The sequence below is a fragment of the Nothobranchius furzeri genome, chromosome 18, assembly GCF_043380555.1.
Source record: "Nothobranchius furzeri strain GRZ-AD chromosome 18, NfurGRZ-RIMD1, whole genome shotgun sequence".
Lineage (NCBI taxonomy): Eukaryota > Metazoa > Chordata > Actinopteri > Cyprinodontiformes > Nothobranchiidae > Nothobranchius > Nothobranchius furzeri.
In genome coordinates this window covers 36,060,393-36,132,481 of record NC_091758.1, presented here as the reverse complement: position 1 = coordinate 36,132,481, position 72,089 = coordinate 36,060,393, and the positions used below count along the sequence as shown (strand labels likewise).

Below are 72,089 nucleotides of genomic sequence, written 5' to 3'. Positions count from 1 at the left end.
TTTTTAAGGTGACCTTGGGCTTTAGAAAGTCCACCTTAAAAAATAAAAATGTATTGTTATTAGAGGTGGGAAAAATGATCGATTCTAAGATGCATCGTGATTCAGCCTTGCATGATTCCACATCGATGCAGCAACGTGACATAATGAGATTTTGTCCCTATGTCTATGTCGGGGGTCGGCAAGCCGCAGCTCTGGAGCCGAATGCGGCTCTTCCATCCATCTGATGCGGCTTTCTGTGCTTGTAAAATAATGAATGGATATTTAAATAAAATGCTTTATATTTTACTGCATTAATTTTACATCTGCATGCCAATTCTAAATGTAACGATTGTCTGCGTAAACCTGAACAGTTCCAACCCGGTCTTACTGTGAGACCGGGTTGACGCGTCACGCTTGTGCGTAATCATATCGGTGCATTCTGAGCTGACAAGGATGTGAGATTCTGGGATTCTCCTCAGACAGGCTCCTGGATGTGTCGCCACATTGGAGACAGGAACAAGCGCTATTCAGCCAAAGTTTCTTAATCAGGGAACATTTTCTAAGTGACAAGTCTCGCTTCAGTCGGAGGAATCGTCCTGCATGCGCTCTGGTTCTGCGACGTGCTCCAAGCCCCTCTCCACATCTTCAGCTCGCTGTGGACCGTACGTACGTGCTGACAGTGAGCTGTGCTGAGCAGTGTCCAGCTCAGATGTTCAGATGGGAATCATTTCTTGAGTGATTTAGCTACATCTGCGATATGCAAAACGAATAAAGTGTCAGTTCGTCTGCATGCGTCGGGATAATTCTTTCTATTCTTTCTCCGTCAAAATAAACGGTCAAATACGGGAACTATCCGGGTCAACACAAGCCCTGCTTTTAACTGTTCTGTTTTCTTGTGAAAATTGTTGCAAAGAGATATAATTTAACTTGATTAACACCAGAGCCAGGCGCACTGCACCGTTGTCTCCGTCACTGTAAATGAGGAAAAAACAAATTGATTGGATCCTTTTCTGACCTTCCCCACCTACAAAGTTTAATTACAACAATCAAACGTGACAGAGCCTGGATTTGTATTCTGAACAGTCTAAACATGTTTTAAAAAGAAACGTATGACAAAAGTGGCACCTGCTCAGTAAAACCACCAACAGGGTGAAAAATATCAAAATATTGTAGCAGAGACGGGCTACAACTTCTGGATCCACTTTATATAAATCGTTTTATTGATTATCTTCTTATGAAAGATAACTTTGACGTACACGAGCGACCGGTACCGGCTGCTGTCACCTGTTGTGAGCAGCGCTCTGCTGTCTGAGGGTAGGCCCCTCCCACAACGCTGCGGCTGCTGTGCCTCCCAGTCTTTTCTTTACTGTGGGAAACGGGTAATAATGGCTCTTTGATGGGAACAGGTTGCCGACCCCTGGTCTATGTCTATGCGAGGACAATAAAGTTTTGAGGTTTTACAATTACTTCTGGGGGCAGAGTTGCAATGACATGCGCACTGCATTGCCCTAGCGCCAATTTAAAACAGAAAAGGCGGACAGGGATACAGGGCCAACATTACCAGTAAACAAAGATGTACCCGTTACATTTAAATCGGATGTCTGGGCTAATTTCTATTTTCAAGAAACTCCTGAAGACCCTGCTCTTCAGAGAGCATCTTCTCAACTAGCACCTTGTCTGCACCCGTCCCCCCTCTCTACTGTCCACTCCTTGTTCCCTCCTCTCGATGACTGATGTCAATTTGTTGTTGTTACTATTGTTGTTAGCCTCAAGGGCAAAATGCCGATTATCACTTGTAAGTCGCTTTGGACAAAAGCGTCTGCTAAATACATAAACATAAACATAAACATAATTTCGGTTTTGGGATCCTGGATGTGAAAGAATCACGTAACACAGTATTTGTTTACTATTTTTAAGTTCAGTAATGTTCGATCTTAAAGCTGCTCTACCGAAAACATTATTTCTTATATTATTTAAGTAACTATAGGCAGCACACTTTAAAAATTATTGCTCACTATAGTGAATAGATGAATGTTCTGTTTTTCAGGGATTTCGAAATCAAAAAGAAATTGAAAACTATTCTACTGCTTTTATTAAGTAATGAAAATTTTTGTGTGAAGAATCGTGATGCATTTCAGACTCAAATCGAATCGTTAGGCAGATAATCGGAATCGGATCGAATCGTGAGGCAGGTAGAGATGCACACCACTAATTGTTATAGGCATGTCCGATGCTAGCATCAAACAGTCACTGTGTATCGGACATTATCGTGGCGGTCTTTCCTCGCTCAATGACGTGGCTGCAAATGTCAAACATTAAACTCTTCAGCAACTTCGCCTCTCTCTCAAAATGTTAAAATATAACAGATCTGAGGTTTCTTTTCAGATTTTTGTTTGGCACTAATGGTCTTACTCAAAGTGGGTGTTTAACGTTTTCTTGTGCACAATAGGAGATATGGGATGCTCTTTGTTAATGTATGTACTCGATGTATTGGTATTAAGAGCAAGACTGTGGTGGTATTTTAGATATCTGTAAAAAAAAAAAAGGTGATTTCAAACAATGATAATTATTATTAAAAATATGTTTTTATTGGTTCTTCCACAAACCTGGTGGAGGCGTAAACAGAACAAATTAAAACTCAAAGTCAACAGGCTGAACTGTTCAAATGCTCAAAAGAATTTCATATGTTTTATGTTTTGAGAGTTTATGCAAAAATCTCCCTTGAAAAGAAATCGGAACAAAAAGTACGAGTCAGGAAGCTGAACCAAAATGATCATTTTCACATTTCTTCTTCATCTGAGGCCGTTCACATTAATCTAGTGGTTAAAGACAGTTGACTTAAATTACATGGAAGTAGCTGGGTTAGTATTTTCATGCATTACCGTGTATTCGTCATAAATCGTTTTTTTTTTTTTCATTTTCTCTGAGACTCAGAAGACTGAGCATGTGAAATCCAGCAGCTTCACTACACCACCTTACCTTATGCTGACTTTCCTCCACCGTAAGTCCATCGTGATGAAGACTCTGCAACTCTGTGTTCCCAAAGACAGAAAATCCACACTGTCCTTCTCAACATAAAGGCGTGTGACTACTGTGGACAAATGAGCGAATTCACAAAAGGATTGAAGGATGAATTTTCCATTCAAAAAGTCACATCACCGAAGGTCACATGAAGTAAGGTTCTTCGGCGCAGATCTCTTCCAAGACTATAATGCAGCACATTATCAGCCAACGGAATTGTGCTGCCACTTTGCTAAAAAATCACAAAAGTGAACATAAAATATGCAGGAAAGGGTGTGGGGGGTGGTGGTGGTGGTGAAAATGGATTGACGAAAACCTCGTATCCTACTGGGAATCAGAAAAATCAGTGAAAATCAAACATTACAGGTTTATTTCACTTGTGGTGCAACTTAAAGCATTTCAAATTGTACCAAAGAGTCTATTTGCCATCTTTGAAATCTAAATCCACTTGTTTTAGATGCATGTTACAGAAAATAAACCAAAATTAAAGTTCAGTTAGCCCAGAAATGTGCAAAATATAAAAAGTCACAAAAGAAGATTGAAAAAATACAAATATGACATAAGTGATTATGCATATGAAAGCTTTCAAAGTTAATTTTGTGATCTTTTGTTAATGAACTATGGCAACGTTAGTTTTTAGTTACCTTTAATCCAATTAAAGCTCAAGCTAAAAAGAGGACAAAACACATTTCTGTTGCATAGAAATGTAATTTTTGAAGGGCATTATCCCCACGCAGCAGCGAGCAAACACACATTAAAGCAGGGGGACTAATGAATAGGCGCACTGCTTGGCCTTCCTTCAGAAAGTACAGAGCTTCTGAAAAGATTTCAAACTGAATGTCATGCATTGCTGCGTTCATGTCAGCGTTTGCATACAAAGAGCCGCAAATATTTCCCTGCACTAGCTAACATGTAGCAGACTAAATAAAATTAGTTTGAGGTAATTAGAAATAATGTTTTGGAATTTTTCAGGAGGTTTGAGCATCAGCTCAATAAAATCTGTCAGAAGAAATGTTGATTTTAAAAGTAGCACACAAGCTTCAGTATGGCTGCACACGTCTAGTGAATCCAAAGGAAATTAATTATTTTTCCTTCTCTAATGAGTTCAAAAGTCTTTTAAACATGTCACTAATGTTTCCTTCAGCCTCTCATTATTAGTTTCTATGAGTTCTCAACATAAACTGCAGTTGCCGAAACTGCAAGGAGCTGTTATTATAACTTCCATTATGTATATTCCCATTCATTCATTTTATTATTGAATTATCTGCAGCCCAAATGGGATCCATTTGCCATTCGGTCAAGGCTGCTGCCGTCTGCTGTTTTAGCTGCTTTTCTTTTCATTGTTCACTTCACCTTAACTCAGTCGTTGCACTTTGCATATGACAGTAAAAACAAAGAAATATTCAGTTATATTAATGTAATATTTATTATTACTGTAAAGTTTTGTTTGAAACCATAAACCAGATGGTTTTACCTCACGCCTCTCACATGCCCGTGTTCTCAAGGTCTGTGTGTAACAACTTTTTTTCATTCTTTCAGAATAATATCAGAAATAAGAGGGCAAGTTTTTCACCCCCATCCACTTCCTGTTTCCCACACAACCACCTCCCTCCCAATCGTGGTTCTTCTTTCACTTAAATGGATCTCGTCAGCTGGTCTCAACGCGATTGACAAAAAAAATTTTCAACGATGAGAACAGAAGAAGGGGCTCCTGGATGCCCCGCCGGGACAGAGTTGGACACATCATGGACTCCTGGAAACAGTGGAACTTGATCTGTTTATCTCAGCTGTCTGTGGAGGATTCTGAAGACGTGTGGATATTCGTGGTGTTGGTGTCAGGTTTCCTGCTCATTGGCCTTGGAGGCTACCTGGCTTACCGGAAAATTAGCGAGCTGTTGAGGAATATTGGCCTGATCCCAGAGCTCAGAGATGGTTTGCACCGCGCTGTGAATTCACAGACTCAAATAATTGTCGAGATGAATCGTAAGCTTGGGACTTTGGTGGAGACTCATTCTTTGGCACAAAAGATGGATGCCATCAAGGAGAGAGTGGACAAATCAGCACGGATTGGGATAGATTAATGCCCATTATTGGGATTTTGAGAGGTTGAGGACCAGCAGACTGTAAGACAGAGAGGAAATTTTCTCTGTCTGGCCCCAAAACAATTTCTAATCAGAATCTGGCATCCTTGAGCCAGCAAGGCTCCAACGAAAACTCCCCCCTCAGAAGATATGTGGAATGTGCCGTCGCCATGGCAACTCAACTCTGTATCCTTTCCCAGCCTGGGTGGGACTGCGGGAAGGCTGCTGAAACGTTCCAGGGTCACTGCAACCCTCCAGCCCTCAATGCTCCTCCCCCTATCCACACTGAGGTGACATGCGTTGCTTATCGTGGCTGCAGGAACTGAAGTGGGGATAGTCCCAACCCACCACCCCACCTAGTGGACACTTATGTTGTGATGTCTGAAGTCTGTTGCATATATGTTTGAGGTGTTTTTTTTTTTGCAGAGCAAAGCTGCCCTCCTGGCGGGAGGGTAGCTCTGAAGTGCCCCCCCCCCCCCCCCCCCACCTGAACCAATCCTCACGTAAACCCTCTTATCTCTAATAGTAGCGCGACTCAGGGTTGCGAATGACCACAGTCACCAATTCTTGTCATCTGTCTTGCCCATGTATGTCTGATCTCTGAATTGTGTGTACTGAAACTCTAATTTCCCTCTGGGATTAATAAAGTATCTTTGGTTTGATTTGATTTGATTTGATTTGATTTACTCCTGTAAATTTCAGAAAAACATGAAACCAACTTCGTACCCTGTTGGTATTCTCCCAACCACTCTGCTTCTTGAGGTCATTGACCAAACTGATACATGCATTGTGAATCGTATGAATCTACCTCACCAGGCTGGCTCTGTATCCTCTGTTTTAAAACACCGTTTTAGCACCGTCACTCTGGAACCAGTTGCCACCCTCGGTTAGGCTGTCCCCATCTCTGCCAGTCTTTAACCCCCAAATTCCACTCCGCTCCACTCCGGTCCGCCCCCGCCCTCCGCAGCCGCTCGCTTCCGAACTCAATTTTTACTGGTACCCGCTCTACAACGGCTCCGCTCCGGTGCGGAGACCTGAGGTGGGCAAACAAGCATGCGCGGGATTTTCGAGATCTTGTGATACAGTCCGAGCAATAAACGCGGAAGTTAGATCCAAACACCCGTTGTGTGGGAGAAGCATCGACATGAGCTGTTTATTCTGCCCATCAGTTGTGTTGAGAGATCAGCAGTGTTTGGATCAACAAAGTGTGACTACTTTGATAGTGGAAACTGTATTTATGGCTTACTTTTGTGCATTTAAACTTCAGCCGCCACTGATAGTTGTTAAAAGTTGTTAAACCTGTGCATATGAAACAAAAAATGCCTTTTGTTTATCGATTTATTGTGAAAAACGGAAGTTGTGCTCTCTCCTTTTCCTGTTGGGCGTTTGTGATTTCTGTCCATTTACTGTGGAGGTGCTCCGGCGTCCGGCAAAAATAGGATCGATTCTATTTTTGCCGGACGCCGGAAAAGAGGGCGGCGCACGGCGCCGCACTGCCGGAGCACGGCCGCAGTAGTGGAATTGCTCTGATTGACTAGAACGGGACCGATTTTGCTCCGGCGTTCGTGTCGGAGCGGAGCGCAGCGGAGCGGAGGTAGTGGAATTTGGGGGTAAGAGTTGCCTAAAAACCCACCTCCTCCGCTTGGCATTCCCTGAACATGTTTGAATTTGGCCCTCTTTTATGTTGATTTTATTTCCCTGTTTTCATTGGTCTCTTTATCCCTTGTTTTACCCATTTGTCTTCCAGAATGTTTTACCTCTTTTTTTTGATAATATTTGAATAGCTTTTATTTTCAATTTATTCATCATATTTAACTTTTCTCATGTACCATGTTCAGCACCTTGGGCTTCCCGACAGGGTCGCGGAAGGCGCTTTATAAATAAAGCTTTGATTGATTGATTGAATTAAAGACCCATTTCTAAATTGCCCTTTATCTCCAAAATTTTAGCAAAAGTGGTCAATTGATTAATTTTCTGGCACTGCACAATAGTTTTGGTGAAGTCTAATCTGGTTTTTGTAAAAAGCATTCGAAAGAGTCACGTGGGACTGCCGAGGAAGATGGCCGCACGTTAGAGGCGCTCCTAAAACCTGTTGATTAATGATCTGAATCTGAAACATACACTCCAGCTGTAGTCAGAAATTGGACACCCCTTGTCAACTTTGTAAGTTTTGCGAGGAGTACCGTCTTTGGAAAATGGCCGGTAATAACAAGGCAAACTTTTTTAAGGGAGCTACCACGAGGAAGAAGCAAGCTAGCATTAGCCTTGCACCGGAGACGCCAGAAAATGCGCCTGCATCTGAGGCCGCCTCTCCAACAGCAGTGGAGGAATGTATGGGGACCGAGAGCAAAAAGGACATTTTTGAGGAAATTAAGAAAATGAATGCTACTCTTCAGGTCATAGCAAAAGATGTCACCACTATTAAAGAAGCCACGAAAGAACTTAAAGACTCGGTGGAAGACATAAAAGTGAGGTTAGGAGAGGCGGAACAACGTTTCTCAGAAATGGAAGATGCTAGCGTTCTTACTGAAGTAAAAGTGGATAAAGTCCAGAAAAGGTTGGAGGCGTTGTGGTCACGAGTGGAGGACTTTGAAAACCATAGTAGGAGAAATAATGTACGGATTATTGGACTTAAAGAAGGGGTGGAGGCACCCGGGAACGTCGACAAATATGTGACGGAGATTCTGGCCAAAGCACTTGAGCTTTCGGGAAGTGAATTTGAAATTGAACGTGCGCATCGTTCCCCGGTGCCAAAGCCGGAACCTAACGAGCCTCCCAGGGCGATATTTGTCCGCTTTCTACGTTCATCTGCCAGGGAGAAAGTACTACGGGTGGCCAGAGAGAAGCGTGGAGTCGATTGGCAAGGCGTCAAGCTTTCCTTCTTTGAAGATGTTACAAGGGAGCTGGCGGAGAAGAGGAAGGCTTTCAACTCGGTGAAGAAGCGTCTCCGAGAGCTACAAGTGAAGCACAGGTTGGTGTATCCTGCAATACTCATCTTTACATGGAACGGACAAAAGAAAGTATTCAAAGACAGGAAGGAGGCCGAGAAGTTTCTGCAGGAGTCGACTTAGAGGAGTGCAGGACATGAAGCAACAGATCGGAGAAGTGTATGCGAATTTTAAAATAAGGTAACAAATAAACAATGGGCATCACGGGGTTGCGGCGGTTGTGCTGCTGTCGGACGATTAGTGTGTCTCACGGAACAAGGGCAGTTTAGTGTCTCAAGCTAATGTTAGGTTTAGGTGGGAGGGAAGGGAGGGAGGGGGCGTTTAACGATGTTGTTTTGGGTTGTTATGCAAGGAAGGGTGTTTGTTTGGTTCAGTTTTTTTTAAAGACAGCTAGTTTGACAGGACCAGATGGGTTTTGTAATATTGAGTGCCTATATATATATATATATATATATATATATATATATATATATATATATATATATATATATATATATATATATATATATTTGTGTTGTGTTCTAAAGCGCACAAGGCGTGTCCTCACCCCATTTCCATTAGAAAGCGATGAACAGGTATACTAAAATAATATCATGGAACACAAAAGGATGTGGGGACCCAATTAAAAGGAGGAAGGTTCTAACATCCATAAAATCTAAAAACACAGATATAGCGTTTATTCAGGAATCCCACATTGCTGGGGAGGAAGAGGCAAAAAAGTTTAAACGAGACTGGGTGGGCTCCGTTTTTCATAGTTCATATTCAAGTAGACAAAATGGTGTTTTGATCCTTATTAATAAAAAGCTAAGCTTCGTGTTGCTGAAAGAATATAATGATAAAGAAGGGCGCATTATATGCTTAGAAGCCTTAATTAATGGGGTTCGAACAGTATTGTGTAATATTTATGCACCTAATAAAGAAGAGCCAGCTTTTTTTCACAGAATGAACAAGATAATAGGGGATCGTGAGGGACAGGTAATATTGGCCGGAGATTTCAACCAGGTGATGGATGGGATACTTGATAAGAGCAAACCCAGGGGTAGGCCTACACCCAGGGATAGAGAGGCTATTCAATTATCGACGGAGGATCTTTGCCTAGTAGACATTTGGAGGTTAGTTAACCCTAGTTCAAGGGAATATACATTTTACTCCAATTGTCATAAAACATACTGGTATTCAAGAATAGATTTCGCCTTAATATCAAAGTCTTTGGTTGATTCAGTGCTGGACTGTGAGATTGGTGCCATAACTATTAGTGACCATGCTACGGTAGAGTTGCAAATTGACTTAAACACAGATAGAATAAAAAGGGGTCGCTGGAGGCTTAACACAATGTTGTTGCAGAACAAAAGTTTTAGTGAAGAGTTAACAAAGGATCTTAAATTGTTCTTCAAAATCAATATGGGCTCCACAGATAAAGTAGCCACAGTTTGGGAAGCATCTAAAGCATGTATAAGAGGAAAGATATTTGCATATGCAACAACAGTTAGGAAAGGACCTAGAACGGGAAAAAACTTTGGATAAAGAAATACGAGAGCTGGAGAAGGATTTAGCGAGACAATATTCAAATTATAAATACCAGACTGTATGTAAATTGAAATACCAGCTGAATGACATTTATAACAAAAAGGCAGAATATGCTTTATTTAGGCTTAAAACGAAATTTTATGAAGGTGGCGAAAAGAATGGTAGACTATTGGCAAGGCAACTGAAGCAGCAAGATAAAGGTAATAATATAGCTATGATTAAGAAAGACAGCCAAGTGGTAACCTCATCAAAAGAAATAAATTCAATTTTCAAATCATTTTATCAAGATTTGTATACTTCTGCTAGTGCACTTAATGAGGGGGAGGTGAAGACATTTTTTTCAGGTCTACAATTACCTACTCTTTCTGAGGAACAGAAAACAAGACTGGATATACCTATAACTGAAGAAGAAGTTAGAGCTGCGATCTCTTCAATGAAAAACGGGAAATCGCCAGGTTTGGATGGCTTCCCGATAGAGTATTATAAGAAATATATTGTTATTTTAGCGCCAGTCCTGCACAAAGTTTATCTTGAGGCACTGGAATCAGGCTCCTTACACTTAATGAGGCACTGATCTCCCTTATTCCTAAAAAGGATAAGGATCTATCTGATCCATCAAATTATCGGCCAGTAAGCCTTTTAGGCGTAGACTGCAAAATTTTGACAAAGGTTTTGGCCTTCCGCGTGGAACAAATATTACCAGATATCATCAGTGGTGATCAGGTTGGTTTTGTTAAGAATAGGTCTCCAGGTGATAACATTAGAAGACTCCTTCATCTCATGCATAAAAGCAAATCTAGTCTAGCACCGGTTGCGGCCTTCTCGCTGGATGCTGAGAAGGCTTTGATCGGGTGGAGTGGGGATTCCTTGTGACGACCCTTGAAAGGTTCGGGTTTGGGCCTGGATTTTGTAATTGGATCAAAGCTGAATATGCAAGTCCAAGGGCAGCAGTTTTGACAAATGGAGTGGTATCAGAGTTTTTTCATCCCACTCGTGGGACCCGGCAGGGGTGTTCGTTATCCCCGCTGCTCTTCATAATATTTTTGGAACCGCTAGCCTTGGCTACTCGGGCTAACCGGGATGTCAGAGGGGTGCATGCTGGGGGTATGGAGCACAAGTTATTTCTATATGCTGATGACATCTTAGCAGTATTAACGGATCCCGTACAGTCTCTACCAGCGCTGCTCACATGTGTTGAGTCATTTTCAAGGTTGTCAGGTTATAAGATAAACTGGTACAAATCGGAAGGCATGCCACTTTCAGCATCATGTCATTCTAGATGCATTACTCCATTCAATTTTAAGTATTTACCCTCAGGTATGAAGTATTTAGGACTAATATTAAAACCAAAACTAGAAGATATTATACTTTCAAATGTGGAACCTCTACTCCTAAAGATAAAAACTAATTTGGATAAATGGGGTAAATTGAATCTTACACTATGGGGAAAAATTAATGTGATTAAAATGATGGTGGCCCCACAGTTCAATTATGTTTCCATGATGTTACCTGTGAGAATTCCTTTACATATATTTAGTGAATTTGAGAATTTAATTAAAGATTTTTTGTGGAATAACAAAAAGCCAAGAGTGAATGTAAAGAAAATGAGGGCCTCTAAAGACACTGGGGGAATGGCCCTACCAAAGGTGAAGTTGTGTAATTTAGCTTTTGAAATGTCAAGACTGGCCAAGCACTGGACAGGTTCGGACCCTGAGCTGAGCTGGATGAAGATCGAACAGGAACTAGTGAGCCCTTTTACACCCTTGGATGTTCTCTCACAGGGCTCAGCAAGTAATGGACAGGACTTTTATGATAACCCAGTGCTCGGGTATTCAAAAGCTGTCTGGGTAGAGGTGCACAAGATGTGTGGAGCATCTCACTTAAGACAACCTTACACCTCACCATGGAACAACACTGCTGTACAGATTGGGTGAAAAACAGTGTTTTGGAAGGAATGGCTTGTCAAAGGTATACACAGGATAAGTGATCTTTACTCAGGGGGAGTGTTTATGTCATTCGCTGAAATAACCCAAAAATATGGTTTGATAAGAGAAAAAATTTTTTGGAAGTATTTACAAATAAGGGACTGTATTACCAAAGGAAAATTTAGTCAAAGCTCAAATATGATGGTGGAGTTTTTAGAATTGCCCAGTACAGCACATAGAGCAGCTGTTTCCCACAAACTGTTTAACAATCCAAAGAAAGAGATGTGTGAAAACTTGAGGATTGCATGGCAGAGGGATTTGAGTTGTGCAATTTCTAAAGAAAACTGGGGTAGAATTTTGTCATTCTCGGATAAATATATGAGAGGTCAGGGGTAAATTTATTCAGTACGAATTAATACACAGGTGGTACTTCACTCTGTCCAAACTTTATAGAATGGGAATCAGTACCAGTAATAGGTGTTGGAAATGTAGTTCAGATCCAGGGACATTTCTGCATGCTATTTGGGAATGTGGGAAAGTTTATCCCTTTTGGCAAAAAGTATTGGACAAAATGGGTAGGTGGATTGGTATGATAATACCCTTGTCACCAAGACTGTGTTTATAAGGGGATCGGTCGGTGTCGCCTGGGGTTTCAAAATATGATTTTGTGGTTATAAAGGTGGGGGTGATTGCAGCGGCCCGAGTTATCCTCAGTGGATGGAAGCAACCATCTCCTCCAGAATATAATAGGAGGGAAGAAAATATGCTGAAAATGGTGGCATATGAAAATTTTTTGGCTAGGATTAATGATGATAGGGAGGGTTTTGACAAATCATGGGGACGTGTTTTTGGCTAAGACGGTTGGAATTTATTTGGTTGGAGCGATCATCTTTAGTTTAATCTTATGCGTACTGCGCTGCATGTTAGTAAGTATTGAAAATAGACCTAAAATACAAAGGTGAATTTATCATGGAATTGGAAGCTGTCCTTTTTTTTTCTGTTGTTGTTTTGTTTTTGACTGTTCTGTTTTCGTTTCTATGTTCTCATGTGGTTAAAAGTTAAAAGTAAATAAAGACTTCAATTACAAAAAAAAAGCATTCAACAGCAACAGCTTTGCTCAAAGTTTTCAGTGGCATCAAGATAGCTGCAGAGAACAGCGGATTCACAGTCTTACTATTGCTAGATAGCTTTTGACACTGTTGATCACAACACCTTAATTAGCAGACTTAGTGACTCTGTGGGGATCTCCGGCACTGTCCTAGATTGGATTAGATCGTACATTTCTAACAGAAGTTACAGTGTCTATATAAACCAAATCATGTCAGATTCTAGTGATCTGTTTTGTGGGATACCCCAAGGCTCTGTTTTGTGGGATACCCCAAGGCTCTGTTTTGTGGGATACCCCAAGGCTCTGTTTTGGGTCCACTTAATTCAAAATCAATTCAGTTTTTTTAAATAGCAGCAAATCCCAACAGGAGTCGTCTTAAGGCACTTCACAAAGTAAACATTGCAATATAGTTCAGTTTATTGAGCCAATCAGTAAAAAGTTTCTGTCATGAGCCGGGGTGAGTACCCATCACTTCATTCACAACCTTTGAGCTCTGATTGCAGGAGAGGGAGCTACAGCTGTTCCTCATCAGCGGACCGGTTTTATAAGGAGGAGGGTGACCAGACTACGACGCCGGATGATTGCCACTAAATGGTAGTCTCTTGCCCTTCGAGATTTCGCTTAAACTTTGCTCAAAGATTTGTCGTGTTTTGGATTTTTGGATTACTCGCGCATGTGTTTTTGGTACTCACCTCAGGTTCCTGGATCCTCGGAGATCTCGCTGTCTCTGGAAGAAGATCACTGGTTCGTTTCCAGTTTCACCTCCGCCTGCCGACCCGCTCTCCACCACGCTCACGCCCCCTCTCCGAATCAACCCCCTCAAACCATCCTCCATCTCACTCATCATCTTGGACCGCTACCTCAATTTGGATATCACCCCGGCTCTCTCCCCCTCCAAGTTCCAACTCCTCTTCCGCATAGTAAGTCGGACTACAAACAAATCTCCAAGAACTACAACTCCCATACTCACCTCTGTTTCCCTGTGGACGCCGCTTCCTGTTTCTGAAACCGCTGGACTTCAGGGCGCCCTTAGTTCTCCTGTCAAAATAAAATTATTTTTACTTTTTACCATCATACTTGCCTCCGGTCTCTGATTCTGTATGTCTTGGGTTAAGCACATACCTCAGAACATGACAGTTTCCTGCAAGAAACCCAGCAGGTTGCATCGAGTCACTGACTAGTGTCAATGTCTTCAGAGAAATCCTCTTCCTAATCAAGCATTTAGCGACAGTGGAAAGGAAAACTCCCTTTTAACAGGAAGAAACCTCCAAACGTCACTCTTGTTTTTACAACCTGTAAGAAAGAGGGGTGTGTGCGTGTGTGTGTGTGTGGGGTGGGGGGTCCAATCTTATTAGATGGGGGTTTTCAGAGGTGATTAAAATTATTCACTTTTTAACAATAAAACATAATTAATTGGTTTCCATCAGTATATGAAACACATTTTAAGTGATATGACACAAAATGCTCCAGAGAAACATCTCCTACTGCACTTATAAGAGTTTGCAGTGCTTTAGATGCTTTGACTTTCTATAAAATAGACCAAGGTATGTTGCTTTTTTAGTTTTTTCTAATTCTACAGTTCCAGCAGTACCCAAGAGCCTGTGTGTGGCTGCTAAAACCACTCAGCTCGCTAAACAATCACAGTTCATAGATGATTTAACAAAGAAGGTAATTACTTCTTCACATTAAGCCACATAGCATTCTTTTACATATGGACTCAAATCGTCAGGTAAAATTTTTATTTGTAGTTGCTAAGGTTAATTTTAAAATAGGTTGCTCCTCTTCCATCTTTCAGTTCGTTTTTAAAACACAGAAAAGGTTTATTTACCTGCAACGTTTCGTTTGCGGCTGCAAACATCATCAGGCTGGCGCCGATGGTGGCGTCACTTCCTTCGTTTATCCGCGGGCAGCAGAGGACGTTGTCGCCCTCTGCTGCCCGCTCTCCCCTCTCCGATGATGCAGTCCCATGTGCGATCCAACGAGTAAACTCCATCGTCCCTGTTCATGGTCCAACATCCACGTCTCCTTATCTCGATAGCTTCTTTTATCCATCTTTTGTATTTCTGTTGTTCGGTGTTTATGATCCTTGTGTTTTCCCAGTCCATTACATGGTTTTCTCTTGTGCAGTGATGTGTCACGGCTGACTTCTTTATTGTGCTTTCTGCTTCTTCTTTTGCTGCTCTTGTGTGTTTTCGACTTGTTTCTTTCTCACACTCCTTTCTATGTTCTGTTGTTTGTGTGTTGAGTTGGCGTCCGGTTTCTTCTATGTATGTTTTATTGCAGAGTTTGCGTGGGATTTTGTAAATGACTCCACATTTAAGTCCAGCTGGTATTTTGTCTTTTGGGTGCACTAGTCTGTTTCTAATTGTTGTGTATGGTTTCGTTGGTGTGTTTATGTTGTGTTTTTTATCGTTGCTCTTATTTTTTCTGTTATGCCTTTGATGTATGGTAGGGTTATCACTGGTTTTGGTTCTTGTCTTTCTGGGTTTCTGGTTCTGTGCTTTGGTTGTTTTTTTCTTTCTGTTGATGTTTGTTGTTTTTCTTTGTTTATTGCCCATGTCGGGTATCCACAGGTCTTTAAAGCATGTTGTATGTGTTTGTCCTCTTGTTTACGGTCTCTTTCTTCTGTTATCATGTTTGCTCGGTGATATAATGTTCTGATTACTGACATTTTGTGTATGGTAGGGTGTTCTGATGTCCATAATAGATATTGGTCTGTGTGTGTTGGTTTCCTGTATGTGTTTATGTTTAGGGTCCCGTTGGTCTGCCTGGTTATCTTCATGTCCATAAATGCTATGCTGCCTTCTGTTTCTGACTCATATGTGAACTTTATGCTGCCTGTGTCATCAATGTTATTTAAGTGTTGTGTTAGTGTTTCTGTTTTTCGTTTTGGTATGATTTCCAGTATGTCGTCTACGTAGCGTTTCCATAATTTAATTTAGCAGTTGGGGGGGGCGGTGGCTATGGCTTTTTGTTCTAGGTCTTCCATGAAAAACTGGCACAGGGTGGCTGATAACGGGTTACCCATGGCGAAGCCTTCCAGTTGTTTGTATATTGTGTTGTCATGTGTGAAGTAAGTGGAGTTAGCTACCAGTCCTATCAGTTGTGCTATGTCATCTGCTGTGAGGTTTGTTCTTTTGTGTAAAGTTTTGTCCTGATTCTGTTAACTACCATGTCTATGGTTTTTTGGGTTGGTGTTTTTGTGAACAGAGATGTGACGTCATGTGAGATGAGTATGTCGTTATTTTCTGTTGTAATCTCTTTTAGTTCTTTAGCCAGTTCTATGCTGTTTTTGCAGTGTGGATCTGTGTTACCTAATGTACCCATGCTGTCTACTATTGGTCTAAGTGGGGTGTTTTGTTTGTGTATTTTTGGTGTTCCATAGATTCTTGGTGTTATGTTTGCAGTAAGAATCCAGTATTTGTACATTTTTTCAGTTATTTTACCATTTTCTTGTAGTGGCTTCAGTAATTTTTTCATATTGTTCTTAATGCTTTCTGTTGGATCTTTTTTAAGTATTTTGCATGAATTTTTGTCCTCTAGCATGTTTCATCTGTTGCTTATATTTTTCTTTAAGCAAAATGTTGGGTATTTTTATTTCATCAATCCAGGCGTACCTCAAAGAAAGTCCAACACACGCAAGGGGGTTAGAGATATTAGGTTATCAATACCATTTACCAATAAACACCATTAATCAACAAGCAGATTTAGCAAAATCGGAGAGAAATGAAGATACACACCAATGGGATATCTGTTTGGTCTCTCATCGAGCAGAAGCTCTCAAAAAGGTTTTATTCACAAGTAACATAGCACACACACATAAAAGGTAAACACCCACTCCCTTCACAGAAAACAAACTTTCCCAGGTTACTGGTGTAACAGTGAAACGCTCCGTCTGGACGTAACTAGGGAGATTATTGTCATAACAGAACTTCAGACTTACAAGGTTGAACTTCCCTGCCGGAGCCAAAGAAAAATAACAAAATAAGAACAAGGACTGAACCTTCGTTAGAATTTTAAAACACCAGATGGTACCCAGACAAAATCATTTTCCATGCATCTAATACTGTAGTTACCCAACACAAAAGAAGAAGCAGAAAGCACAATAAAGAAGTCAGCCGTGACACATCACTGCACAAGAGAAAACCGTATAATGGACTGGGACAACACAAGGATCATAAACACCGAACAACAGAAATACAAAAGATGGATAAAAGAAGCTATCGAGATAAGGAGACGTGGATGAGGGACCATGAACAGGGACGATGGAGTTTACTCGTTGGATTGCACATGGGACTGCATCATCGGAGAGGGGAGAGCGAGCAGCAGAGGGCGACAACGTCCTCTGCTGCTCGCGGATAAACGAAGGAAGTGACGCCACCATCGGCGTCAGCCTGATGATGTTTGCAGCCTCAAACGAAACGTTGCAGGTAAATAAACCTTTTCTGTGTTTTAACAAGAACTGAAAAATGGAATTTGAAAGTAAACACAGCAAGAACACACCAAAGAGGTTGCTCCTCTGTGACATTGAAGGATAATTTGGAATTAATAATTAATCAGAAACAAATGTAGACGAGTCAGTGTTTTCATTTTATATCTAAATATTATAAATATTGCTCTAAAGTTCAAATATTCTCACTTACTGGAGGAAATCAGCTAGTTATTCGAGAGCATCTGAATGTACTGTGTATCAAATATTTATGGCACTTGTGTGTTGATGCAGAGGGAACCAAATTCATGGGGCTAATTGTCAAAATACCTCTTCCCTCTCAAGCACCGCAGGACTTGAGGGCCCTTGTTTGCCTCTTGTGGTCTGATGATACAATAACTCCAAACAAGTTTACAGCCTCGGGGGTGACGGCTCTCATTCGTGTGTTCTTAGGTTCACACGTCCTTTTATCACGGTGAGAGCTGGGGGCACCTTTAAAGCTCTTAGCAATTCAACTAGGAGCTAATAGCGCGCTTTACCTTCACGTCACAGCAGCAGAGTAGCATTTCTGTAGGTTAAAACGTGTAACATCCAGGTGCACCACAAGTAAACACGTTTCTTAGAGCGTGGACCTCATGACAGCAAGGCAATTTCTCAAGTGACCTCATGTCCTCTTGAGCGACTGTTGGTGAAGCCGAGCCGAGCGCCTGTTTGTGTCACCGGCTCATAACACCTTTGAAACCCCAGCAGTAAATAAACAGCTGCAGACAAGTCAGGGGTCTGTTGATTCAAGTTGGGCATTAGCATTTTCTCGTGGTAATTGTTGACCTGGTATTCCCCTGGCAAGGGCCGGTGAGCATGCCGGTTCCCAGATTACAGCCTGCGTTAATGACGGGGAGCCCGTCCAATCCCTCAGCTGTGTCCTGGGCTAATCTACTTTGATCACCTTTGCTAACATCTCTATTATCAACAGATTTTGGTAATCAGGAAGGAATTACACAAATGTCACTTTCCCGTGACCCAACTGTGCAGAACATGTGTTTGCCAGTATGTTTTTTTTATTTTATTTTAAACACGTGTATTCCCTGTGGAGAAACCGACAGTTTGCAGTTGTGGAAATGTAGATTTCACAAATGCAATAACATCCAGTAGCGTTTTCAGAGAGATGCATTTGCAGCCGAGGCGACAAACTCACCAAGAGATCACCGGGTCGCTGGAAAACGTAGGACTATAAGACACAACTCCCTGAGATCATTTAGCATTATTTTTGCATTCAGGGAAAGATGCAGAACAGAAAATCTGTGGCTGTGAGGCGGGCAGGCACAGACGCATCTCTAGTGGCTACGGGAGAGCGCACCATGAATAAATTTATCACTGTCCCCTGGAGATTGCCTTCAATCATGAAACATAAGGTGTCAACGCGGCGCCCTGTGTGCGTGCACAAAATTACCTTCCAGCAGATTGCTGAGCTGGGTCTAATAGGAACGGACGAAGCAAGTGAAGAGAGCAGACTGCTAATTAATCTGGCTAAAGTCAGAGCCAACATCCCGGGCCCGCTGGCAACCGATCAAGCCGAGATCAGGGGACCTCATACTTCAAAATAAGAGTTCAAAAATATTCAGACACAAATATTTTGTGTGGTGTTCTTACGAATGTGTTTACCTGATAAATACTTTCACAAATAGCACGGATCCACGAGCAGCAAAGACTTCTACGCGACACGACCGAAACAAATATTCCCAGCAGTCACTGTGATGGATGAACTATAACATTAAAGACCATTTCCAGCATTCAGCCTGTCTAAAACACCAACATCTCAATTTACATACAAATTTCTATGTATCTAAAAGCGACAAACTCTTTACCAAGCTCATTTGAATAATAGGTTTTCTGAGATCCAGTTGATGAACTAAACAAAGACATAACTAGTGCATTAAAGCAATTGTTTATTGCCTCTGATTCATGGCATATGTATAATTTTGCTGTAAATGGTTATTAACCAATACAGAAAGCATGGATTTATATAATAGCTGGTAATCATTCAACCTCTGGATGTGTTTTCCCGCTCATACGCAGGGTTAAAGAATTACAGTGTAGTCAATTACATTTAGCAGGTCACAGAAATTGATTTGCTGCCTAAGGAATTTTTTTTTTCCCTGCTGGGCTTTGGCTCGGTGGCGGCATTCGGCTCACATAATCAAGGGATGAGCTGCTGTCTGTCTAACCCAATCTACTACTTGGTCCCACAGGAAAAAATGACTTGCAACTGGAAAACCTGCATGAATACTAATTTACCTACTTGGCTTTAACAGCTTTTGTGAGCCAATCTCACAGGAATTTGCAGAATATGATGTCTTCCATTTTTCCATATTAATTATCACAACAGAAAATTGGGACGGCGAGAGACGGGGATGAAGGAAGAGAGCGACAGAAGAAGAGTGTTTGTCAGGGAGGGAAGGAGACAGAATGGTGGGAATAGCATAAACGGGGAACTCTCTGATCTCCATCTTACATGTGCTTAATTGCAACGTGATCTGAAGCGTCTCAGTCAGGAGTCGGGTAATCTGGGTTTAGAGATCCAAGAGACAATTCTTCACTTTACTAAAAATATGACATGTTGTTTTATCCTTCGAAGGAGTGAACACTATTCTGTAAGGACACTAAATAATGTTTCGGTTTGATTTCCACCCAAATCCTGCAGAACCACACTTAGAACAAGTGTTTCAGCGGTCCAAGCTAAGCAGATGTTCACTTGGCTCTTTGTGTCGGTGAATCTCACCTGGTCCTTGCAGGGGGGGGGGGGGGGGGGGGGGGGCAGAAAGAAGCAAACCTTGCTGCCCTGCCAATGGAGACAGCCTTCCGTCTGTGACACATGCTCTTATTCACAGACATCATTCATGTGCAAATCATCCCCGGACCCATTGTTCGCCTGCTGCGGGCTCCAATATCTGCTAAACTAGAGCTACGTTTAACGGCAGGGCTGCGGATACGTTTCAGACTCATCAACACGTTTGTTCGAAGGGTCAAAACAAACTTTATGGAGCTTGGGAGAACAATCGCCAACTTAAGAGTCTAATTAACCATTCTTATTTGGTTTTATTTGCCTCAGTACTCCTACATTTATTATGGAAACATAAATTAAATGAAATTAGAGCGATACCGCCTCATAACGTGATAACTTTGGTGTTCTGAACGTGAAACATGGTACATATGCATGTTGGAATGTGATAATATATTGTTCAAGGGCGATATCGCTCTACGTCGCCATAATACAGTGTGTTGTATGTACAGTGAACTCTTTTACATCTGTAATAATCTGTTTGTCCATTTATGTAGGTTTGAAAGAATCGTGCACAAAAGCTGGCTTTATTAATTTAAAAATATATAAATCAGGGAATGAAACTGACTCTTTACTGTAGGATCAATACTCTCAGAATATCGGTCAAAAAACAAACAAAAGAATCAAATAATGAAAAATAAATGACTAAAAATCTTCTAATGGCAAAAGTAAACACCAGAGCAGAATGTGTGCAATTACTCTAGGGACGGTGTGTTGACCACGCTGTAATTACCGGTAAGTCACTTTGTTGTTCTGCAGATGTGCTTTGTGACATCCAACTGAATGTCTCCTTGAAGCCCCGTGAGATGTCTGAGCTGCAGGTGTTGCACATCTGCTTAGAACTTTCTTCAGCTGAATGAAGATAAGACTGAGATCCTCATCTGTGCCCCAGACAAGCTGGTTCCCAAAGTCAGAGACTCTCTTGGTCAGCTTGCTTCTCACACCAAACCCTCCGTCAGGAATCTTGGCGTGACCTTTGACCCAGCTCTCACCCTGGATTCTCATGCCAGTTCTCTTGTTCGCTCTTCCTTCTTCCATCTCAGGAACATTGCTGAGTCCCATTCTGTCCCGCTCTGAACTTGAGACAGTTATCCACACCTTCATCTCCTCACGCTTCGACAACTACAACTTTCTTTTCACGTGTCTGAGCAGAACCTCCCTGAACCGTCTGCAGATCATTTGCTGCTGTGGGCCCCAGACTCTGGAGCTCTCTTCCCCTGAGCCTGAGATCAGTGGTCTCCTTCAAAAAGCAGCTGAAAACTCACCTGTTCAAGCTGGATTTGTGGGACCTCTTGTTGATTATTCATCACTAGCGTCTCTTCGTGATGCTGTTTCCATCAATTCTATCTTTCTAGGGATTTCCCTTTTTATTCATTTTTTTATCTTCCTTCCAATTTTGTAATCTAAAAGTTTCCTTGTTAATTCTGTCTTGAGAGGCGCTATTTAACCCTCCCACTGTCTTTATGAGTGACCCCGCGAGGAAAGTTGACCATTGAGCAGGGTTGATGGTTTATCCCTTGAGGTCCACGTGGCAGGGGTGAGGTAGTGCTACTCCTCACCCCTGCCACGTGGACCCAAGGAGTAAACCATCAACCCTGCTCAATGGTCAACTTTTCTCGAGGGGTCACACCCATTAGGACTGTGGGAGGGTTAAAAATTATTTATCCATCCATTTACTTTACTTTCCACGGAGAGGAAAGGGGTGGTGGTTGTGGTTGGCTGGTGCCTATCTCCAGCGGTCTCCGGGCAAACAGGCAGGGTAGACCCTGAACAGAATGCCTGTCCATCACAGGGCAACACACAGGACATACACACACACTCACACACACACACACACACACACACACACACACACACACACACACACACACACACACACACACACACACACACACACACACCCCTAAGGACAATTTATACAGACCAGTTAACCTGACAGTCCTTTCTCACTGCACCACTGTCTTTAGTTATTTATTTACATATTTATGTATTTCCTGGTCTGCTGTTTTAGATCACCCTGCTTTGCCTGTAATAAAAACTGTAAAAAAGAGAAGGAACAGCTGTTTATGTGCAGCAGTGCTGAACTAGTAGTCAACAGAAGCAGAGAGCTGTCCTCGGTCCTGAAACGTTTATATTCAACTGAAAGCTTTTTTCCCCTCCTTATGTCCTTCTGACCAGCCTTGTGCAACAAAAGTAGTCTCCCTGTATATTATTTGTTTGAATATTTCCTTTAAATATGATATGCTTTTGGCTCATGCAAAAATACATTTAACTGTACATTTTTGCCCTTAATATTTATTTTTCAGTTTCCTTACAAATTATGTATTTAACACATTTTGAAGGACCTGGCAAAGAATACACAGTTGAATAGTGTTGAGGCTAATAGATAAATTGTGTTTATATATATATATATATATATATATATATATATATATATAATATATATATATATATATATATATATATATATATATATATATATATATATATATATATATATATATATATATATATATATATATTGTTGGGTATTTTTATAATTGTACCTTTTTGAGGCCTAAAAGATGCCCAATTTGTGTTATTAACACTTCATGAATCTCTGTGTTTGCCAACTGTGGCTGTTCATGAAAGGTTGAGCAGAGAAGCTGGTTTGCAGTCAAGGATGTTGATTGTGGATTTCCAAAGAAACTTCTGTACCTCTGTCACCTGAGAAGGCCCCGCCTTCTCCATCCTTTGCTGAATAAAGCCCCTGACGAACTGAGAACACATGGGAGTGACATGGGAAAAGCCTCGGAGGAGGTTTTCCCCTGCGTTAACTCTCCATTATTTTGGTGACTCAGGGTAAAATGTCTTCCTTTTGTCATGTGTGTTAATTTCAGGTTCCAGGGTTATGGAGATTAAATATTTCCCACATTTAATTACCTAACATTTTGGTGGAGAATGCGGGCATGCAGAGCTGGTGAGCTGAAGGCTTTCCCCAGGAACAGAGGGGGCCTGGTTAGCTCCATGGAGGGGTTTCTGCACCCAGCTCTCGCATGACGAGTCATGGACATTACGAATAATCTACTCTCTCTCTGTGTCGTCCTTTAAGGTAATATGGGATAAATGAAAAATTACCTATCATATATATATATATATATATATATATATATATATATATATATATATATATATATATATATATATATATATATGGATAACCATATATTGAAATGATGGTTTTTATTATTTAGGGAGAGAACAAAATCCAAACCCTGTGAAAAAGTAATTGCCCCCCTTGTTAAAAAATAACCCAACTGTGGTGTTTCACACCTGAGGTCAATTTCTGTAGCCACCCCCAAGCCTGATTACTGCCACACCTGTTTTAATCAAGAAATCACTTAAATATGAACTGCCTGACACAGAGAAGTAGACCAAAAGCACTTCAAAAGTTAGACATCATGCCAAGATCCAAAGAAATTCAAGAACAAATGAGAACAAATGTAATTGAGATCTATCAGTCTGGTAAAGGTTATAAAGCCGTTTCTAAAGCTTTGGGACTCCAGCGAACCGCAGTGAGAGCCATTATCCAAAAATGGCAACAACATGGAACAGTGGGGATCCTTCCCAGGAGTGGGCGGCCGACCAAAATTACCCCAAGAGCGCAGAGACAACTCATCCGAGAGGTCACAAAAAACCCCAGGACAACTTCTAAAGAACTGCAGGCCGCACTTGACTCAATTAAGGTCGGTGTTCACGACTCCACCATAAGAAAGAGACTGGGCAAAAATGGCCTGCATGGCAGATTTCCAAGACTAAACCACTGTTGAGCAAAAAGAACATTAGGGCTCGTCTCAGTTTTGCTAAGAAACATCTCAATGATTGCCAAGACTTTTGGGAAAATACCTCGTGGACTGATGAGACAAAAGTAGAACTTTTTGGAAGGCAAATGTCCCGTTCCATCTGGCATAGAAGTAACACAGCATTTCAGACAAAGAACATCATACCAACAGTAAAATGTGGTGGTGGTAGTGTGATGGTCTGGGGTTGTGTTGCTGCTTCAGGAACTGGAAGGCTTGCTGTGATAAATGGAACCATGAATTCTACTGTCTACCAAAACATCCTGAAGGAGAATGTCCGGCCATCTGTTCGTCAACTAAAGCTGAAGCCATCTTGGGTGCTGCAGCAGGACAATGACCCAAAACACACCAGCAAATCCACTTTTGGATGGCTGAAGAACAACAAAATGAAGACTTTGGAGTGGCCTAGTCAAAGTCCTGACCTGAATCCTACTGAGATGCCATGGCATGACCTTAAAAAGGCGGTTCATGCTAGAAAACCCTCAAATAAAGCTGAATTACAACAATTCTGCAAAGATGAGTGGAACAAAATTCCTCCAGAGCGCTGTAAAAGACTCGTAGCAAGTTATCGCAAACGCTTGATTGCAGTTATTGCTGCTAAGGGATGCCCAACCAGTTATTAGGTTCAGGGGGCAATTACTTTTTCACGCAGGGCCATGTAGGTTTGGATTTTGTTCTCTCCCTAAATAATAAAAACCATAATTTCAAAACTGCATTTTGTGTTTACTTGTGTTATCTTTGACTAACGGTTAAAAATGTTTGATGATCAGAAACATTTTGTGTGACAAACATGCAAAAGAATAAGAAATCAGGAAGGGGCAAATAGTTTTTCACACCATTGCATATATATATATATATATATATATATATATATATATATATATATATATATATATACATATATATGTCAGAATAGATTGTTACAAATGTGTCTCCCAGTCTTTTTTTGCCCAACATCCCAGTTCTGTGTAAATAACTTTTCCACAGGACAGGGTGAACAAGTGAGTAACTCCTCCATTAATCAGACACTTAATTGCTATATTTTAATGTCAACAATTTTAGCAATTTGTTATAAAATAAATAATCTGCAGACGGAAGTATACCAAAAATTACTCAAGTGTTTTAACATTTTATTCAAGATTGTTTCCTTTTTTCTTTTTTCTGCTGCTCTGCACCAAATAAGATTTTATTACTTAGAAATTTTGATGAAAAAAAGCCATAAAATTGGTAAAAGTCACAGAAATGGGCAATGATTTCACATTTATTCCTTCTAGCTGTTTTATAGTTTGATAATAACTGACGGACAATAAACACGTAACAAGCAAACGGACTGATGTAGGAGCAAGTGCAGAAACCATTAAACAAAAGATGCAGACATTGCGTTGCCAAAAAGAAAAAAAAAACTGTTTTTGTTCTAACATTCAAGGACAAAGTGTTCGCTAAAGCAAACATTTTAGAAAAACACGGTTGATCAGTGGGAAGGAGTGTTTAACTTTTTTTAATGGTGTCTGATCTCTTTGAAAAATCCCGGGCTTGTATAATCAAAAGCGAAGCTCTTTTGTTTTTTTTAACACACATACCAAAGAAGCTGCCGAAGAGGCCACATCAGAATGAATGAATATTTAATTGAGGCCTATTGAGGCAGAAGATCAAAATGACCTTGCTTTAAATGATTATTCAGTGCCAAATAAGAGTAGGGTAGTGGAGAATAGAAGCCGTGCGCTGAAGAGCCATTTTGCAACGCTGTTCAACAATCAAACATGGAGATCTGGAGTAGAACAGACTGTTTCTCTGACAGTGGTGGACCATAATGCAGCCACAAGATATGTTGTATTTTCAATAACAGACTCAAGTGTGTTCACAAGACTGAGCATCACTACATATCTCAGTATTATTTTCTTTTTGTACAGTACACTTGTTGGTAAAATAAAGCTTAATAAACTGGAAGCTGAATGCTATTCTTCCCTATTTTTCTATAATCTGTCTTATAGCCGGTCTGAAATGTTTGGTTCTTCTTTTCAAATCAGTTCTGAAATGTCCCTCCACAGGCAGCATCCTCCTTTTGTAGATGTCTGAATGAGTACGTCTGACATGACTCCATCGTGTCTGACATCGACCGCCTCAGCAGGAAGGATGTTTTGGTTGCTGATGATACAATCGTGCAAACTTACTTTAAAGGATAACATCGGGAGGGAAATGCTGCTGCTGTGGCGAGGGTCCTATCCTCTTAGGGCATGTGGTTTAATATTCTTAAATTTGACTATGCAACCCGTTCTACGATATAAAATAGGTTATCTTTTGTAATTTATATTTCCCCTAAGTCCTTCCCCTGGCAGCTACAGCATAACAAACCATTTAATCCAGGGGTAGGCAACCCTGGACCTAGAGAGCCACAGTCCTACATGTTTTCCAGCCATGCATGAACTTGCTGCTTCTAGCGACCCGATCCTTCCCATTCCATGCCAGTTTGGTCAGTGAAAAAGGCAGATAATTGGCTGAACACACCTGATCCAGCTAACCAACAGCAGGAACAACAAAGATAGTTGGAAGACCTGCAGTACTGCGGCTCTCTAGGACCGGGGTGGCCTACCCATGATTTAATCAATCCTAAAAGTACAGCAAGCAGGTTCAAATCGTGGCAGCGGTCTTTCTGAGCAGAGTTAGCATGTTCTCCTCGTGCACGGGTCTCCTCCGGGTACTCTGGTTTGCTCTCACAGGCCAAAAACACATCTGTTTAGAATAATTGTTGATTCTAGATTGCCTTTTGTTGTTAATAATTATATTTTGATTGTCTTAATACAACCCTGATGGACTGGTGACCTGCCCAGGGTGTCCCCCGCTGCTCGCCCGGTAAGCAGCTCCCGTGACTCAACTGAGATATAAGTAGTTCAGAGGAGCTTCAAAATTCATGTTGTCATTTCGCATTTAGGCTTTAGCTGGCTGAAAGTCAGTAATCTGAAATGTGTTTACATCTAAATGTAGGCTGTTACATAAGTTTGGCGTTTCCAAGAAAAAAGTCTTTAGATTCGGCTCTTATGACCTCCAGAGTGGAAGTAATCTTGCATTGCAGATATTAAACACGGGCGAAAAGAGACGCCAACATCTTAAGAGTAAAAAGTTGTGATACAGTGAGCCGGCATGAATCAACTTCATGTGACTGACCTTGAGCAAAAAAGCACATTAATTTATACACAGTGATATAAATACAAGTGAAGAGATTATTTAAAGAGCGAGTTAGTCGAGAAACTCTGTTTTACTTATCTTTAAAATAGTATCGGTCACTCTGAGTTTCACACGCAGGCTGAACATTAAATTAGTCTTCTACCCCCATTTCCCGCATTAGCTGCGGATGGGAAATAGACGGGGAAACGCTCAGATCAGGAAATCCTGTCAGCTCTACGTCACACTTAAAATTAGCATTCATGGACTCACCCATCTTGGCTCGCGACGGGGAAGGCTGTTGTTGGTTTAGGAGGGAGCAGAGAACGCTTCAGCTAGCAAAAGCTAACCATTAGCATTAGCAACTCCACCGCACAGCAGAACTCCTTCAGGCTCGTGTTATTTGTGGAGATAAAACATCAACGTTGCAAAGCAAACAGAGTCACTGGTAGTCACATTGCTGGTAACCAATTAGAGAGGAGATGTCCAACATCAGGAAATAAGACTCAAACTTAGCCACCTTCTGCTCCCTACTCCTCTGGATAACTTCTACTTCCCGAAACAGGAGCGCCGGTGTCGGTACAGGATCTGCTCGGGTACTGGATCGGCTCGGGGTCCTTCGACTGCCGATGACGTCACATGACTGCAAATCTACTCGGCTTTCACACATACATTTTGGAAAGACATCAGCAGTTTTGTTAATAAATTTTTGTTTGTTAACACCTAAATGTTTTCTTTATAATTGTAATTTGTTAATAAAACACCATATTATCTTTGTTTTGTAAAGAATGTGAAACTGCATAAAACCAACATCGGACTGACAAGAAATAGAACAGTTCTTATATGTGAAGCCACATCTGTTTGTATTAATGTGGAGTTCGTCTGTATATTTCCTTAGTTGTTATCTAAATACATTCGTTGACTCAAAATATTGTTTGGTGTCTTTCAATAAAGAGTTTAAATTTTATTTTGCCCCATTTCATCAACATCAAGAGCTTTTGAGGGTCACCGTTTATCATCTGCTTATATTTTACATTTCCTTTAGAAATTCAAACATATTTTCTCAAAGTGTTGATTTTTGGACTACAGGACTATGACCGCAAAGTTGTTCTGACCAATCAAAATCATAACGGGATAACGTCACTTCCGTCAGCCAATCAACTACTTTGACGTCATCGGCAGTCGAAGGACCCCGAGCAGATCCTGCACCGACACCGGAGCTTTTCCCCTCCACAAAGATCAACTCACAAGGTATTCATTTATACTAAAGACCACTGCAAATGTATTTAAAAAAACAGAAGTTTTTTTTTTTAACTAAAAACGTCATGCTGATTTGAAAAGAGTAGCTCGGATTAAAAAATAATAAATAAATAAATAAATAAAACAAGCTGAAATGTGAGGAAACCCATTATGGCCAGATGATAAATGTTATAAATATTCTACATCTGAAAATAAAAATGTGTATAATTTTTCGTTGTATGATTCGTGTCAGTGCAAATCAAGAGCTACTTATAAAAGTTGATGTACAGAGGAAAAGCTGCCGGAGTGGATCTATAGCTATAAAAGACACCTGCACAGACAACAGACCAGCTGGTAGGTCAGTGACGTGGATGAGGAGTTCACGACGCAGTGAAGGACTGCAAAAGTTCAACGACTCAGCAACATAGATTCAGTGTCTAAAACAGCAAAACATTCAAAATGTCATAAAATGACTGAAGAAAAGTTCAGAGGATCAGGATAAATCTTACATCAATCAGACATCATGAAAAGGGAGGGGAAATCACTACAGAGGCTAAATAAATGTTAAATCTATTGATTTGTCAAGAATTTTATTTTAAAAACTCAAGACTTCAACAAACATGATCAGGAAATCAACGAGAAAACGTTTCTGGTTTGGAGCTCGCTGCAAGCAACAAAAACATACAAAGATCAAAAGGGTTGTTTAGCTGGTTTTTAAAACCGGAAACTGCTTTTTGAGCCTCTATAAAGCTAATGAAACTTTGTTGGGGCTCAAAATGGTCCAGGAGCCATGATAATTGGCGATATACATCCCTACAAAGATACTACCCCTAGTGGTGGGGGGAGCACCTTGACGGCTGCTCTCGCGGTCTGCCTGTATGTGTGTTTAACCTTGGCCAGGCTGCACCGCGGACACACATTTCTATGCTTCATGACGCCGGGGCGATGACAATAAATGTGATTCTGAAGAATGGCTGGCATCAATTGTGTGACAGCCTTGCTTATGTAAGCGTGCCCCAGGGCAGCTGTGGCTGCAGTTTAACTTATGCATGTGTGAATGGATGAATGAATGACTGTAGTGTAAAGTGCTTTGAAGTCCTATGACTCAGAAAAGCACTACAAGAGTGCAGGTCATTTACCACTGCTGTGTAATTCAATAGGCATGCTCTGGATCTATCCGGCGTATTCCAAGTTATGTTATAGGTGTGCTCCCATACAAGTGTGTCTGCATGGGTAGGCCACCCCGGTCCTAGAGAGCTGCAGTCCTGCAGGTCTTCCAACTATCTTTGTTGTTCCTGCTGTTGGTTAGCTGGATCAGGTGTGTTCAGCCAGTTATCGGCCTTTCTCACTGACCAAACTGGCATGGAATGGGAAGGATCGGGTCGCTAGAAGCAGCAAGTTCATGCATGGCTGGAAAACATGTAGGACTGTGGCTCTCTAGGTCCAGGGTTGCCTACCCCTGGTACTGATGACAAGTTAGTCTGGCTGTTCTCAAAACAAGGATCCACGGCCATTACAAATGACTAATTAGCGCGGGAAAGCAGGTGGAGACAGCACTGGCTTTTTGATTGGTACATGTGACACCCCAAGCTGCCTAAATTCAAGATAAATGCAGCACCCTTATTTTGAAAGGCCAGTTCATCCCTTGAGTTAGATGAATTTTTAAATGATTCGTTGGTTTAAATTGTGTTGCGCAAGAACTGGAAAGACAGTCACAAAAAAAGCAGAATCAGCATTAAGCATGAAGAAAATGTTGATCAAAGACCACTTTAAAAATAATCACTCATTTATTATCAAACATAAACACGCACACAAAAGATATACATCTGTTTACATGTCGTTACAAAGTTTCAACACTCTTTAGGCTTCAGGATCTAAACATGGATAAGTTTGATGAAAGGACCTGTGAACAGCATCTCTTCAAAACCTCCCATTTCCTCCTTTAAAAGTGTGAAAAGAATGAACTGAATATCATTCCAATCATCTCTGTGACACAGACTCATAAGTTCTTTACAAAAAGAGCAAAAAACTGTTCCCGTTGGTACACATTAGTAGAATATAACTCCACTTTCACTGTGAGCCATCAGTCGCACACAAGTATCTGTTGACACGCTCCTTAACTGGATATTATGTTTGGGAACCTTTTAGCAAACTCTAAATTACTCCGCCACGGTCTCTTTTCTGTGCTGGGTCAGGGCTGTCTGAAGCCATTATTGGTAATGAATGTGGAGTCCTACTTTGAAAGGTTCAGGCATGTAAAGTCACCTAAAGCTGACTAATGGAATCCTGCTGACACTGTACGCCGGCGGCTTTTACTGCACCCTGGAGCGGCGGTTTTGGAAATTTACACCGTGGAAATAACGAACTATAAATGTAAACCTTGGAATGCACCCTCCCACACGGTTAATAATAGACACCGGATGTTCAAATCCAGAAATGCAGAATGCTGTTTTGCAACATCAGCACTTGATAACACAGACGTAGAAACACACCGTCGTTCTCGAAGATACTAAACCAGCTGCTGTGAGGATGTGTTCAGAGCATTTGTTGGGGGCTCTAAATATTCTGAGTTTGTTAGCGCTACAACACTTTGTGCCCTGGGAGATGGGCCTCTTCAGCGGGGTCAGGGGTCACGCCAAAGCGAGCAGAGTGGCCACTGTGCTTTGTCGTTTCACAGGTGACTCACATCACTACACTCAAGCGTGCCGCAAGTAGAGCACTCGGAGATGCTTGCAGCGTTCAAAATGCATGATTTTCAGCACAGTGCAAACAAATCGCTTTAAAAGATCAGTTTAATCTATTTCGAGCTGTTATTATGAGCTGGGAGAGTTGTTCAGATAAAGAGACTGAAGCAGGGTTAACATCGGTGCGTTGGGCAACTCTTCACGTACTTTATCTGGCGTGAGAGCTGTCAACTTTATTATTTGTTTTTACAATATAGCGTGAATACGATTTACAATGCAGACCACTAAAACTGTGGTCAGGGGCGAAGTAACCAAGAGCTGCCTGGCTTTAACGTCTACAGCGATCTCATACAGAACATCTGCAAACAAGCTTGTGAAAAACATCAATCATAGAAGCTGTCGTTGTTGAACGTTGGAGGGCGTAAGGCTGCTTCAATCTCCGAGTTGCTGTCATCTGAATCCGGAAAAAAACCTTGAAAAATACAAAAGAAAAGGAAACGAAGGTGAACTAAATGTTTGATTTGGATTTTAAAGTACAACTAACTTAGTTTAGTGCAGAAAAAGGGGTTTCATTAACTTTTCAACAGAGATCACCGCAGTTTGAGTCAGCCATACTGCTGAAAACCCTCTCCGGAGACGTGAACGCAGTCGTTAAAATAGTCACAAACGCCATTTTTATCCACCTGTTCCCTAAACAAGTTAAGAGACGTCAACAGAACCGTTTCTACTATCGGAACTTCCAGGTCATTCTTCTGGACCTTCACAGCATTAGCCTGCCTTCCACGTGGAAATGTGTGTGTCTGTTGTGTTGTAAAGCACCTTGGGGGGTTGCAGAACCCTAGAAGGCGCTACATTAACTCATTCACTGCCATTGACGACTAAAGTCGTCATTTGCATTTTTTTACTGTTTGGGCATCAGAACGAGCCCCCGCGCTGAGAGAACAAACATCTCAGCCCTGAAGCCGATCTTCATCCACATACGTCACACGTCACATGATCAGGAAGCAGACCATCCATGTATTAGGAGATCGTTTTGGGCCGTTCCTGTAAAAAAAAAGTGAGGCGCGAACCAGAAAAGTGTCTGCCGATCACAATTCAACAACGGATTATGAAAGAACGGATAACGCTCGAAACACACGGATTCTTCCTGATGTAAGAGGTGAGTCTCCGCTTTGTTTTGGTTGCTTTGGCGTCGACATCATGCTAGCGCGCAACGTTCTGTGACTTAAAAAAGACAGTAAAAACGGTGAGAAACGCTGGCAGTGAATGAGTTAAATACAACCAATGGCGTCCCTGAAATGGGGCATGTACTCGCACGGACGTAGTTTTGGCTTTAAAAGTGTGTGTGGGGGTGGGGTGTGTGTGGGGGTGGGGGGGTCTTTACAGTATGTTCTAATGCGAAACAGGCTTCAACACAAACCAGCATCTATTTAATATTACATAATTTTGTTTTGGGCAGGGGTCAAAGCTTGACTTTGGAAAAGGTCGGGGGACATGTGTACTAAAGCTCTGGTAAAGTCGCTAGGCGGGACTTGTGGTTAACTCTTGCTGGCTGGTTGTAACTCAGCAGGAAATGACATCAGCAGATGTCACCAAACAGCTGACATTTGTAAAATTGGTGTTGAAGTGGAATGGAATTAAATTTGCTGTTTCTAAACTCCGAAATCCCTCAACGTTGTTTCATGGTCTCCGACAGAGCGCCGTATAAAACATCGCTCTCCCGGTTCTCAAATGGATTTAGTTACGCGTACGTCGACGGAATAAAACTTTTAATGCTACGTCTGTCCGTGGACGCCTTTTGGCGCTGATCGGTGACATCACTCACTGCCCAAACAGATGGCGACATTTTCATGAAGTCCTGAAAGGGTCTATTTTGATTAAAGACACAACAGCTGAGAGTATTTTTTCGTTCACCTTCCCCTCTCTCAGAAATTTCTGAGAACTCCTATAATGGAAACACGTCTAAAAAAAACCCAAACATTACATTTTCGATCGTGATGAATGCTTTTTGGTGGTTTCAAAAGACACTTTCAGGATCCCGAACTTGGCTACAAGGTCCTTTTTTCCTCAAAAGGTCCAGAAGCAATCACAGAAACATTTCATCAGGTAACCGCTTGCATTCGCTTCAACAAGTAGACCTCTTTATGCTGATCCGTTTAGATAATCAACATATTTCTGACACCCTCACCTTTTGATGGCACAGCAGAAAAAACCTGTGAGTTTTCCTTCCTGGAAACACAGAAAGTTAGAGGCACTCTTTCAGTCATTTATTATATCACACAAAATAAATCCTTCAAATGAAATAAATCTCTTTGCTACCAGTCAACACACCCATAATGGAATCCTACTGAGAATGTGTGTGAATAAATCAATGTACTGCACAAAAAAGATAAAATTCCACAAGAAAAATAAAAAATGTAATGACTTGATGCTACTTGTTTCATTTCAGATGGTTAGATTTACTGGCTGCACTCAGACAGTTGGGCAAAGGGAACTTCCTTTTTTATAATTGAGCCAAAAGACTTCCACAAGGCCTTTTATATTCTGAAATAGTCTAGAGAGAGGGTTGCCAGGTTCCCATAGCTCTGCTGATATCACTATGTAAATGTGTGACCTCAGAAAAGGCTTTGATCTCCCTCAATGCATATGCAATAAGCCCCCCCCCCCCCCTACTTTTAAAGGCGTCCTCTTTAATTTACATCATCACAGAGCCCATTCAAATCCCCACAATATATCCTCACCATCTCCCAGGTTAGCAACCACACGGCTCATCTGTCATCTGCTTCGGACCCGCGTCGACACCGAGAAACGCACGAAACGGCGTCAACTTTTCCACTGATGAGCTCGAGCGAATCGTAGCCGCGCGGCACGTCCCCCCGTCTGCATCAGTACCAATCCGTGACCTCTTTGATTGTCACCCTCTCAATCACCCTCATCTCCTCATCGCTCCCTCAGCTAAGTCTTGGCACATGTGACTGTACGTCGAGTGTGAGGACCAAATTACTTTGGCTCCGTTCCCGTTGCTGCCGTCGACTCCGTATCGCCACTCGAGACAGAATGAGGGAAAAAGATGCACCTCCCTTTCCTAACTGGGAGCAGATTGCTTTGTGTGGCGAACAACACACAGCAGAGCCCAAAACAATCGTGAGAACATAACACGTGCTGATGGGACTTCCTACATGACGGGTTTGCTCACACGAAACCGTTGAAACCATTGAAATTTTCAAAAATGCGAAATAATCAATCAGATTTATTTATAAAGCACTTTTCAAACAAAGTGCTTTACAAAATGACCCCAAATTCCCATAACAGGTTAAAAACATTAACACACACACACACACACACACACACACACAACTATATTTGGCTGAGTCCAGATGAGCCAAGTAAGGTAAGGCAAGGAAACGCCATCAGAGGAGCCGTCTGCCCCGGCAGCATCAGGTCTTCCACACTAAGTCAGGGCGCTCAGTGGAGGGGGAGCATAGACCCCCGCCTATAGAGCGCCCAGGAAGCTACAGTCGACCACCGCTCCCGGGGCAGAGGGCCCCTACAGAGGAAACACTGGATTAAAATGAGTAAAAACATAATAAAAGAGCTAATATAAGGGACAAAAGTTAGAAAATAAGTAATAAATAAAATCATATATACAGTAAAATAATAATATTAAATAATGAAAACAATGCTAAAATATAATCATATAAAACTGTTATGAGCCGGGGTGAGTACTCCTGTTCTCATAACCATCTGTGAGTCTCTTGCCAGGAGAGGGAGTGGCCCAGCTGTTCCTGATCAGCAATCAGCGGGGAGCCTTCCTATTTAAGGTGGATGGTGGACACACTTCGACGCCAGAAGATTGCCTCAGTTTTGGTAGTAACCAGCCACTCGTGTGATCTCTAGTGTTTTTAGGATAAATGTTATTCGTAGTGTTTGCGCTTATATTGGATTTACCCTTCCTCAGGATTCCTGTCGACCTCCTTGGATTCTGACCTCTACCAGGATTTTGGATCTTCAGCACACGGACCATATCACCACCGCCATAACCCACCTCTCATCTCACCCAGTGCCCCATCCACCAGGACGCCCCGCTTCTCTCCACCTCTGCTCCCTCTCCTGCGCTTCCCCGGCTCTCTACCTCTCCCTCCTCCTGCCAACACATACACCCACCACATGTTGTGTTCTGCATGTCCTGGGTTAGGTACCTTCCCCCAATCGTGACAGAAACATGCAAGGCAAGCGAGAAAAAATAAATAAGAAGATCATTTGAATAAAACTCTTAACAGTGTCCAAATAAAAGTGAAAGCGACAGAATTTCAAAGAGAGGCTTGTTTTAAATGCAAGTTAAAGCCATGTCTGCAAACTGGTGTCTCGTTATGTTTTCAGTGGGCGAACAAGTTTTTCTTGGTAGAAAAAACAAAAACATTCAATCTAAAAAGCAAAGGAGTCCTTGTGCAGAAACTTTTGGACGAATGCAACAATGGACGTGATTTCCACATTTCAAACAGAGAAACTCCGCCTCCTGTACGTCCAACTTTCCACACTGAACAAGAGGAAAGTACAAACAATAAAGCTTAACAAAACAACACAGTTAATGCAGCCATTTCCAGCTGCTGGACGGCGAATCCCGAAAAATACAGCAATAATCCACGCAATTACTTCCTCTCCTCTGCCACAATAATAGCTGTTTTGGAGAGTAAATTGAGCTTTTTCTTTGCTCGAACTTCCCCCACAGGACGGGAGCGGCCTATCAGCTGTTCCACTTCAGCCAGGGACGGGACTGATTTCAAGACAGAGCTATTACCACAAAGAGCCCAGCCTGGAGCTGACCTCGCTGATCGAATATTCCGTTTCCATAAACATTTATGCCGGTTCATCTTCTGCGGAGTTTCCCTTAATTGAGGCAACGATCTGAAAACGTAAGAACTGGCCTGCGCGCGCGTGTGTGTTTGAAAGCTCTGACAGGCAGGCGCTGGATATTATGTGTAAAATTATGCAAATTACAGTTACTGTAATGGTCTTTCTTTATCTGAGCTGCGTTTATGTGCTTTGTCTGGATTCTGAAATTGCTCCACATTATTGTTTATCTCTCGTTTTAACAGTTTTTCTATCGGTGTGCAGGAAGACCTTTAAAACTGTCCCCACGTCAGACCCAACAGAGCCCGTCTCCTTTATTTACTTACATCTGACTGGATTAAGGCCTGCCAGCTGATTTCACTCGCATCAGTGCTCAGGTGTAAGCTTAAAGACAAAACAATCTTTAAATAAAACATGTAACTTAAGATAAGTGGGACGTAAGTCTTGACCAAGCAGCTCTAAGTCACAGAATACGCATTTCATGTTTTATTCTATAGCGTCACTTCAGAAAATAAATACTGTCAGAGAAAATAATGCTTATCAAGCATTTGCTGGAGGCTGCTTTTATTTACCCTAGATTTTTTTAAGCTCCTGCCACCTACGCACAAATGCTAATAGCACTTTTTGCTCGGCTGTGCTTGTCTAAAGGTAAAGGGAGACCCGTCACCTCAACATTCCCATCAACTCCTACTCCCATTCCAGCTGTGACCTTGCAAAAAACCATTGTTTTGGCTCCGTTTAGATGTACTCTAACGGGCCTGAATGGTGGCAGGGTGTAGCCCTCAGTGGGGGCAGCATGAGTGGGCGCTCTCTAACGTGTGAGTGCCCTCTGCTGGCGCCGAGCGGGAACTGCAGCTTAAAGAAAACAGGCTCCAGCTGACTGGTGGCACTGCAGAGGATGTTTGAAGGGCGGCTCTTCCTGTTTCTATTCATATATACATGAGAAAGAGAGCTTTGTTAATTATAAGCTTTACAGATCTACATCACAATAAAGGTAGTAAGTGATCATTATTAGTATCTATATGTGTTCATCATGAGTGTGGGACAGTGACCTCCTCTGGCTGGACCTTCTAAATGGCGCCTTCTCTTTATTTGTCCTGTTTTAATCTTATTTCTTTGCACTGGTGCAATGCATTAAAATAAATGCAACACATGAGACCAAATTAGACATTATTTACTCTTTAAATGACACATCTGCTTCTCAAAAACAAGTTTTCAGAGAAGAATAAAAATAGCTTTACATTAGTTAGGATCTAAAACAGGAAATCCACGTTTCAGTGCCTCCGTCTCCGTCTATAACCTGATTTCTTTCCCCTCTCTCTCCCTAAACACATCCTCCCCTCAACCGTCCATCTGTCCTCTCAGAGAGTCGTCACACAGCCTGCCCATCGCGGCGGAGGAGGAGAAGGAGGAGGTGGCGGAGGGAGGGTTCTGGCGGGAGACAGAGCTTCTGATTTTGACACAGAGTGATTTGAGGTCGAATGCTTGAGCACATCCTGTTGTCCAAAGCAAAGCTGTAAACCGCTAATGGTCGAGTCAAGGTTTTTGTCAAGCAGGCTCTAGGCGCAACACTCATCATCCCGTCAGAGGGCTGCAGCGTTTCTGCGTCTGTACACGTGCGTTCAAGATTATCTTAGGGTGAGAAAAGGAAGATATGCTTAAAAAAACAAACCAAATAAATAAAAATATGTACTTCGAGAAGGGAGTGGCATCCGAAAAGCCGGTAATAGCGAGAGGCACAATGATTCTTTGCACGAGAGGAAGCAGCGGCATGCACTTGCATACAAAAGGGGGGAACAAGTGGTCTTTACATGGAGTGCAGCTGCTTATTAAGACTCGCTCCGTCGTGCATTATTCCTTTCATCACCACTCAACCACAAAGTGATTTGACTGCAAAAGATTTATAATGGACAAATCCCTAATAACTGTTGCAGATCAGTCGCTTTCCCGGCAAGTTACAATACAATAAACAGAACAATCCATAAAGGTATCAAACCGAAAACCGCCGTGTGGGAGAGAGCAGAGACGAGCGGGGGAGAGAAAAAAATCACATAAAAGACTCCAAATCTCTCAAACTTCATAATAGAGAAATGAGCACACATAAATGTGTTAAGAGTATCTCCTTGCATCTTGTATAGACTGCATGTATTTAATCTGTAAAGCTTATTAAGGCCGAGTCATTACTATGCAAAGCAGCACCCAGCGCTTTTCTCTTGCTTTTCAGCCGGGAGCCGTGTTTGGCCAATAGGACTGCCCCCCCCGCCTCTCATTCTGCATTCATAACATGCAGCATTTGCACAATGTATCTCTCAAAGGCCCTGAATAGAAGGCCTTAATACTCATGTAAACAACTGCAAACCAATTACTTAATGAATCGAGCCCACACATAATGAGGAGCTTCACAAAGGGCTATAAATGCATTTTTGTACCAAAGCCTCTGCTTTAAACTACAATCCCTCTGCTGTGGTCCAGGCTTAACAGGCAAATCATAATTATTGTCTAAGACAACAGAGACGGGGCCATTTTTGTATTTCTGAGTCCAGCTCAATCCTCCTTTTGAAGTCACTCATCAGCTCGCTGACAAAATAAAGCAAATAATTAACAATTGGGAAGGAGAGGAGGAAGAGGAAAACACAGGATGACAGAGAGAGAGAGGGGTAGAAGGATGAAGAAGGGGCAAGGACGACGGAGAGAGAGAGAGAGAGAGAGAGAGAGAGAGAGAGAGAGAGAGAGAGAGAGAGAGAGAGAGAGAGAGAGAGAGAGAGAGAGAGAGAGAGAGAGAGAGAGAGAGAGAGAGAGAGAGAGAGAGAGAGAGAGAGAGAGAGAGAGAGAGAGAGAGAGAGAGAGAGAGAGAGAGAGAGAGAGAGAGAGAGAGAGAGAGAGAGAGAGAGAGAGAGAGAGAGAGAGAGAGAGAGAGAGAGAGAGAGAGAGAGAGAGAGAGAGAGAGAGAGGAGGTAAGGGCTGGTACAAGTGCTCTGCTGAAGTGCTAAGCTTCCAGATGACTTGTGGTAGCAACAAAGCACAAAAACGAGTGCATTTCTTAAACCTAAACATTGAGTCAAATGGGAAATATCAGTGGAATACGTAGGATAGACAAAGAAGCTGTTTGGCATCAAAATCCGCCCATTTGTTCAATTTTACTTACGTCTACCTCATTCCTGCAAATTTGACTTAATCACACGTTTGTGGACTTCACATGCACATTACTGACCGGGAGTCGGGCACCACCTGAGAGGGATTTTTTGCCCAAAATTGGCTCATGTTTATTAAATACGTTGGTCAGTGGCGCTGGCAGGGGCAGACATCGAGGACCACAATAGAGCCGGGCCATTAGGCCCTTCCCTGGACTAATAGGCAGACTGGAGCGCCTGCTTGCCAGGCCGTGGCGGCGCGGGCTTCAGCCCGTGTGTCAGCGTGTCGCCCCGGTAATCACATGAAATCAGAGAAGATTATTCCTCATAACGTTTACCCAGCCATTACCGCCGTCCAAATGGGTTTGCAGTGAAGAGGCGCTCCGAGGATCTGAACGGCAGTCGCAGATTTGATGAAGTTCTGTTGATTTTCACGTGTAAGCGAGACGGTGCGCGTTTCCAACGAGCACTAGATGTTCTTTCCGCGTCCACTTGCTACTCTGATTTGTGCAGCCTAAATAATGTTTCCAGGGTGACAAACGAGAGGACGTTTGTCCTGATCAGCCCTCGAGTCCCCTTCTACGGAAACAGTTGTCAGTGATTCTCTTCTTGACATGATCTGTTTGCATTCTGACAACAAGCCAGGAAACAGTCAGATTATGGCTCCAATTTATTTTTTCGCGACAGCTGATTTGCTTTTGAATTCTAAAACCTGGCTGAACCCTGCTAACAGTGAGTAAGAGGGGCTTTAGGGGCCTTTTGTCTTTGTAAGCGAGTTAATGGGTGGCGCCCCCTTGATCTTATGGAAATGAACAGGGAATTATGAGAGCCGCCATGCAAATGTACATCAACCACTTTGGTGTCTGGTGGCCCATTTCCTGTGGCCCGTTGAATAATAACAATGTTCTTACCGAGGGTAAGGGTCTTGATGTGAGGAGCGTTTGGCCCTCCCCAGGTCCTCTTCATGGCCATGATTTATTCCTTAAAAGAGCAAACAGCCCAGATAAAACCGTTTGATTCTTGATTGATCTCATCACAAGCTCATTTACTGTGCACATTTAAGCCGACAACTCTGATGAAGCCCAAGGAGTGTCGCAACGCCAGTTTTCGACTTAAGCCGGGCGTACACTGTGCGACTTTTTCACTTTTTTGAGCCGATTTCCCAGTCGTGCGAGAATCCACGACATCGGGGCGAGTTTAGCGCCGAGCGGTCGTGTAGTGTACAGGGGGTTACGAGAGGCGATTAACACCACGTGACCAGCTGCTGATCAGCAGTCGTGAGGTCGCACGGACTTCTGGCGTGTTTAATATTTCGCTCGTCCCTCGTGAGGGTATCGCACTGTTGAAGCGGCGCTGCGACCCAAAAAGTGTCAGAACCGCTCACGGCGCATGCGCAATCCTGCATCAACACTGCTCGCCCGCTATTTCCCTAATAACACACGCTGTTCCTTTTTATTTCTACACGTTTTTTTACTCACAAAGATTGTCAGGAAAGCGTGTTTGTCGTGTTCATGTCAAATTAAACTGATCACAAAACACAGATTTACTTTCTTTATTTCGTTTTCCTCATCCAACCCCCATAAATCCCTGTGTGTCCTCCTGCAGCACTCCCGAAGGACAACAGGCAAAACAAGACAAAAAAGTCTGACGTGTTGCGTAAAAACTGCTATTTTTAGCATATTTTTAGGTCCGACGTGTTGCTACCAGACGTACAGTGTGAGCAGTCAGGTCGCATCTGAGAACTGGGTCGTGCAGTGTGAGCACACGACTCGTGAGATCTGCCCTGCGAGGAAGTCGTACAGTTTGAGCTGAAGCTGAACGCTGCGAGTGAAAAAGTCGCACAGTGTACGCCCGGCTTTACACCGACAACTCTGATGAAGCCCAAGGAGTGTTGCAACGCCAGTTTTCGACTTAAAGGACTGCAAAGTTACGAAAATATCTTTACTTTCCAGGAAATCATCAGGCCCGAGCTCCTCCCGAACTAGATGGAAGAGGAGACTTCATCTCTTACCTGAAAAGCCACTCAGCTCCTCTTCCTCAGAACTCTGCAGCCTTTCCTGCATGGCTGATTGTTTGAGCAACTGATATGCTTTAGTCTCTGAAGAAGAACACACACACACACACACACACACACACACACACACACACACACACACACACACACACACACACACACACACACACACACACACAGTTGTGGTCAAATATTTGCTCAAAAGCCAACTTTCGAAGGTTTCTGTTTGGTGAGACAACAGCAGCAGAGGTTTTGTGTTCGACAGAGTGGGTGAAAGCAGATGAAATGTTGATTTAGGTCGACTGAATGGGGCAACCGTCTCCAAGGGACAGAAATCAGCATCTCACATTATCCCAGCGTCTCATTTCAGGAAAGTAATGATTGTTTTATGTTAAAGGTCTCATTCACTCGTTTTTTTCTCCCTTTTTCAGTAAATCTGCTGTGTCTTCAGTATGAATGAGTGCGTTGTGAGTTGTTTTCAGTGGGGGAAAAAAGCTCCTGTTTCAAGAGGGTAGAAGTTTGTCAGAGGGGTAGATTGGCAGAAAACGACAGAAATAGAAGGCTTGCTCATTAGTATTCATGATTATGCAAACGTTTCAACTCTGATTGGCTAACAGCAACTCTTCCACTGCCTTCCTTTGGTCTTCTTTCTTTGGTAAAGGAATGCAACATCAATGTGTTATTTTTCATTTTAGACTGCATCGACTTGTGTCAGTGGCTTTACAGCAATCCCCTCAAACAAACATGACTAAACGGACTAAACTCCCCTTTAACAGGAAGAATCCTCCAACAGAACCCGAGCAGCCATCCGCCGCGACTCACTGGGGGGTTTGAGAAGACGGAGCACAAGCAACACAGAACTTGTTTTGCCACGTTGTGGAGCTAATGCTAGTGGTTAGCTTTTACTAGCCGAGATGCACTCTGCTCTCTCCTAGCTGCAACATCCATAAAGCCTTCTGCAGTCACAGGCTAACATGGGTGAGGCCATGGACGCAAATGCTCCCTTTGACATATGTAACGTGATGGAGGTGCTATTCCACCGAAGGTTATTTACCCTCTCTCCACAGATGCCTCTGACACAGAACTAATCTGCATGAGACTGCCTCAAGGTCATGCATTTGCTTCTAAACTGCTTCCTTTCCAGCTCAAGGGACGAATGAAGACAAAGGACTCTTTCATTTTAATAAATCAAAGAACTCTATTTTTAATAAAGCTAATCAAACAAAGTGTTAGTCACTAATATGTTGACCAAACTGTGAAATGACAATGCTATGATTAGTATGCTTTAATCTAGCTGCACTAGACATGCTGATCACACGTAATGTAAACGCACGACACATTGCTTTTACTCATCCAATCAGAACCTTCCTTTCTGAAGCGTGGCATAGTCTCTGTGGTGTTTCTAAATCTGCCAACTTTGATTCGACCAGAAATCAAAACATCCAGATTAATAAAACCGGTCCCCACGCCATCTTAGTTCAGTTCTCTGAGTTCTCTACAGTTCACTGGAGTCCACCGCATGCTAAGAGGAGTATCGGACCGGCCACTCGGACTTCCTTTTTAAGCAAACAACCAACAAGCTGGATAAAATCTGTTGCTTTTACCAACCAAGCGACGGTTCCTTTCAGAATAAAAGCTGAACTCAATGACTCAAAGGGGGTCCATCTGACGCTGTCAACCAACTGCCGCTTTTTATCTGGAGACAATCCAAAGACTGGTCTGTCGTACTGCTGACGCCGTTTTATCGGCTCCAGTTCCGAAAGAGGAGTTCAAGTACCTGGCATTCTGGATCTGTACGGAGGTCTCATCCTAAGGGTGTGTGTAGAGCGACAATATGGCGTCTAATGTGTTTATGAAACTCCGATCGTAGCTAAAAGCAAAACATCACTAGCCTAGTGAACTAGACCAAATTCTTGCTTTGCAAAGTTTGGTCTAGGAACGCTCCACTGGAACCTCTGCAGCCCCAACAGCATTCTGGCTGGCCAATCACAGCTCTCTAGAGGGGTTTTAAACACATAAAGAGCTGTGATTGGTCCATAATGGTGGGCCAATCCTAGTGCTCTATCTGCTTAGTGAACAAATCACAGAGCTTTATCCGCTTTGTGGGCCAATCAGGGCACTCTATATGCCTGGTGGGTGGGACGATGCAACAGAGTGAAACAAGAGTATGTCACATTCATTGTCCAGTGGAATGCGGAGATCATTTGAAAGACAACGGTAGAACCCCGCCCCACAACCGAGAGCCGTCAATGGAGCATTGCCAGACTAAATAATACATTTATTTAGTCTGGCTTGCCAGGCTAAAACATCACAACACCTCAGACTTGCTTCTCCGGATACGAGAGTTCTGATTACAGCATCACTGACACATACACGTGTATGTGTATCCATCACTGAGATGAATGGTACCATTCATCTCACGTCTCATTCACACCAAGATCCATTCATCACTTACAATTTAGAGTTAGTCTTGTTTAAAATTGTTTAGAAATAAATCTTCTTAAATGTTTTAAAGGTGACTCTCTCTTCTCTTGTCTCTCAGTTAATACAAAGTGTTACATAATCCCTGCAATAAAAAGTTCCAATCTTCTGGTTAAAAGTACCCAAAGGACCACAAGATTGATTCCATATTCATTATGGAATCTCATGTCTTATGGTCCATTAATTAGATGTAAATTAACCCCTTACAAATATAAGGAATTGGTTTTATCTGACCCACTTGTTTATTATCAGTGATTTTCTTTCTGCAGCTAATGCAGGCGATGATGGTTGAAGAAAATGCTTACGTTCAGCATGCATATGCGGCTAAGCCTGACCAATCATTTCTCAATAAGAACAAGTATTGTTGTTTGTCGGTGAAAGACCTTAAAACACGCACACACACACTAAAAAATGTGTATTTGAGGACATTAAAGAGTCGGTATTTTCGAAAATAGGAGTGTATATTGGCAAGAATACAGCAATACAATAAATATCACAGTACAGAACACAGACCGTATTTGCCATCATTAAGAGTGAACTTCAATGGAAAAACCAGGCCAACGATTCAAAGACACATCATTGTTATCGCGGTTCCGTCAGAACGATAAAAACTGCTGCCATCTAGTGGTCGGAGTTTTGCACCACACAAAAGAAATACAGTAAATGTTTGCATGTAAGTTCTAGAATAAAAAATCGACAAGCTACTTTTAATACTGATTCAGCATAACAAGGTATACCGCAATATTTTAGAGCATCAATATTTTCTTACATCCCTAGGAAAAAAATAAACAGAATTACATAAAGACCCACGCATATTTACGAGAGAAATAAATCAGATTCTTTCTGATCAAACACAGTTTCACATAGTTTCTAAATGAATAAATGGTTTGGAATCACTTTCTCAAAAGCACACAGTGTTTGCTGGGCACAACAATGGTTTCTGTTTCACCCAAGCATCTTTTATGCAGCCACTGTTTTTACACATTCTCTTCAAATATCCTCTAAGTTGACAGGCGCGCATGTCTCGGCAATTACTATCAGTTCCAAGGTCAAGGTATCTGACTGTGACACTGACGCCGCTCAGCACAGCAAACCTTTCCCTTGCAAAACCTTTAGTCATGTTTTTAGCTAGTTATAGCTCTTTTGATTAAGTGCAGCGATTGGAAACTGGACTCCTTTGGCTGGCTGTGCACCTTAGGGGACGCGGACACATGAAAAACTCAGTTGGAAATCTGACAAACCGAGGGTAACACAGGATTGCTTTACATTTCAGAGGTGCAGCTAAGGGATGGGCGCACCAGCTGCTTCCAGGATGCCGTCACATCTAGTATTTCTCAAGTCTGAGCCATGCCGGAGCATTGTTTAGAAGATAATGAGAGCCGATGACAGATCTTCGGCGCTGCCCACCCCGGCGCCCTGACAATTAAAGCAGACGCATTATGCTGGACCAGCGAATTATGAGTCCTGCTAGAATGCCTCAGACCAGGCTGGAAGCGCGGCTAGTGCTTTCTCGGAGATAATTAGAGAGAACTAGTGCAGTTCTTCAGGTGGGACTTTGACCCTGGATTCACCTTGATCATCCTGCCTCAGCCATTGTGTAAAAGAGCCCATTATTCACTGCAGTGGGAAGAAAAACAAACCGCAACATAAGGACAGTGTGAATGTTGAGGCACCAGTAATGCCTTTTTACCTCTAATAGGACCACTTTCCACAGGGCTTTCGTCCTGGCTGTCCTCTTCAGAGCTTTGTAGTTCTGTTAGAAAGGGAAGCACATAGTGAGAATCAACGGTAGGGAGGAAGGGAGTCTTGGGCAGAAATGAATAAGGGGGGGGGGGGGGTCCCTTTTTAGGTCTCAATGGAAGGCTGCATGAAAGCTAGGCTATAAGTGATCATAACAAAGTGTGCTGAAATTATTTTCATTTATTAAAGAGACAATGTGTAGTTTTACCATTATTCTCTGGAAATATCTAGTGAAATGTTGAACATGAATGAAATGATGCCCAGTTGCTGAAAAATATTGGCGGCTCAGTAACATATAACCAAAAAACTCAGGTCTAAAATGCATGGGAGCGGGTCTAAGTCTCTACAGCCCTTTTCAGATAGACATTCTGGAACATTTGCGGACAATTCAATCCGGTTTTTAACCGGAACTGTGTTTTCAGACACACCACTTTTGTACCGGAACTTGTCCTTTCGGCTGCGTTCACACAGCAGGGAAAAGTTCCAGATGTCTGACGGCGGCAGGGGGGGTGGTGGGGGTAGAATCGGACTCATGTTAAGAAGAAGAAAATATCATTTCTATATATAAGCGCCTCGTGATTTTTATCTTGAGAGGCGCTTAAGCATAATTCTGCGCACACGAAGACGCATAAGAGACCTGGATGATGAAGCTCAATGGTTAAAGGAATCACTGAAGCGGTGTGAAGCGCTCCGACGCGCGTCTAGGCGGTACCGTAGGAGGCGAGCTGCCATGGTTCGCCGCATGCTACAGGAGCGGGATATCTAGGTGCGCACAGTGTCCCCCGGTCCCCTCCTCCTCCCCCTCCTCCCTGTCCGGAACTCGACCTCACCAGTCTGAAGCAGCCACCCTGTCCGTGACAAGTCCGGACCTGTTACTAGGGGCGTCGTCCGGTTTAACTACGGAAAACGTTATCCGGATGTTTGTATTCAGACACAAAGGTCTTACGGACAGACTCCGGAACATTTCCGTTTTTCATGGCCTGTCTGAAGGGGGCTCAAGTGATGTCATATTAGATGCCATGTTTACTTCTACGGGAGCCTGTAAGGACAAAATGCATTTGCTGATTTGTAACAAGTGGTTACAAAACTTTCACCATTCATAAACGTTGTTTTACACATTTACCTCGTCACTCGTTGCCAGTGATTAAAGGAAGACTGATGTGTTTGTCATTTTGTTGGAGGTTGCGCTCACAGGGATTTCTGACCCTAATGGCTATCCGTTTGTAAGGTCTTACTCAAATGCAAAAATATTGCTTGCTTGCAATGATTCAGCTCTCGATTTACCGGTCGATCTACGTCCCAATCCTCACCTATGGTCATGAGCTTTGGGTAATGACCGAAAGAACGAGATTGCGGATACAAGCGGCCGAAATGACTTTCCTCCGTAGGGTGGCCGGGCTCATCCTTAGAGATAAGGTGAGGAGCTCGGACATTCAGGAGGGACTCGGAGTAGAACCGCTGCTCCTCCGGATCGAAAGGAGTCAGTTGAGGTGGTTTGGGCATCTGGTCAGGATGCCTCCTGGACGCCTCCCTGGGGAGGTGTTTCGGGCATGTCCTGCCGGCAGGAGGCCCCCGGGTCGACCCAGGACACGTTGGAGAGGTTACATCTCCAATCTGGTCCGGGAACGCCTTGGGGTCCTGCCGGAGGAACTAGTGGAGGTGGCCAGGGAGAGGACGGTCTGGAGCTCCCTAGTTGGGATGCTGCCCCCGCGACCCGGACCCGGATAAGTGGAGGGAGACGACGACGATGGCAATGATTCAGGTATGTACTGCCCCCTATCGCCAGGAAGAATACACACCATCACTTTAAAGGTGTAGTCGGAGATGTGTTTCTGCCATTTTGTTGGAAGTGCTGAATAATTTTAATCACATCTTAAATGCAATATAACCTCATCCAATCATTGTGAACATCCTGTTATTAATGATTGGATCTAATCCATCCATCCAACTGCCCTCTGACCAACCCTCTGCTCCGCTGCTCATACCTGCCCTCTGACCAACCCTCTGCCCCGCTGCTCATACCCTTCTTTGTGAATGAATTATGCATTCTCGGTTTAGTGCAGCTGAATAGGAAGCAAAGCCAGAGCTGGGCTAGCTAGCTAGCATACTAAATTGTTATATGGTTACATTGGTGCACTTCATTAGGAATTATGGTGGAAAGGGTGTTAACAATGATTCCAAAAGGATAGATAATCATGCTGATGAAGGCTCTCAGTCATCCAGGTCATGGTAACCCAAAGGGATTCAAATGGAGCCTACTGGAGTTCTGACACTGATATAAAACCAGGCCAAAATTAGCATATGTGAGGTCACCCTCATTAAAAAAAACAATTAGGTGAATAACATCACATATCTCCTTACATGCATATATAAACTTTAAACACTATCTGTGCAAAATATGAAAACTACCTCGATTGAAGTTAAGACAATTGTGCCAACCAAGCAAAAACATCTCCAAAACGAAACCTCAAATCTGTCATATTTAGACATTTTGTGTGGGAGTCGAAGTAGCTGCAGAGTTTGATGTAAATACAGTATGTGCGTTGTAGCGTCAAGAGTAAAAAGTTTAGTAAGTATGTCGTTTTTGATGTTATGTTTTAATGCCAAAATCATCCAATAATGTCGGACATCTCTAATATTTAAATAGCAGAAAATGTGTTTTTTGTGTTAGTAATGGTAGGCCAATATCGGACTTGTTTTTATGTTTGTTTGACGGGATCTGTTGAATTCTCCTGCATTCTGTAGGCATGAATAAAAGGGGTTGGAGCTTCGGGTTGTTTTTTAAAAATGTAGTTTGCTCGAAGAGCTTTTGCAGGAACTCCCATCCTCCCTTTAAGGGACATTCTGTCTGCAAAAAGTGAAATTATGCATGCTTTTATTATTTTTCCACATGCATGGATAACTAATCGTTTCCAGTTACCTTTGGCACATTGCTTGTGTTCTGACTGGGAGGGTTTCACATTTGTGTCAGCCATGGGAGAAGAAGAAGGACCCCGCACAGAAGATAAGTCGCTCTCGTCTTCTGCCGAGGGGCACTCCTCACTGGACCGCGAGAGAAGTGTCCTCAGCAACACTTTGGCCTGCGTGCAGCACAAATTAAAACCACACTCTTAATTGTTCTCATTTTGTGAAGGAAGCGTTAAATTGAACTTTGGCCACGGCTGCTCACCCAGAGGTGCGGCCGTAATGCGTGTTCAAACACCGAGAGCCAATAACTTCAAATTCTCTCACTCGTTAAACAAAAAGTCAGAATAACTTCACACTCTTTTGTTCCTGTTCTTCCCCCGTCTCACACACACACACACACACACACACACACACACACACACACACACACACACACACACACACACACACACACACACACACACACACACACCCCTCTCCTCTCATCCATGAGATTAGAGAATTCTCTAAAGAATGCAATCACCCTGCCGTTAATGTGCAACACGTTTCAGATATCTTTCCTCTTGGCTGTGAGGATTTGAGGAAAACCGCTCTCCTTCCTCCCACTCCAGCTCATTTTTATCTCCGTGGAGATGAGGATCCACAATTAAGAAAGCTGTGTCTGAGATGCCACACACAGATTCCTTTTTTCCTTCCATCATATCAAATCCTGCCATCATCATCATCTCTTTTGTGATCAAAGCCTGCCTCTCAGCCTCGGAAGGCCATTTAGGACTTTTAATGAACACTAATGTGAAGGGGACAATCAGGAGGACTTTGACAGCGGCAAACTTAAAGTACATTGTGAGGTGTTATCAGCTGGTCACAGGAAAACGAAATAAAAAAAGAAAATTGATACGACTTTCATTTTCTGAGAGGAGAGAAGAAGCAAACACGCAAATCTGAGTTTGCCACTCGGGATTTGATTGCTGCTGAACAATAAAAATTGTCTTGATCCTTGTCCCTAAAATCCCTCTTTGTTCTTTTTTTTTTTAGATTTAGTCAAATGTACCGTGAGCTGAGGGCTCTCGCAGATCCACTGCATTTTAAATATCAATGAATGCAACTGTTAGCACTTGAATATTCAAAGGGCCCCTTTGAGTGTGTGCATGCGAGCTGCATGCTCCCATTTGTTGGAGTAGCTGGGCTGCGTGGCAGGACGTGAATGGAAATGTCTGTTTACGCGGGTGTGTGGAGAGAGTAAGTCGTTGTACGAGAGGACAGAGAGAGACATGCAGGGAGAGATGGAGGACAAGAGAGAGAGATAGATGGAGAGAAACGCAGAGCGATAAAGGAAGAGAAAGATTTCACTCGGGCTTCTCCTGATGCACTTGGACACAATGATGTAGATGGAGGTAGCCCTCTTCCTTTTGTCAGTTCATACTTTCAAGAGGCTCTACAGTCTACCTCTTTGCCTCTCGTTGCGTCGGGGACACTGCAGCAAGATATCTAAGCCACGAGAACCACAGTAATACGGGTCTGTGTAAATGCATGACATGAATTGCTCCACAGTTGGACAGGAAACATAAAAAAAAATCTCTTCTATCATGCAGGACGTTTCTTTCCCGGGTCTTGTTCATCTGCACAAGGTCAATATGTGGAACGTTTTGAACAAAAACCAGTGCAGGGAGGTTTAGTAGAGAAATCTGGTTAAATCTGAGTATTTTTAGAGCTCGATGAGATGAGATGGAAAAAGCCAAGCTGAAGGTGAGTGGCTTTAGGTTAATGTGTGGAGCAGATGAGTGTGGAGCCAAACGGCGTCCAGATATCTAAAAGCAAAAGGAAACAAACAAATCTGACTTCAAACATAAGTGGACATGTGACCTTTATTTGGGTGTGTGTGTGTGTGTGTGCGTGTGTGTTGGGGAAGTGTGTGTGCCTTTGACGCTACCTGCTGGCTGTAGGCGGCATCACGCTTCAGCAGGAGCGGCGTGAACAGTTGGACCAAGCGCTCAGTGCTGAGGACACGGCGCTCCTTGAGCACAAGGGCGTGCTTGAACCAGCGATCCCACAGCCGAGCGGCTTTAGGAGGAAGGCTGGAGCTGCGGCGGGGGATGGGGGAAGAGAAACACGAGGAGTAAAAAAAATGCTTTGTTGGATGAATAAAAGGTTTAAACATCAGGATTAATTCAAAGACGTTTGAAGCAACACGTATTATATTTGTCTGACTGTTATTTTTAAGGTGGATCTCGTAAAGCTGCTTTCTTTACCATCATTAAACAGCGTCGGAGCTATGGAATATCGATTCATTTCCAGACAGAACTGAGCAGACACAGAAGGAATATGGTTTCAAGCTGAAAAACTGGATAAAAAGTGGAGGTCGGCCCGCTGGCATCTCCAGAGAGCGGCGCAGCCAGATGTGTCTCTTAGAATCGAGTCCACAAAAGGAAAAGGTCTCGGTGAAATCAATAGAGAAGTGAAGCAGAACACAGATTCGGCTCAGAGTGTAACTACTCATTATCCAAAAGGACTGGAAGCCTCAGATAGGGGCATTTTAATTTACTCATGACATTCACCCATGCAGCGCTACCGCGGGAGGTGACACCGAAGATGACCTTTTGCATTCGTGGACAAGGAAGACCGATCAAACATCAAGCATGCAATATCTCAATAACTGACCCTCCTCAGGGTCTGGTAAAGACAAAATAAACAAAAAATAAAAACAAGAGATCACACATACCAGCATTTTGTCTGAGAATTTTTCCTGTAAATCATTTCTATGAATTTAGTCGATGTTTTTTTTGGCCCGAATTACCCTGGAAGCAGCAACGTCTACACACTCAAAACATCTTAGCATTTTAGTGAAATATTCTTTAACTTTTAGTTTGAAATAAATGAATGACTCAAGCAGTTTGTTCAACTGGAAAAAAAATACAAATAAACAACTAGAGACAAAAAAAAAAGGAAAATTCCAAACGGCGATGCCTGTTCCTGGCTTTGGGCTCACATAGAAACCACGAGCCTTACCTGATTTCATTAGGCTCAGAGCTGGACTGATGCGCTCTCACGACTTCCTGTGGTAGCAGACAGCCCGTTTCTGTGCTCCATGACAACCTCTGAAGCTCGTGAAGGACGACTGCTCCACAAGCTTCCAGTTCCTCATCGTTCAAGCCTGCTGCATCGTCACAAAGCCTGCCCGATACATACAGAGCAGACAGCGATTGCTATGGCGCCTTTAGCTAAGTCCCAAGTCAGAGCTACCAGTGATAAATAAAATACACCCATGCAAGTAAACTAAGCAAAAGTCTGTTTATTTCAGAAAGGAGCTCGGACTGAGAGACCATCTAAAGGCTCAGGAACCCTTTGCAGGTGTTTGGATTCATTCACTAACTAGTGTGAAACTTTGAGCCAATAATATTGAACCTTTTAACAACGTAAATCATAATCATCACAATTAAAACAATAAAGATTTGAAACATCTGAATTTGCATGGCACGAGTTTATCTCATACAGGGTATCTGCAGGTTTAAGGGAGCCAAATTTAAGAGTTTTTAAGACCTTTTTAAGGCCACTTAGACCAAATTTAAGCTATTTTTAAAATTAAATTTAAGCTATAATTTCCAGCTATTGCCTAGGACCGGTGCTAACCACATTGCAAACGTAGGATTAGCCATCCAGTTACCATTAAACTTGCACTTCCCCATGGCGCAAGCTCCCACTAGCTTAACCAGCTAATGTGCTCATCTAAAAATAGCCCCCTTTCACAACCAACTGAATGTGAACGGTTCCGCTTACGCCAAAAAATGCTGAACACCAACTAAAAATTCAGGAAAATTTTATAGAAATGAAAGAATCTTGTTTATTGGGTCTTTGGTAATTTAAGACCTTTGAAAGCTGTATTTAAAGACTATTTGTCATTTTTAAGGATTTTTAAGACCTTAAATTTAGAAAAGCTAATTTAAGACTTTTTAAGGACCCGCGGAAGCCCTGTCATATTAGTTTAACCATTTAGGTAGAATTATTACTGACATAAAAGAACTTTTGCACCATTTTTACAGCGTCACCTGTAAATATGATCATACAAAATTGGTGAAGACGCATAAAAACAGGAAGTTTTCTTTTTATTGTTTTGCTTTTTTTTCCCCACAAGAGCGCCAATTATGGTAACCGAGTCATGTTGACAAAGCTTCTAAAAACCACGCCTAATCTAATGAAACACATCCCCGGTCCTCCGTCTCTTCGACTCCCCAGTAACAATTCAGCTGGGTGGTTTCTATAACAATCACATGTGTTTGAAAACCCCTCAGAAATAAAGACGCGCGCCTGATGGTGATGACACTTCATCTAATGTGAGAGCCCTCAGCAGAAGGATAATATGTTTTTCTCATCCGCACAAACTGCTCCACGACCATTAAATAAATTTACATGGGACTTCATTTAGATGGGAGGAGGGAGATAAGATTGTAAAGTTTGCAGAAAGGAACGGATGTACCTGATAATTCTACCGAATTGTCCTCTATCAGCCGGAGAATCCCCGTACACGAGGGTCTGTTCATCGTGGAGTCGCCCTTCGATGCTTTCTAGCAGATTAAAGAGTCCTTCCATGGAGAGGCTAAAAAACATTGAAAGGAGGAGAGAAAAAGGTCATGTGATCGATAGATTTGCTATATCCGGAAAGAAAAAAGGTGATGCATTTTTCCGGGCAATTTCCTTGAGGTACTCAAGGACTTCTTGAGAATCTGGCCGTCAAAAAGCGACGGCCACAAAGCGGGATTTCAACACTTCACCGTGTCTGTTGACAGCGCCACGTGTAATAGCAGGGTGCACGTGAAAGCTTTGACACCTGGCACTCGCAGCAGAAACCTGTAGCGTTATCTGTTACCACTGAAGTAAAAAAATGACTTAATTCAGTTCAATTGTGAAATTAGTTATCATGTAAATGAAGCATTACAGGAATGAAATCGAAATGAAAGGTAAAAATGAAAAAGGAGGGGGCGGGGCTCTGGATGCATTCTTTTGGTGAGAGATTTATACTTTAATCTGGTTCTTGTGTGAGGCAACAAAATGAGAAATGGATGCCTAATGCATGTGGATATTGAGAATCCATCTCTTTCTTCAGCATTAAGCTCTGGGTGGCCCTCATTGAATTCTCCCAGAAACCCCAAGCAGAGAGATTCTGAGCCGCCGTCCATAAAGAGAGGCCAAAAAGAATTTATGACAATCTGTAATACGCTCTGGGGTCAGGGGTCAGCAAACAATCGCCCCCCTTTTCTTTTGCAGGTTGTTTCCTGGTAACATCCTGATTAAGCTGGCAGCTTGAATTGTATCCATGACATTTTGTAGTGCGCAATCCATCTGTGCCAAGTCCACTTCAGAGAGCCTGAAGGAGAATAGGCAAAACCTGCGCCTTTTCTTTGCTTTTCTCTTTCTTATCGCCAACGCAGACCTCAAAGTCTTTCTTTTGTTTCCCCTTTTAATTAATCATTCTTCAGAAAAACTAGATATTTAGATATTTAATGAGAAAGTGAATTAACTGTTTTTCCTGCAAACATCTCCAGTTTAATTGTTTTCAGCTTTCGGGTCAAGGTCTCTAACCTTGCCTTAGATGCTGCCATTGGCCACAGGTCAACGTCATCAGGAGTGTGTCGTTAGCCCCGGTGGAAGAGGTCAGAGGTATTATTGCTTTAATACATACAGTGCTGACTCTGAGGTGATTTAGCACACAGAACAGCCTGAAAATTCACCGACTGGTGCCGGGAGGATAAAAATAGGCTTAATAATGGAACCACAACTAACACCAACACGGCATCTCCAATGGTCCAAGCATTAAATGTGGAAAATGTTTTAGGATAACTTCATGAGACAAAACGTTAGCAAGAAATTAGAAATACACCAATATATTTGGCTGATAAATCGGGCCAATATTTACCACTTTGTAATAGTTCAGCATCGACCAACATACCGTTTTAGTAGAGCTGATTTCAAGTCGGTCACATCGGCAGGCAGCCAGGTGCTGCAGAATGTCATACTAAAGTGACGGTGTGTGTTTTCTCTGGCGATAGGAGACAGTGCATACCTAAATCACCGCAAGCAAGCAGTATTTTTGTGTTAGAGTAAGACCTTACCAATGGATAGCCATTAGGGCCACAACTGCCTGGGAGCAGAACCTACAGGAATATGACAAGCACATCAGACTCCCTTTCATCACTGGCAATGACCAAAGAGGTAAAGTGTAAAACAACGTTTATGAATGGCAAAAGTTTTGTTACCGTTTGTTACAAATCGGTAAATGTGTTTTGTCCTCACAGGCTCCCGTAGAAGGAAACAGGGCATCTAATATGGCGTCACCCAGAGACAACGGCTGTGTCCAAATTCAGGGGTTGCATGCCCATGAGTACCCGTCCTCATTGGTCTCAGGAGAACCTGATCTTCCGTGTTGGCTAGACAGGACGTTATCAGCTGTGCATGTGGACAGTCTAGCCTTAACAATAGTTAATAATTAATAATAATAATCAATAATTGTCCTGCCCCTACCTTGGCAGATGTCCTTCTGTCACCTAGCAACTGCTACCGCACTAAGAAGCTGCAGAAATGGAGCTCGCACAGGTCCATCCATCCATCCATCCATCCATCATCCATCCATCCATCCATCCATCCATCCATCCATCCATCCATCATCCATCCATCCATCCATCCATCCATCCATCCATCCATTTTCATCCGCTTATCCAGAGTCGGGTCGCGGGGGCAGTGGCCTAATTTGAGAGGCCCATACTTCCCTTTCACACAAGTTTTAAACTTTTTCCTTGTTTTGTTACAGTTTGAAGATCTACAGCAGATGTACCGCCGGCACATTTTGTCTGTCAGGCTGAGACGCAACGATACGCTGGTATAGTATTATTTACCTTTTTTATGTCTGAAAGCTCTTACCAACTTCATGTCAACTTAAACTAGCTTCATGACGTGAGTAATTTGGGGTACAGAAAATCATGAAAACGCTGCTGTACTTTACGTCCATCTGTGTGATATCCCGCAGGATTTATAGAGGTGAGGACACGACACCGCACCTGTTCTCAAAATCGAGGAAAAGAAGAACGGATTTCAAGACCGCAATCTGAGCACTCTTTAAATTTGGACAGTCTTCGCCGTGGCGCTGTGATGTCACTGGCCTTAAAATCCGACCTCATGAGCACACAACCCCTGAATTTGGACACAGCCCTAGCCTTGCTCCCATAATGTTTAGACCTGATTTTTATGGTTGTATCATGTTACGAAGCCGCCATAATGTTTCAGCAACTGGGCATCATTGAATTCATTTTCAACAACATTTCATGGATATTTCCAGAGATGAACTCATTCACTGCCAATAACGACTAAAGTCGTCATTTGCATTTTTTTTACTGTGTGGGCGTCGGAACGAGCCCCCGCACCGTGAGAACAAACATCTCAGCTCTAAAGCCAATCTTCATCCGCGTACGTCACACATCACGTGATCAGGAAGCAGAAAATCCGTGTGTTAGGAGATCGTTTTGGGCCGCTGCTGTAAAAAAAAAAAGTGAGTCGCAAACCGGAAAAGCTTCTGCCGATCACAATTCGACAACGGATTATGAAAGAACGGGTAACGCTCGAAACGCGCGGACTCTTCCTGACGTTAGAGGTGAGTCTCCTCTTTGTTTTGGTTGTTTTGGCGTCGACATCATCCTAGCACGCAACGTTCTGTGACTCTTAAAGAAACAGTAAAAACGGTGAGAAACGCTGGCAGCGAATGAGTTAACAGTAAAAACTACACTTTGTTTCTTTATGGTATATTGAGGTTCCTGAATAACATCTGCTTAATAAATGCTCCAAATCATTAATGACTTTTCTTTTTATTGACCTGTTTTATATTTACTGCTTATCCAGTTTATTGATTTGTCTGATTAACCTTGGTTAAATGTTTAATTTTAACACTGAGCAGTACACAAAATGAAGACAGGTTAAACGTAGCGTTTAAAAACTGATTCAGGTTCAGAAATCTCGTGGACCTGCTGCTGTTACTAGTGTCACACTTACCCCGGCTTTCCACAGGAGCCGTCAGCAGCACGTTACTGCAGCAGCACATCATAGCTGCTGATAGGAACCGCTGTGGTCAACAGAACCTTTTCCACCGGAGCCGTCAGCAGCGCGAGTCGGCCGCGTCTCAGGAGCAGCATGTCGCGGCCTTTACGCGCCGGTTCTATTTTCTACGCGCGACGCCTCTGAAACGGGTCAAGTTCGACATTTTTGGGGAAGGAAAGACAGGAAATCGGACGCGGAAATGGAGAGAAGCTCCCGAGATTTTCAGAATAAAGAACGTACTGCCTTCCGGTTGCTATACTTTAAAAAAAAGTTACTAACTGTGCGGCCCCGTGAGAAGTTATCACCTAGCTAGCGGTCTCCTTTGTTTTTCAGGTCCGTATTGGCGATTATAAAATGGACAGAACATAAAACACAAACATTTTGGAGCCATGTTGTAGTTTTCTCCTGCTTGTTGTTGTGTTTACTGACGAGTGACTTCGTGCTCGGTCGGTGACAGCTGCTCCCCTGCTGCTTCGCGTCTCGTGGGAAGGGCCAAGCAGCAGCTTAAGCGAGCAAGACGTGCTGCTGCAGTAACGTGCTGCTGACGGCTCCTGTGGAAACCCGGGGTTAAGCATACAAAAATGTCTAGATAACGGCCATAAAACCGGCAGCACATATCAGTACGGGTATCGGCAATAAAAAAACCACATCGGTCAAGCTACAGGAAATACAGTGTCCAAATGAGTTTGCAATGACATTATTCTTTATTATGTATTTTTATTGTTGCTACAGTGTCTGAAAACACCCTGCTTAACTGTCTGACATTATGTTGACCCAAAAAATAACAACAATTTAAAGTCAGGAAAAAAGTCTGTGGATCAGGACGGCCATTATGAATCCCCTCTGAGAGGAAACCCAGACAATTTTTCAGTCTTGCGCTCTGTGGCCGTGCTGGAGTAGGAATAATAATGGGCCTGGTCCTGAATGGAAGGGAGTGATGTAAACTCTAACCTTATGGGAGAGGATGGAGACTGGATGCGCTCGGAGCTTTACATCAAAGCCTCTGGTTTTCTCCTCACACACAGGGGCTCTCTGTGTTAACAATAAAAAGCTGCAGCCCCCACCATCGTCTCTCCGACACAGGCTAACAGCAGCTCCTCTTAGGGTCAGACCATAAAAAAAGTAGCAGACCACACATAAACGCTGCAAAGCTCAAACACGCCGCACTCTCGGGGAGAAAATATAATCCTTGAAACGCATAAAGGCTGAAGCTGATTCTGTGTTGGAAAACGCTCAGAGAGGTTCTTTATATTTGCAAATACACTCAGATAAAACCAGAGTAATCAGGATAATTCATAACATAACAGAATTAAACAAATACGGTCAGAAAATGCAAACACAATGAAAAAGAACAAACTACGATGCTTAGGCAAAAGCAGACAAACATCCACGTGGGGTTTTCTGTGGCCCTGACTCCATCCAAAGTGATGCTTCAACTCAGAAGCCATCATCATGCTAAGGATTTGTGGCTGTGAGTGGTGTCCACATGCCCACCCTCCAGATCACTCTAAGGTGCCACAATTTCCTCCTCCACTGGGGACTTCCTGAGGTCTCTCAAGCAGAAAATTGCTCTGTTACAGCATTATCTTGGATTACAGCAATACTGCAGACAGGTCCTGAGCTCTCCCTGCTAGATACATCACTGCCACTAGCATCACCGCTAATGCGGAGCTACAGACAACACGTGACAGGGACTGTGACTCCATCAGAAGTAATGTTTCTAAAGAGTGCTGCAGCGGTTTTAGTGGCTCTGAGGGAAGAATGTTTGCTTTCTTAGGTTAGATTTAGAAGACAATGTGTGGCGTGAAGTCCAAGTGTTTAAAAATCTGGGAAATGGAGGTCTTAAGTTATGCGTACTGTACCGTTTGAAGGTCACAGCTGGTGCTGAGGATCCGCTGCGTAACTGGAATGTGTTCTTAGACGCGCTGGAGTGGAGGGATGATTCAGGACGGCGAACATCACTTTCTCTGTAAGAGGCATTTCTCTCGGGCGCTACATCCTCTGATAAATCCTCCTCCAGCTCAGATTGTGTCAGAGAAATTGTCAGGTCACTGGCGCTGCTCTCTGACAACTGCACATCCGAGCTTGGATCGCCGACACTCTCACATTTATCTGAATGTAAACAAACCACATCGTATCACTTGTTTTTTTTATTCATCTTCAAAGGGCAAAAGAAAGTGCTATAAACTGTGGATTTCTGTGGAGGCAAAGAAAAGATACAACAAGGTAGTGGGGAGGAAATATCCCTGCATACCTGGTGTCTCTTGAGCTTCTTTTCCAAAAGTGGTTTCAGGCATCAAATGGCCAAGACCTCTCTCTTCATCTGCCATTATGAGCGGCTCCTGAGCGACCTCTCGGGAGTCGGCGTGTTCTGCAGGGGAATTCTCAGCCCTCGTAGGGTTACTGTTGCCGGGAGATGGATTCCTCTCAGACCCCGTCAAGGTCACCGGGGGTGAAGCTTCTCGTTCATCTTCACTTCCGAAAGCCACGCTGCCAGCTGTGCCTGTTAAGGCGCGAACAGATGGAAGCAGCCCCGACGTTCTTTCATGTTTGTCACTCAAATTACCGCCGTCGGGGGAATCGTTTGAGCCTGAAATGTCATCTGATAAATGCGCTGGCTTACTGGCATCCTCTCCGACAACTCTGAAGTTCTTCAAAAGGCCACTTGGTAGATGTTCGCGGGAGTGCACGCTGTGATTGGGTGAACGATGCAACGCCTGGTGTGAGTGTACTCTCGTAGTGCCGGCTTCAGTGTCAGGCCCTGGGGAGGTCTGCTGGCCGGTGAAAATTCCTCCTGATGATTGTTTAAAACTCTTCTTTGAGTGAAAGCTGTGGCTCTGTTGCCGTTCGTGCACAGATTCAACCTGCACGGACAGAGAAATGTCATTCGTTCTGCACCTTAAAATATCTTAATGCTTTATTTATATTTTACAAGTTAAAAAGGTATTCCTTCAAAGCTCTCGTTCACTCGTTTTTTCAGTACATTTGCTGACATCTCTTGTATAAATGAATGCCTTCTGAGTAGATCTGGCTCTGGTGCCCCTGTTTTGAGACGTAGACGTTAGTTGGAGTGTAAGGGTTAGAGAAAACGGCAGGATTTTGAGTCTTGCGCATTATTATTCGTGATATTGGGACATCGTGCATCTGATTGGCTAACAGAAACATGACTTCCACTGTCTCCGTTTGCTCTGCAATGTTGACGTTTTATCTCCACAAATAACAAACGCTTGACGGAGTTCTGAGACGTTGTGGAGTTGCTAATGCTAACGGCTAGCTTCCACTAGCTGCGACGTACGCTGCTCTCTCCTGGATGCTAGAACAACAACAGCCTTCCCTGTTGCGAGCCAAGATGGGCGAGTACATGAAAGTAAATGTTAGCGTTACGTAGATCTGTGTGGCTTTTTCTGACCCGAGTGTTTCTTCAGCTATTTTCTATTAGCAGCTAATGTAGGAAATAGGAGTAGAAGACTATTTTCATAAGTAGTCTGCATGTGAAACTCAGACTGGCTGATCGTTTTTCAAAAGGAACAAGTAGAAATTGTTAACTTGCTGTTTAAAGGGGCTTTACAGAGTTTTGAATTTTTATGCTCGTGATCGCCCCCTCAGGCCAAAAGCGTAACGGCTGCTTCAATAGTAGGCTCGTGCACGAGGCGCGCATGCTGTACGTGCACACTCCTTAATGAAAATGAGACAGTCCCTTGTGTGTGTGTGTGTGTGTGTGTGTGTGTGTGTGTGTGTGTGTGTGTGTGTGTGTGTGTGTGTGTGTGTGTGTGTGGCCTGGAGGACAGAGGACAGGAGAACGCGCAGCTAATTAATTAAATAATTAGGTTCTGTACCTTTCTCTTCAGCACAGCCGACAAAGGTTTATGATGGGTCAGTCCTCCTGCATGCTCAGATCATTCCCTTCCCTTGCTTGAAAAATTGTTCCAAAATGAAAGTTGAACCCACATCTTTTTTATCTGTGAATTCAATGCCGTTCGGCGAGTCTCAAATAAAAATTTGGGCATCTTACTGTAAAAAAATATACCATTAATGTAAAAAAGAAACTCCAAATAAACTATGTTCACACCCAGAATCAAACCCAGGTCTTCTGCACGAACGTCCGACATCTTACTAGGTGAGCTAAAGCGCCAGTGACGTCCTTTGTATCTGTAACATTTATATCCTTGATGACAGCTGAAACAACATCAATCGAAGAACAGTTCGGAGCGAAAATGGCTATTTTGTTGCTAAGTTGCAGGAAATATCTAGAAGAAAGTTCTACAGAAAGTAGCTAAGGGTCCTCAGAAATGTAGCTAGCTTTGTCACTAGGCGTTAGGAACAGCGACAAAGTGGCACTGCCTCTCTCTCTGCTGCTAAAGCTACGGATAGCAAATGCTACGGGCTATGCCTGAGCGTGAACGCACATGAAGCAGCCTGCTCGACCCGAGCAACTCTCTTTTTCTGTGATTTTACAGAAAAACAGGCAATCACAGTAAAAATGCCAGGGCTCATTCTACAGGACCAGGGCATTGCAGGAGAATGTATGAAGAAGACATTTATTATTTCTATACATGTTTTGGCTGTCAGACTTCCATAATGTCCCTTTAAAATACATTTAACACAACTAACCTAAATATTCTTGATTTTGAATTTAATTTAGGAAATTCTTTTTTATTTCAATAAAAAACATATTTCATAGGAATGCGTCAGGACTAGCAGTTTAACTTTTAATCTCACAAAAAAAAATCCTTTAGACAAGTTTTGATTCATGTCTGCAATGTCACCAAGGGCAGGGAGAGAGAAATGCCAAAAGCAACAACAAAAAAAAAAGCCTCCCTCCAAGCATAACAACAAAAAGCATGGCTTCTGTTTCTTTTCTGATAAGCGTCTTAAATACCAAACAGTTAGCTGCTTAATAACATTCACTGTAAACCATGCAGCCTGCCCAGCAGATCCACAAAGTAGGTAAAAAAGAGGAAAAGTTAATTTCTTGGCTGAGTGATTCCATCGGTAGCTGCAGGGCAAAGTAGAAAGTGTTTCACTAAAGTAGCAATTGATTCTTCTATCAATCTGCGGCACGCGTGTGCTCTTCCAAGGAATGTATTAAATATGAAAATCATATCCCGTTATCATCTGTCTCCAGCTTTCAGCCCGGTAAGCTTTCCTTAATGAATGCTGCAGCCTGAGGGACATGCACACTGCCAGCCAATGGCTTGTATGCATAATGGAGTGACGGTACCATTTTGCTCATTACAATATCGACAGGCTGAGGGGGGCGGGGGGATTGCCGACAGTTACAAGTGACTGCTCTAGACAGCATGCTCCAAGTTATTATGAGATGTCTTAGACATTTCATCTAAAAGAGCTTTAACTGCTTTAAGTGAAGGGAGAAAGCAGCTATGGGCTTGAACTACACCGCTCATACGGATCCAGCAGCTGGGATTAGACACCTGTGCTATTACAGATACACAGTTTAAATGTAGACTCCTCTACAGATTTACCAGGCATAATGTCCACTTTCTTTTGTTACTCTAAAATCAGAAAGCACAACTTGAAAGAGATGGAATTTGCATAGACCTTGTAAACATTTCAAAATAGAAGGATCTAGCAAAGTGCACGAATCACTGTAGTCACAGGCAGGGATGCACGACATATCGGCATCAACACTGGCAATTTTTACTTTATCAGTATCGGCCTGAATAGTAAAACTGGTCCGATATTAACAACCCATATTTATTTCCATCTAGTTACCATTTGTGTTTTTGTTTTGGGATAGGAAGGGGTTGGGATGCGTAAATCATTTGGTCAATAATATCAGTTATCGGCCATAACGACATTATGAATATCAGATATTGATATCAGCTCATGTTTTAATATCACTGCATCCCTAGTAACCAGATATAATATGCATGAAATGCTGCATATTCTTATTGAATACAGTTATGCAAATTCCAAATATAAATATTTATCAGCCACATTTCTAAAAACATTTATATATTAATATCACCATTTCTGCTTCCATCTTCTTGTTTCCTTCTTGGAATTTATGGATCCTTTTTAAAAAGTCAGCCTGTAACAAAGAAAATTAGTTTAAAAAAAATGAGAAAGTCTGTTGAGATAGCACGTCCTAATTAGAGGCCGACCGATATGAGTTTTTTTAACGGGACTTTACAGAGTTTTGAATTTTTATGCTCGCGATTGCCCCCTCAGGCAAAAAGCGTAACGGCAGCTTCAATAGTAGGCTCGTGCACGAGGCGCGCATGCTGTACGTGCACACTCCTTAACGAAAATAACAGCTGAGACAGTCCGCTCCGTGTGTGTGTGTGTGTGTGTGTGGCCCGGAGGACAGAGGACAGGAGAATGCGCAGCTAATTAATTAAATAATTTGATTCTGTACCTTTCTCTTCAGCACAGCCGACAAAGATGGGTCAGTCCATCAGCTTCACAGATCATTCCCTTCCCTTGCTTGAAAAATTGTTCCAAAATGAAAGTTGAACCCACATCTTTTTTATCTGTGAATTCAATGCCGTTCGGTGAGTGTCAAATAAAAATTTGGGCATCTTACTGTAAAAAATATACCATTAATGTAAAAAATAAACTCTAAATAAATTTTGTTCACATCTAGATTCAAACCCGGATCTTCCGCATGGGAGTCCGTCTTCAAACTAGGTGAGCTAAAGCGCCAGTAACGTCTTCTGTATCTGTAGCTTTTATATCCGTGATGACAGCTGAAACAACGTTCAAAAAATGGTTCGGAGCGAAAATGGCTATTGTGTTGCTAATTTGCAGGAAATATCTAGAAGAAAGTAGCTAAGGGTCCTCAGAAATGTAGCTAGGTTCATCACTAGGCGTTAGGAACAGCGACAAAGTCGCTGTGTTGCCACTGCCCCTCTCTCTGCTGCTAAAACTACGGATAGCAAATGCTACGGGCGATGCCTGAGCGTGAACACGCATGAAGCAGCCTGCTCGACCCGAGCATCTCTCTTTTTCTGTGATTTTACAGAAAAACAGACAATCACAGTAAAAATGCCAGGACTCGTTCTACAGGACCAGGGCATTGCAGGAGAATGTATGAAGAAGAAATTTATTATTTCTATACATGTTTTGGCTGTCAAACTTCCATAATGTCCCTTTAAGGTCGATACCAATTTTTAAAGAATTTTGTTGCTGATGGCCAATATCTAAAGCCAATTATTAAGGATGACATATTTATATCTATCTATCTATCTATCTATCTATCTATCTATCTATCTATCTATCTATCTATCTATCATCTATCTATCTATCATCTATCTATCTATCTATCTATCTATCTATCTATCTATCTATCATCTATCTATCTATCTATCTATCTACCTATCTATCTATACGGACAGACAGACAGACAGACAGATAGATAGATGATAGATAGATAGATAGATAGATAGATAGATAGATAGATAGATAGATAGATAGATGATAGATAGATAGATAGATAGATAGATAGATAGATAGATAGATAGATAGATAGATAGATAGATAGATAGATAGATAGATAGATGATAGATAGATAGATAGATAGATAGATAGATAGATAGATAGATAGATAGATGATAGATAGATAGATAGATAGATAGATGATAGATAGATAGATAGATAGATAGATAGATAGATAGATAGATAGATAGATAGATAGATAGATAGATAGATAGATAGATAGATAGATAGATAGATAGATAGATAGATAGATAGATAGATAGATAGACAGACAGACACGTTTTAGCAACACATTGATTGTGAAAGACAACTGAACATTCCCTGTGTGCATTAAAAATTAAATAACTTAATAAATCTCTTAATATTTACTGAACTTTAAATATAAAACAAACTCAAAACATTAACAATGTGAAAACAGTCTCAGAACAACAGAAAATAGAACAGATTCAAGTTTTTTTTTAGTGTTTAAATGAAAGAAAATCAAACAGCACCCGGAATTATTGGTGCTAAATAGTGGCTGGTCGAGGTAGAATCTTCAAGTAAAAAAAATAAATAAGTAAAGCACACTACCACATTGTAGTAAAACATAAAATCTATTCCTTCCTTTTATTCACATTGTTTTATTACCATTTATTTCAACATAAGGACAGTGCTGTTGAGTAGGCTGGCTCACGGTGTGTTGGGGTCCTTTGTTCAGTCTAGTAGGGGCGGCAGTTGGCCACACAGGTGCCTGATTGTCATTTATTTTTTTGATCGGCTGATGGCCGATTTAGAAAAGGTTCAATATATCGGTCGACCTCTAGTTCTAATAGAATGTATAGGCAATGCCGAAACTAAGTAGGGATAGGTTGATATTTACCATGTTTTTACATCACATCAGTTGATATACCCCTTTAGTAGAGCCCAATTAAAACGGGCACATCTGTGGGCAGCCTGGTACTGCTGAAAATCACCTGCTTAAATAATGCTCTACAACAATGTTGTCAACTTCTTTTTACTTACCTGTTTTGTAGGTTTGTTGATTGGTTTGGTTAACTTTGGTTAAGTGTTTGGTCTTATTACCAAGCCGTGCACAAAATTAAGATTCAACAGTTTGTTAAATTCAGAGTTCAGAAACTGATTTGGATTTGGGAATGTTGCGCAATCACTGTTTTTATTTGTCTGACACTTTAGCAGGCAAATAATATGAAAAAAATCTAGATATTGGCCAAAAAAAATCAGCAGCACACATCAGCCATCAGCTGAATGTGACCTCAGCGGTATCGGCTTTAGAAAAACCACATCAGTCCATTTCTAAATTTAAAAAATGAATTACTTTGTGACAATCACCAAAGATTGTGCGAGTGAGTATGTTCCATCAAACCTGTAACATTTATCAATAAAAATAAGACTTTTTCATCTTAAAGGATCCAACCAGAACTTTTTTTGTTTGTTTAAAACTAAACTACACGACCACAACAAAAGCAAACACATACATAGTGTCTTTTTGAGGATTTATATTCAGAAATTCATAGAACTGATCCCAAACAGAATGATCAGAACAGAAGCAAACATTTAGGACTAAAAGCGAGGGGAGGAAATAAACCAACTGCTTGAGGGGAGAGAATGACTAAACCTCTGGAGCACTTCAGAGTCTCTATATTGAGTAATTAACTCAGTGAGTCATAATTAGCCAATTTTGCTAATTTGATATTAAGCTGTCAAGCACCGTCATTGAGTTTTAAGTGATAATCGGACTGGCTCATTGTTTTGTCCCTTGTTCATTTGCTTGTGGTGATGATAAATTGCACCGTCTGAGTGTTTACTACTTTCACATCACATTTGTAAGCTAATGAAATAGCCTGTTTACGTCTCTTATTTTATCTATAAATATTAATTCACAGAGAAGCCATTGAGTTGTTCATTTTATTGTAATATATAGTTAGAAGGGCTGTCTCTTAAAAAATAACATTCACAACAATGATTAAATGAAATCTAGGTCACAGAACTGATAAAAATGGACAAATGTGTGTTTTACCTTTTGTTTGTGCAGGGGCACGAGGTCAGGATGATATTCTTTCATGCTAATTTCCACCCTCTCCACATCTCTCAGAAGCTCGAGGTTTCTCGTTTTCGCTCGTGCTTCCCTGTCGCAGATTTCTTTGAGATAGCTGCGCAGTTTGGAACTCTTTATCTGCAAGCTGAAAGCAGCGGAGAACCATTATTGAAGAGAAATATTATCTGGGAACAGTGTCAAAAAAATAAGAGCTAGACTTTGCAAAGAAAAGGTTAAGCACAATATGATTTAAATTTAAATCATGTTCACAGCTTCCATATCAACACAAGCTTTTGACCTGGAATACAAATCACTATGATGGCAGGTTTACCATTTTACCAAAAATGCCCTCTTGTTCCTTGAACCAAATAAAAAAAATACATTTGCTGAATAAAATATCAAACTTTTTCCATTAGAATTTATTTTCAAAAAGCCACAATTTCTATAATCCTCTAAAGAGGTCTTGATCAATAGTTCACCAGTCTTTCTGGGAGTGTTGCAACGTTTTTCTTTTCATTACTTCTCTTTCCCAGTCCTTGAACCCGATCATGATAGTATTATAAGCTGTGAGTACTTAAATGGTTCAAATAAATTAGACAAGTGTTGGACAAAAGAAGAAGTGTCAGACCTTTAAAGAGATTACAGAAGAGGAACAAAATCTGCCAGTTATGTTTTTTAGAAATAAGAAAAGATCTGACACATGCATCATCCTTATCAACTTTTCTGCTTACATATCTAAAATAACAGTATGTGTCTGTGGACCAAGTTTATCTAAAATAAATGTAGAATCAGCAAAAGAAAAACAGAAAAAAGTCTTTGTAACATGCAGATTGTATCAAAATCATTAAAGATCCTATTTAAATGTATCACTTATTGTCTCCTATATTTGAAATAATTAATTTTATGAATTTTATAGCTTGTCTGAACGACTCACGAATCAGTTTAGTGGTTTTTAATAACAAAACAAGGATAAAAGTGAATGGGAACAGGTGATATGTGAGTAAAGATCGTCTAAAATGGGGGGAAAATGCCTTAAATAGAAAATACGAACACCTTCTTATCGTTCATATGCTGTAGTGCAGTATAACTTACATTCTTGAATCTGATCTGGAGTAAGCAAACAGATCCCTCTCCAGCTCCAGCCTCCGTTTCTCTCTGCACACAAGCATAACAGAGAGAGTAACCCACTGAAACCACTATTAGCAGCATATTAGGCTAACTAGCAATGCTAGCGATGGTCGTTCACAAATTTCCTAGCCGCTTGATAAAAAATGCGAATCATTAAAACATCGTAAACGTGAAATGCACAAATATTCATCCACGACAGTCAGCTCTGCTCCCCCGAGGAAGAATACCGACCGAAAGTCGCTGCTGTTAGCTAGCTGCAGCCTGGATAAAGCTAGCGTAGTGGTCGTCGAACTCAAGCGGCAGACGGACGCCACGAGGCGGTATACGCAACAACTCGAGCCCGCGGTTTATCAAGGCCGGACCACCTCCGTGATAAAAAACGGCGAAAAACTTACTTTTCATTCATGCTTAGCTGAATGGCTGCAATCTTTTCAAAATACCGGTCTGCCAACGGGTCTGCCATTTTCCCCTGGCTTGGGCGCTTCTGCAGAGCACGCACGGACAAGGGAGGATGAGCAGGAGGAGGGGGATGAAAGGCTACGTGTTTACGCTGGTTACCATAGTAACTGCCTCCAGCTCATACTGCTGGTAAACACAAAGAGCACATGGGACAAAATGAGACGTGATTATATAGGTCAACTAAGTTGTACCTTAAAAATGTTTTTATCACGTTGCATAATTGGTGCATTTGTTGAACAATTAGTAAATCTTTATTTTAAAAGTTTATTATATTTATATATTATATAAAAGTTTAATAAAGTGCGTTCAATGTAATCTTGACTAACATACAATATATATTGACTAACAGAGGTGGTATCTTGACTTTTTAATTTTTTTCTGAATGTCATTCATCAGATTGTTTTTGTCTTTTGACTGATAAGCATCCCTTTTTTTCTGACAGACTGATGATCTCATTTAGACAGATGACTGCTTATCATCCCCAGAAATCATCTTACATTATCAAAGTTCATCAATGACAGCTTTTAAAATGTCATGTTATACCTCCAGCTCATGTTCTAAAAACCACGACACCGTACACATCCTTGCTACAATTCTGAAATTGACAGCCCCTCCTAGTGCACATCCTAATCAACCAATTTTCCCAATTCCAGGCCTGTCCAATTGGGGAGTTTTGTTGTCCTTGTCTAATGCTAATCTTCTCCATTCAACATCGCAGCATGAGGCTATTTGTTGTGAAATAAATCCCCTTGTTTGCCTCCAGCATGTATAATTGATGTTGTTGCCAGGCTTTTTGTTTGTGCTACAGAGAGCTGAAAGGCAGTACTTTGGAGATGAAGAAAATGAGACTTGCAGCACTGCTGTTCCAGCTGAGCTCAGCCAAGGATGTTGCCCGCGATCACGCTTTGTTTGATGTCATACAATGCATGCATGATTATTGCCCACCATATTGTGAATGACTGATTGTGGTATACACATACTCCCCCCCCCCCTTTTTTTTTTTTTGCTTACTTTCTCTGTTGAACAGAACCATGAATGAAAGTACAGAAAAGATGCAGACTGAACTTAAAACGTACGTCATAAACTTCCAATTTAACCAAACTATTTATCATCTACAATAAAATTCCTTCAAATTAGAAAAAAATAAAACTAAACTCTGCAAATCCATAAACTAGTTCCAAGTGTTATCATTATAGACTAAAATAATTAATTAATGGGTGCAGTAAAGCATCTATGTTACCATTTGTAATTTTTAGCAGGGTCTTTGCAATGCTTTTGTCACTTCGCAACCCCTCTGACAACATACAACGTGTATAGGCATTGATACGCCCTAACAGAGGTCACAATTTGCATGAGAATTAACAGCTAGTAAATTAAATTGATATTCAGTGCACATCTCCATTGAATCCTTCAGACTTTTGTTCCCCTGCCTGGCAGAGCTCATGTTCAGCCTCTAGCTAGTCAGGAACATCTGTGCAGTTAATAATTTGATAAACAGCTTACACAAATGCTAAATTATCTCCTCCATCCCCTCCCCTTTCCGCCAACCCCTTGTGCAAGACTTGGAACAGTTGGCCCACCTCTCTGCGCTGATGGATTTATCTGCCTTTTGTGGCTGTCCCTCCAAAGCTCTGGTTATCATGGCCTGAAACCCAAGCAGCGTTCGAGGCTACCGCAGAAAGATCAGTCCTCGTGAAGAAAAAGCCATTGTTGAACAATTAAAATTGAACTTGATGTGATTTTTTTTCCATTATCATCCATTCATAGTTTTGTCTGGTTGACATTTACGAAAACGGTTAACTGCGACATTTATCAACACATTCTAACATTTACAATGCCATTGTACATCCTATTCAGTTAGAGCCCATTGAATTCCCAGGTGACTCAGTGTGAAACTGCAAATTGAGGTCTGACACATTTTTCCCCCAGAGAGCGTTTTATATCAGAGTGTAAAAGCTTTCAAGTTCAGCGTGTTAAACCAGTGGTCACTTGTTTCTGTAATTGACTGATAACACGAGTAAAAAAGATTTTGCAGGGCTTTTATGATTGTTTCAAAAAGTATGCACTTGTCAGAGTTACGGTTGGGTTTTCAGAGACTTTTATTAAACAAGGGAAACGTTTTCTGTTCACAGCCAACTTTAAAACAGATAAGACAAACTCAGTGAAATCCTGTTGGTGCGCACGTGGCTGCATATGGCTTATTTGAATTTTTGTCTATGAGGAGGCAGCAATTAGCTAAGTGTTATCAAGTGGATAAAAAGCTGCCGCAGTTCCCTTTTATAATGTTCTTAAAATAAAAGCTGACTCATTAAAATGGAAGCGAGTGGAGCGAGTTTTCGATGATTGCCTTTTTGGTTGCAACTTAACGGGGAAAACTGAACCGAGTGGGTGTGCAAAGCCGTGGCAAGACAAACAGCCACCAGTGTTATTTTGGGGGGGAAAGACAAAGATCCGTCCCACTGTTGCACTTGTTTATTGGAATAAACATCAGGGAAGTCTTGAGTGCTGTCTGAGAGCACAATGCCTCCCTGTGGTTTGAACAATACTCCCCAGGTCCAGTGACAGTGGCTGGTTGTCTTGTGATGCTGAGTGAACAAGCCGTGGGTTTGGTTGACAGATGATGAGATTCACATGGGCTGTTTGTGTTCCTTGCTTCTGTACAGGGCCTCGTTGGGATCCTTGGATTGTTAAGGTTAAGTTTAGGAATATTTGAATAATATGCCTAAATTAAATTATCCCATTTATTGACAAGCTTTAAAGAGAATTGGATGATGTCTGCATTTCTTTTATTAATTATTAAAGGGATATTCCACCCCCAAGTGAAATTTTGTCTCGTTCCGTATTCCCCAGAGTTAGGTGAGTGAGAAAAAAGCATTATGGAACCGGCGCAGTAATTCTCCTGGTCTGGCAGCAGCCCGTCTGCTTTAGCTTGGCGTGAACAATGGACGTGAACTAGCATTTTGTGTCCAAAAGTGATTATTCCTGGTGAGCTCGGTAATCACGTCAACTACAAATGAAAAGTAAGAAGTAACATGAAGGATTTCCAGGAGCCGATTTAGACTTGGGACTACATTATGACAAAGCACCGCCGTAAGCCGCCGCTGCATGGCGCATGGATATGACACAGTGGGGGGTTTTCCTACAGAGCACATTAAAATCAATGCTTCTTCTGGTCATTGAACGCCACTTTTTACATCTCACCGTTCCCCAAATCACGACACTCTGATGGAATAAAATGTTTGTTGCTATTGTGTCCATGGATGCATCGTGACGCTGATCTGTGATGTCACTCACTGCCAAAGCAGTCAAGATATTCAGATGTTTTAGCAAAGTCCTGAAAGGGACAGTTTGGTGTGGAGACACAGCAGAGTAGGAGACTGAGCCATCGTATATCCCAGTCACCTTTCCCGTCTCAGAAATTTCCCAGAAATCCGACTAATGTTGCTGTTAGGATCTGGATCTGCTCAGGCTGAAATGAGGAATGAAAATTAAATAAACGAGCATCTCTTCCTACACCCAAAGTGCCAATCTGGTTCTGGATGGCCCATTTGACCTAGACCTCCAGCCGAGGCCCAAAAGACTCACATTACATCGACAGTAAAGCATAAAGGAATACCCTATTTGTTTGCGTGAGGAGCATCCTATCCCATCTGTTCTGTGGGTCACACTCGGTTGACTCTGTTATTGGAAGTCATTGCTCTTATGTGGATGTAGCCTTTCAGGTCAAATTATCCCTCAGCTTGGGCTGAAATTGGTGAATAGCAGGGTGCAAGGATCAACTCGAGCCCAGGCCTGGTCTTCGACATTAAGCCATCACGGCGTTGTAAGGTGAGCTCCGGTAATGAACCCTGTCACTGCCGCCACTGCACCAATATCCCCACAACGCAGCATGCATATTGATTGCAAATTGTGAGTGAGAGAACATGTGTGCACGTAATGTATTTGTGCATGCTCACGCAAGCTCACCTTTTTCCTAGCAAGGAGCAAGGGAATCGTCTTACTCTCTCGCTGATTAGAAAGCTCATGCATAGGAAATCACTGCAGAGACACAGCTCCCCATCTGCCCGCGGTGCAGGTGAAAACAATTTACACATCACCAGGCTAATGGATACATTCATAGGGAGCGCAGAGAGAGGGAGAGAGGGATTGAGCAGGAGAGGGAGAGAATAACAGAGCAAAAAAGAGTCGGGTTATAATGGGCCCAGGCCAAGGCAGGCCAGTGGCCCTGCTCATTCGGCCAAGCCACATAGCAGCCTATCAGATAACACATAATCACCAAGGTCAGGGACTAATGAATGCGGTCGTGGCCCACCAGAACAAGCTTTTGCCCGCACTAAAGACACTTGTAAACAATTCGACTGGGTGAAACATGGCAATAATATGTTGATTCAGCAGGTAATGAGGTTCTCCCTGAATCAATACCCTCTGCTAACCTCTCTCCCCGTTGGGCCAGTGAAGAGCGGCCAGCCAGCTTGGTTAGCGCACACCTATGCCGATGACCTTTCTGTGGCAGTAAGGACACGAGGCAGTCTGAAGAGGACTGTTCTCGTATTGCACAAGGCGCTGAGTGTCAGAACTTTCATTCGCAGCAAGCAAATGAACAGGCAGGCGCTGCATGCTAATGAGCGGCAGGCTATTTTCCACCTTTTTTATCTGCACATTATGCTCTTGACTTTGGAGAAGGTGGGAATTAGGTTGGACCTCAGTGTCAGGCTGCCTGATGGCTCCGCTCAGGAAAAAAACGGGTAATTGAAGCCGATGGCTGCCGCGGAGGAGGTCTGAATTTGGAAATAAACAGTTTCAAGCACTGCACGTCATTTCTAGAGAGATGACAGGGGGAATGGAAATGAGCTGTCTGGATATAATATGCTTTCGCAGCAGGGACAAAAAGGGGGCCATCTTAACAATTCCACTCATTAGGACTTTAGTGCCACAGTAATGACAAGTGAGCAAGTTGCTAAATTCAGAGAGGACAATTAGAAGATTCTGGCACAGAGACAAAGCGAGTAAACAAGGAGACGAGGCTCCGAC

At 42.2% G+C, this 72,089-nt stretch overlaps 1 protein-coding gene across 8 annotated transcripts; it reads right to left on the bottom strand.

Annotated features, from left to right (window-relative positions):
• Positions 1 to 29,862: 29,862 nt before the first annotated feature.
• kiz (kizuna centrosomal protein) lies at positions 29,863 to 67,154 on the bottom strand. 8 transcript variants are annotated; one of them, XM_054741494.2, is made up of 15 exons: positions 66,995 to 67,148; positions 66,564 to 66,626; positions 65,454 to 65,616; positions 61,968 to 62,030; positions 58,233 to 58,842; positions 57,841 to 58,090; positions 52,374 to 52,493; positions 50,909 to 51,073; positions 49,833 to 49,983; positions 47,916 to 48,075; positions 44,946 to 45,008; positions 40,772 to 40,858; positions 39,672 to 39,741; positions 32,967 to 33,007; positions 29,863 to 31,250 (listed from the first exon to the last, which is right to left on the bottom strand). In XM_054741494.2, exons 1-15 carry the CDS (start codon positions 67,060 to 67,062, stop codon positions 31,162 to 31,164), a joined length of 2,163 nt encoding a protein of 720 aa, XP_054597469.1. In that variant the 5' UTR covers positions 67,063 to 67,148; the 3' UTR covers positions 29,863 to 31,161. The 8 variants fall into 8 exon arrangements, 7 of the variants coding, with proteins under 7 accessions (XP_054597469.1, XP_070402820.1, XP_070402821.1 ...); XM_070546719.1 differs by lacking the exon at positions 61,968 to 62,030 and having other exon boundaries at positions 66,995 to 67,149; XR_011517167.1 differs by lacking the exon at positions 47,916 to 48,075 and having other exon boundaries at positions 31,217 to 31,250; positions 66,995 to 67,151.
• Positions 67,155 to 72,089: the final 4,935 nt, after the last annotated feature.

Coding starts and splice junctions, on each gene's coding strand:
- kiz (XM_054741494.2), bottom strand. CDS start 67,062: ATGGCAGACCCGTTGGCAGACCGGTATTTTGAAAAGATTGCAGCCATT. Junction 33,008..39,671: donor CATCAAGACCCTTACCCTCG/GTAAGAACATTG, acceptor CTGTGTTTCCAG/GAAGGAAAACTCACAGGTTT. Junction 31,251..32,966: donor TTCTGCTGTGCCATCAAAAG/GTGAGGGTGTCA, acceptor GTATTTTTCAAG/GTTTTTTTCCGGATTCAGAT.